The sequence below is a fragment of the Phalacrocorax aristotelis genome, chromosome 7 (genome assembly GCF_949628215.1).
Source record: "Phalacrocorax aristotelis chromosome 7, bGulAri2.1, whole genome shotgun sequence".
Taxonomy (NCBI): domain Eukaryota; kingdom Metazoa; phylum Chordata; class Aves; order Suliformes; family Phalacrocoracidae; genus Phalacrocorax; species Phalacrocorax aristotelis.
In genome coordinates, this window is record NC_134282.1 from 5,846,755 (window position 1) to 5,918,843 (window position 72,089).

General features: G+C 40.0%; 1 protein-coding gene across 1 annotated transcript; it reads left to right on the forward strand.

Moving 5' to 3' along the window:
* Positions 1-9,201: 9,201 nt before the first annotated feature.
* On the forward strand, positions 9,202-31,256 carry ZBBX (zinc finger B-box domain containing). The gene is made up of 18 exons (XM_075098552.1): positions 9,202-9,285; positions 9,883-9,996; positions 11,567-11,660; positions 13,964-14,012; positions 14,146-14,255; positions 19,291-19,458; positions 19,925-20,099; positions 20,983-21,103; positions 21,648-21,772; positions 21,989-22,089; positions 22,387-22,493; positions 23,436-23,467; positions 24,767-25,011; positions 25,842-26,001; positions 26,534-26,689; positions 27,652-27,888; positions 29,468-29,603; positions 30,976-31,256. The coding sequence occupies exons 1-18, from the start codon at positions 9,218-9,220 to the stop codon at positions 31,049-31,051; spliced, it is 2,274 nt and encodes a 757-aa protein (XP_074954653.1). The 5' UTR covers positions 9,202-9,217; the 3' UTR covers positions 31,052-31,256.
* The last annotated feature ends 40,833 nt before the right edge of the window (positions 31,257-72,089 follow it).

Genomic DNA, 72,089 nt, shown 5'->3' on the forward strand with positions numbered 1-72,089 from the left:
TGTTTAAATATTTCAGACAATTTGAAGCCCTATTTATAAATGGATATGATTAAGATTAGGCTCTAATAAGTGCTAATCTTTTCATTCAGCCAGGGAGATAAAGCCTGTCTTAGACCTGAATGGCTTAAGACAAGTTCATTTTTTTTATCCTTACAAAGTGAACAAATAAAACACTCTCCAGCAGCTGTATTCACTGGAAGCACTGAAGATAATCCTTTCCATTTATTACTGCAAAGTGCTTTTCTTTGGAGGTATCAGCCTGCTTTACCTTCAGATACGTAGGCTGCAGATTATAGAGCTGCCTGAAACTTGGTAATGAAACCTGAAGCTCACCTGGTAAAAGTTCAAACTTGGCTCCATGTTTTGATACTTCTGATTGAATTTTGGGTGAAGCAAGGCCAATAAAGGCACTAGTGTTTTTTTCTTCAAGGCATTTGTAAGCACAAATTAATTACCTAGTTTTCACACCACTCAAGGTGAACAATATCTCTTTTTGTCAGGTAAATGCCGATGTTTTAATGTGCATTCCTTTGTGCAGTTTTGAGTTCATTTCTGCATGTGCTTAGCTGGGCCCAAGGTTGAGCCCAAGGTTTTTAATCAAACAAGTAGCTCTGGCTGAGCAAGGAAATCCCTATTCATGAAGAATGCTAAAAAATTATTGAACACGACAATGTAGCCCTGGAGTTCTAGGAAGTGTGAAGGACAGTTTTGACAGTAAACCAAACATGTAATAGGGACTTTGATCTCACGATTTTTAATGAATGACAGGCTGAAAAGCTGGACTATTTTGTGACACGGAGGATGAGCTTCAGCTCACTGACCACAAGGGTCAAGTAAGCTCCTTGGAAAGCTGGCAAGTTTCCACCACCATCTTCCTTGAATGTGCACCCTGCTCGGGTTTGTCTTCCCACCAGACTTAACCAGCCCTCTCCTATCAACCAAAGGGGATTATGCTGTTCAGGGGTTGGCCTGCATTTAAATAGCTTTAATACTGCAGACCATCTTAAATGGGATCTGATGTGACTAAAAGTATAACATGCTTCAAACCTGGTCAATTGGTAGCTTTCATCCCATATATGTACCTGCAGCCAAAAATGGTGGAGGAAGAGGGAAAACAAGGTTCTCGCTGTATGACAAATCAGAGCAAATAATTTCCAACTAACACAGTCTCCTCTTGAAGACTAAAAATACTCTGCTTTTATTGAAAGTGTATTAGTAGTGCATGGTCAGGTAAGTAAAATGATGTTATTTCCATTTCTTGCCTAGTCATAAGAACAAACTGTTCCAGAGCAAATTTGAAGCTCATTTCTTGCAAATATTGGTTTATGAGATTTTAAAACTGGCTTTTGGTAAATGTTCATGAAAGTGGAATTTGAACTGCATGAATGTTTGTGGAAAGTAAACAAAGGCCGCTTCAGAAAAAACAGAATTATATTTTCTGTTCCTTCTTCATTTTTAGTATTAATGTAATTCATAGCTCTCCAACCTCAGAATGCTTGAAATCTTGGTTCTGGGACCTCACCTTCACAGGAGGCAGTATCTCCCTATCTATCAGCCTCTGCTGTAGGCACAGCGGTGCTACAGCCCACCACACACACACAGGATGGGGAGAGTGACTTTTCTGAAGATGAGCCTTCTCTCCTCCGTTGGCAGTGGGCAGCTTTCCCCCACAGCCCACCTCTCCAGACTGGCACGCAGCCACACCCAGCAGCTCACATCCTCTGGGAACTGCAGGAAGCTGCATGGAAGTAAAACTGGGGAAATCAAGCCTGAGGGCCAAAAACTGTCGAATACTCCTCTATCTCACAGGCTGAGCCTTTCAGTATGGAAATGTGGTCGGGATGTGAGGCAGGGAGTTGACCAGGAATGCCCAAATGCCTGGTCTTCATCTATCTGTAAACTGCCCAGTGCTGAACTCAACAGACCTTCTTACTTTCCCACGCATCTTTCATCTCTGCAATGAGCAGGCTAAGTCCTATGTACCTTACCTAAAGTTAAAGAGGAAATCCGTTTAAAAACATCTTAAGAGTTTCTGAGTTCCTCAGTCCTGGTACAGCAAAAGCTGCACCCAGTTATTCCACAACAGGAATAAACAGCCTTTTATTTTTGTTTGAAACTGAAGCTTGAAGCAAATTTAAGGGATTGCAAATCAAAGCAGGAATATGAGTTGGTACGAAACCCTAAAAGTCAGGCTCGGTAAGGTTCTTGCCTCTGTGCTCAGATGTTCTTTCTAACTGCAGCTTTAAATACAGTTTCAAACCCAGTTTAAATATATTTTAATATGGACTGAATAGACAAAACGCACCACGTTAACAAATCTGGTTTCCCTCGTTGTCAAGAGCCGTATAAGAACAAAGGTAGGTAATGGCAACAGGAATAGCCTTAAGAAACACAGAAGGCTTGTAACTTATAGCACAACTCCACCAGATGGATTTTAGTTGAATTTCAGTTGGTTTTTCTTCCTTATAAACTTTACATTTACTTTCAAGAAACGTGACTGTGGGAGAAATTAGGCATGCACTCCCTTATTTTGCCTGATCTACATTTGTGAAATTTGATTGCAAAAATATGAAATCATGTTTCATTATGAAAATCAGATCTAAGAAAATGAAACAAGGAATAGAACTGAACACCAGAGAAGAAACATAAAATGGCTCAAACTTAAGTAATCAAATTATAAATATGGTGATGTATAGAATGCCAGCAGCAAATCTGCATTACTTCACCTCCCATGTATATAAATCTAACGGCCCAAACCTCTCACAAAACAGGCTCTTGATACTCTTCCAGCTAAAGCACACAAAATCAGTATGAATCATGAAAGTTTTGGAAGTTGAATGCCAATTTTTCTGCAGAAAATTATCTTACATATAAACTGAGAGTCTGGCTTTTTTTCCTAGTGGAAACTTTGTAATTAAAAGTAGTCTTGAGTATTGTAACAATGATTGGGACATAATTTATCTAGAATAATGTATTACTTTTATATTCTTTAAAGATAACAGGTAAGCATCCAATGTACAGTGCCTTTCAGTGAGGCATTATTATGGAATATATGATGTGAAGAACTGTATTTACATGGCTTACTAACATTTTCGTACAGGAAATAACATGTTTAAATGCTGCCAAATAAGGCCCAGGCTATTGCTAATGGCATAGTTACGCTGTGGACGCTGCTCTGCTCTGTCACAACAAAGACAGGACAGAAGGATGCAAACACTGGGGTTTAGGACGCCATAGCCTCCTCTGTTCAGCTACTGTTTGCCTTTAAAGGTGAGGTTTGTGTAAACATCTTCTAAGGATAATATTTTTTCCTAATGCTGATGTCACTTTTTATTCTGAAGTACTCGTTTACTGCCAGGTAACAGAGCGTAAGCTGGCTCCAGTTTGTGCGGTCTTTGGAATGGCTTTGTTAAAACAGAAAATAATTTTTTTCTACCTTTTCACCAAAACATTTTTTGTCAAACAGAAACCAACTCCCAATTTGTTTCAAAGACGAGAGCATTAGGACGTATTTTTAGATTGATACACATTATGCAAACTACAGTTCCTTCTCAAGATCAAAAAATCCATATTTGTTTCCACAGGCTCTCAACACAAATTGCCTGTCAGGGTAAAATCTTGAAAACTGTACTGTAACCAGGATGATGAAGGAAAATTACTGCCAGACAGATTATATAGTCAAGAAAAACTGTTTAAGTTATTTTGTGCCTCCTAGCTTGAATACATATGGGACAAATGCAAATTTTCCAAATGAAATACAGCTTAGAGTGCATAAATTTCAAACAGATAATAGTTTGCACTTATTAAAGCTTGGCTTGGATCATAAACAGAGTGCTTTTTCCAGAAATGCCAGCTTTTCTGTAGAGACTGTTTTTTCCCCTCAAGGACCATCAATTATAAACAATGGTCTAGCCACCAAAATTGGAAGGGCTAGACTCAAAGCAAATACACTGAAAAAAATATCATTGATTAAAAAATTATTATCTCACCATGTACTCTAGGTATCCTTTGAGGCAATGTCATGTGAGTTATTGCTTATTGGCAGACACATAAATACCTGGTCTGGAATAGCCAAGAAGCGATGCACAGACCTACAACTGCACATATCTACAGGGTGCGCATCGATAGAGCTTTTCTGAAAAATTAAATGTCATGAGGAAGCCCTATAGCTCTCTGGGTCCTGAGCACTAACTAAAGGTTAGTGTTAGCAGTGGATAATGGGATAACTGGTATGAAAAGCTATTGGAAGCCTCCTTGCACTCAGCTAGGTTGATTTAGATTTAGCTGCTTAAAGCATGGCACTAAATCAGCAGGAAGAGTATATTGGTTCCTTCAGAGGGGAAGTTCAAATAAATAATAAGTTAGAATGAAAACACAGAAGAGCCCAGATACAAAGACAAACAAGAGGCACGTTTTGCTGTGGCTTGGGGAATAAAGGTTGAAATGAGATGGGAAGACGCGCAGCAGCAGCAGTATGGGTGCTGGGGAGAGGACAGGGCTGCCTTTTGCAGCACAGCCGCGTACCGGTTGGCTTTATCTACTGAAGGGCAGAGTCACAGCAGTGCTAACTCAGCTGGTACGGGGGGACTGTCCTTGACCAAGGAAAAACCTGTGTCAAAGACAATTTGAGGCAATTCCCCCATTGTCATGCTTTTCAGGGCGTGCCCTACTGCTTCTGCTGGGAGTTCATACAAGTATTACCCCATGCGGTAGCATGCAACACCAGCCACACATTTTTGTTTTTACTGTAAAAATGCCTTTGCGCTTATTGTGAGGGAAAAAAACCAAAGTACATTCTTGTCCTGGTTTTGGCTGGGATGGAGTTAATTTGCTTCCCAGCAGCTGGTATGGGGCTGTGTTTTGGATTTGTGCTGGAAACAGTGTTGATCACACAGGGATGTTTTAGGTCCTGCTGAGCAGGGCTTGCACAGAGCCAAGGCCTTTCCTGCCCCTCACCCCACCCCACCAGCAAAGGGCTGGGGGGGCACAAGGGGTTGGGAGGGGACAGAGCCGGGACAGCTGACCCCAACTGAGCCCAGGGATGTCCCACACCACATGGCATCATGCTCAGCACATAGAGCTGGGGGAAGGAGAAGGAAGGGGGGGACGTTGGGAGTGATGGTGTTTGTCTTCCCAAGTCACCGTTACCTGTGATGGAGCCCTGCTGTCCTGGGGACGGCTGAGCACCCGCCTGCCCGTGGGAAGGGGTGAATGAAGCCCTTGGTTTGCTTTGCTTACGTGTGCAGCTTTTGCTTTACCTGTTAAACTGTCTTTTTCTCAGCCCACAAGCTCTCTCACTTTTACCCTTCCGATTCTGTCCCCCTTCCCGCTGGGGAGGGAGTGAGCGGCTGTGTGGGCCTTGGTTGCTGGGCGCTAAACCACGACAGCCCGGAACGCTTGGAAGTCAAGGGGCAGAAGCGCTGTAAGTGCGTTATTGTCTTTGGCGGGTTTTCGGAGGGCCTCGCTCCTGCCTCGCGGCCCGACGGCGGCCGGCGGTGCGCATGCCAGCGGCAGCACCGCGCCCGCTCCATGCAAAGGGACTTTGCGGGGGAGCTTTACCGCCCGTGGGGAGGCGCCGAGGCCCGTCCAGCCGCAGGGGGCCGGCGGGGATGGGGGGCCCCGGCCTTGCTCCTCTTATCGCCCCGGCGGAGGCCTCCCGCCGCCGCCCGGCCCCGCACCCTCCCCCGCAGTGGTCTGTCTTCACATCCCACCCCCACTGCGCCAAATGGACTCTCCTTCCCCCCCCCCCCCCCCCCAAGTGCGTCCGGCCCGGCCGGTGACGCAAGGCGCCGGCGCTGCCATGGCAACGGCTCGCGGCGGCGGCAGCGCTGAGGCGGAGGGGGCCCGGCCGGGCCGGGGCCGATCCACCCCCGCGGGGTGAGCTCGCCGTTCGGCGGCCGGGGGGAGCCCGGGGAGGAGACCCGAGCCTGTGCCGGGGCGGGGGTGGCGCGGCCGCGGCCCGGAGAGCCCCGCCGGTGCCCGGAGGCGGCCCCCTCAGGGTCCCTCCGCGGGAGCTGCCGCCGGCCGAGGCCGGTGCCGAAGGGCTGAGAGAACGCTCGGGGCAGGAGCAGGTGCCCGGGTGCTGCCCGGGACGCCCTCCCCGCCGTCCCCTGCGGTTGCAGTCTGTGTTCCTCCTGTCCGCGTCTCTATTCCCCGCTCCTTACGGCGGTCTGGGTTTAGGTTACAGTTCTAGGCAGTTTCCTCCTTCCCTGTCCTTCCTACCTTTCATCAGCGTCCGTGAAAAACAGATCCATTGGTAACGAAACAAAAAACAGCACCCATTGCCTTTACAGTGTTAAAAAAAAGGGTTTTTTTAATACTTTTTTTTTTTTTTCTTTTTGTCTGCCTTGTGCGTTGTTCTCTGTTTTCCTAGAGCTGTCGTCTGGACTGGCTGAAACCTAAGCCTTGCTTAGCAGAGAGTAGAGTTTGACAGAAGTATTAAAGGCAAGTACTGGCTTTGCTCCATTTATTCACCTGCGCTTATCCCCACCTGCGTCTTCCTTTGCTCTGCTCGCTCCTGGGCAATGCTTCTGCAGGAGTTCACAGGGCAGCTGCTGTAGGTGTCTAGTGTGGTGACAAGGCATTTATCTCATGAAACATACCTGGGAGTGTGATTTCTTTTTTTTTTTTGGTAGGTTATGTGGAGGGACAGACCATTCAGCTAGTGTCTTTTGTGTTTGAAGTTACTTAAAATATAGTTGAAATCATAGTTTTTGGTTAAACAGTGAAGACGCGCAACTGGTAGAAATAGGTGTTGACTTGTAGTCATTGCTAGGTATGGGAAAATAATTCAGGGAAAGTATCACTTAACTGTTTTAAACTGGTTTTCATGATGTTACTTTACGAATGTTGTACGACATGAAACATAGAAATGAATAATCTGTTTAAGAACAGAAAGTGAAGTTTGAAATGGCCAATGTCACTTATATTGGGACATGGAGAATATGAGTTTATCCCAAGAGACTGCGATTACATTAGCATTCCTGACTGCTGGATTTAGAGTAGCTGTTAGGAGCAGATTTACAAGGCAATCAAAGTTTGTGTGATTTTTCTTTTTTTTTTTAATGTATCTTTTTTTTAACCAATTAGTGAAATGTTAATAGGAATTATTGGGAAGGACCAGAAGTCTCTGCTGGTCTAATTAACAGCAAATGGCTGGAGAGCGGTGCTAGACAAATTCTTCCTTACACTAAGAATTCTTCTTCAAAGGATATAGTTTACTTTGAATTATTGGTAAGTGGATAGGACTCAATCTAGCATGAAATCCATGTTCATAGTTATGATAATTGGATGTGAGCTATTACATATACGGTAGTATCCCTTTGGATTTTATGGGTTTATTGATGTGAGAAAGCTGTTGGAATTTAGTCTGCTCTACTTAAACTCTTGTAGTTTGAAATAAACTGTGCCCATCTTCAGCTGTCTTTAAGTTATAAAACTATCTTTAAATTGATTAGGAAGAAATTTGAGCTAAGCTGAGATAAAGGGTATATGGGATTTGTGTTCATTTAGCTGTACAGGCTTTAAATTGACTTAATTATCTTTCTGCTAAATGAAATTTTTTTGTGCGCCGTATATCCACTAGCAGCACAGAGGAATCTGCTAGAATGAAGACATTTGAGTACTACTGTGTGTAGAGGACCTTACAGAAAGGATGTGGATAATTAATGCTTGATTTGTTTATGTTGATGAGTTGCTTCACTCTCTGCCTCACTGGAAATTTGCCTCACCTATTAGAAAGAGAAAAGGATTTGTAGGTAAACAAAAAGCATACAGAAAAAAAGAACGGTATTTCAATTACAAGTCTATTTCCAAGTACAGTTTGTTTCTGAGGCGTTTGGGTTTGCCACGTTAGTACTTGCCTTTGGTGGGCTTACCTGACAGCCTTGTCCTGACAGCCCACCTCGCGGGTGTTTGTTTCCTCAAATGGTGTATGTTTAACTTTGAATGTTACAGTCTCAGTGTTTAACAGCTGTTCTGATAAAAAACAGAATTTTCTAATAGCTATTAAATGAATTAACGTGTTTTCTCAGAACAATTCAGGTTTTGATCGCCGTCTATGTCCCCTGTTATCTGTAACTTTATGCTTTTTTTTCCCCACCTGGTATTACTGTATTCCTGAAACTTCGTAGATGGTTTTATCTGTGATACTATCACACTTTTAAGTTACCTCTTTAAATATTTGCTTCCAGTGGAGTAAGTTGAAGTTTATGAAAAATATAAGTTTATTAAAAATCTATTTTTCCTTCCTTGAGCCTGGTAAGCTGGCTTCAGACGTTTTCCTCCCTTTTTACTGTTAGGTAGTACTGAACTTTTGCTCCTGAGCTCAGTTATACATTTGATGTGTTTCAAATACTAAGTTTCTCCACATCATTTCAGTTAGGTCCTGCTTCCAGCTGGAATCTGATAGCCAACAGCTGAAGAGCAGTTTCCAAATGTCCTGTCATCTCTAAGTCTTGGGACTGTAAAGGCTTTTTTTCCCTTCTTCCATATGCATCCCAGCAGCATGAGTAAATGTTCAGCTTTGGCACTGCGCTTGAAGTCGAGTGTCAGCATGTTTCTTCCAGCAGCCTGCATAGTCCGTACTAGTTATACAGCGAACATTCTTGCACAGGGAGCATGTGGATGTTAAGCTTCAGTTTGGACTCCATGCTGTATGAACTTGCTTGTTGGAAGAGTATTTTACAAGCTGGGGGAAAAACTCTCTTTAAAATACTACTGTTTTGAAGTCGGAGAATAGGGAATAACTCTGCTCTGTGAGTTATTGTATTATTTTGTATCAATCTGTGTATGTCAGAAGACATCTGTTCAAATCAGTTGAGATGGTTTGAGTTCATAGCCATTGATACAATATTCTCCTTCTCTGTGCTTTCTGTGGGCCTGGTTCAAGAAAGCTGTGTTTTATTTAGTATTAAACGGCTTTCATTGAACTTTAGGGAATTGCCCAAATGAAACAGACAAGTAAATCTTTTCCCTGGTATTATGAATGTAATAAAAAGTTTTTCTTTCATTAAATTTAATTCAGAATTGCTCTAGGATTTTATTGGCACTTCGTATAAACAAGTTCTGTGCTTCATTTCTCTCCTCGTGTACACTAATATTTTTAGATTTGTAACAAGATTTTACTGTTTTAATTTCAATCAAATTCCCATTTCAACATGTTGCTAACTGTAGATAATTGAAATTCCCTTTTTTAGACGAGATTATACTGGGAATCATGAACATCAATGATTTTGTAATACTCCCAGGCTCAAAAACTGGAACCTCGGTGAGATTAAAAGCAAAGTAAGTGCGTTTTATCTGATTGTGATAGAGATGTTTTTGCATTAGTTTTAATAAGTTTTAATGCAACATTAAGTAGAAGAGCTTATTTGTGTAAGAGCAAGAAGAATCATAATGTGTTTCTCTTCTAGTATTTTCCCTACACTTTTATCCTTAAGCCTTTCTTTTCTTAGGCTTTAATCTACTTTCTGAGTAAGTTATAGGTCTTATAACTCTGTATATCTAAGATATATACTTAGTAAACAAGCAATACTAAAGGATTCACTGGGATAGTTTATTTTAATATAATTAAGCAACAAATCTTTCCAAATACAGACACGATTGTATCAGTTGTATGTTGGCCACTCTAAAGCTTACATTGAAGTAGCCATATCACTGTCAGCATATCCTTCTGTAATGAGATATTCTTGGGTCCAAGGAGTTCGCACCTGACCTGCCCTAAATTTTCCAGAACTGTTTTCAGTCTTGCTGGGAGGTAGGAGTGACGTGCCTTTAATGACAAATTCTTCAACTTTTTTTTTGTTGCTTCTTCAAACCTCAGGTACCTTATTGTCTTTCACGTAATTTCTAATGAATATTTTACTACTTTAACTTCTCCAGAACTGTCAGAGAATTGCAGTTGGAGAAAGTGCAGTTAGAAGCAGAAAACAAAGAGATGGAGAAGAAATTACGGCAACTACAGTCAAACATGAGTAGAGAAAAAGAAGAGAGAAAGTAAGTTAAATATCTGTTTCAAGAAAAGGAATCTAATGAGATGCTCCCTCCACCCCATCCCACCCCCACCCTCCCCAGGTGGGATCTCTTACAAAGTTTGGAATTCACAATTGCGTTCAGTCTCGCCAGTCTTTCTTCCCAGTGATAGATTTGCTACCTTACGTCTTTCTTATTTTTAAACCCCCATGTGAAATTCTGATTTTTTTTTTTTTGAAGTAAACAAATCCTTCCTGGCAGGGGTGTTTTTTCAGTGGCAGAGATCCTTTTTGCTCAGTCTCCCTTTCCCCCCTGTCTGATTGGATTTATCACCTTCATTTTAAAGCAGGAGATGGAAAGTATTTTCTCTTGCAATATTTTCATCTTATTTCTGACATTTCCCAAGAGGATGCTGTTCTTAATATTGCTTTGATCCTGTTTTACATGCATCTGTGTAGCTTCTCAGAAAGGCATTTTGTGTATGATGGCAACACGGCTTGGGAAGTAAGCATAATGTAATGAAGCAAGTGCTAGGGTGGAAGTTTCAGCCTCAGCTCTGTTACTGGCTCACTCTGAACGTTAGCAAATCCCTGCAACATCTGCTTCCGTCTCTTTTGTACTTTTGCCTGACATGTTTTGCCACCGGGGGTACAAGTGCCTTGCATACCTTAGTGCCTTAGTCTTGGTAATGCCAAGGGCCTGCTGTTTGCAGCTCTGTTAACTTTTGCTTGAGCTGTTGAGGCAGTGTTTTCCAGATAGCGCGTGGCACTTTTTCTCTCCGTATTGTTCTCACCTGTGACAAAACTGTTTTTGTATTGCTGTCATGGCCTTGACCTGCAAACCCTGATAATGTTGTTATGGTGAGTTAAATGACAGGAATAATTGCCGTTTGTGCCACTGGTAGGGAGATCGTCCCTCCTCTCTCCAACACATTTTCCTTTCCCCTTGTTCGGCATGCTTTAGTTTGTTTTGCACCATGTTTGGTTTTCTGCAAAACAAAGTAGATCAGTCATTTGAATTCTTGCTAAACACTATGCAGTAGTGCATTATGCAGTGTGCTAAAGCTGAAAATCACTGTTTAATCTCCCTCAGCCTTAAATTCTTCCCCACTATCTACCATGTTTGTCATAGTAGTTAATATCTAAACTGATATTCACTGAAATTTAATTGTAGGTATCTCTTCCTGGCTTATTAAAATTAAAAGATGCTGCATTTTAGCTGTGCTGGATGAACGCCCTGGAGTAAACTGGGACAATGAAGACTTATCTAAACTGTACTTCTGTTACATTTTTATTCTTCTAAAACCAACCTTAGAGAATTGATGGGATTTTCTTATGTTTAAAACCTTGGACCAAATTTGTGTAAAAATAAGTACTTTCTTAATAGATTTGATGTTTTTACTACTATTAAAGTAGATGTGAAACAGGTTTCAGTGGAAGAGAGGTGTTTGTGTTTTGGGGAACTGATGATGCTATAGACAAGTACTTTCTTTGTGATACTCTGTTTTTCTTTAAAAACCTGAAGGAAGACCTTTATGCTTCTTTGGTTTACAGAAGACTTAATTTGTAAGTTCCTTCTTGCTCTTGGTTCATAGGAAATCAAGTGCTTATCACTGGCGATCTGGACAGGCAGGACCAGTGGCCATCCAAGCCCGAGTTTTGTCACAAAGCAAACCAAACAATAATAAGGTAGTAAGCTATCAGTATATTTGCAGTTAAAGGTATTTAAAACAAAACAGGTTTTAGAACATCTATGCTACAGAACATGGCAATTTTAAAGACTCTAAAAATAAAAGGTTAAACAGCTGCTGAGTAAAATTTCTGATTGTTTATTTTTCCATGCCAAGCTTGTGTTTCCCTTTGAGCTGGAGGAACATCAGGTTCTGTTTGGTGATCTGTTGTTTTATTTTAATTGCAATAGATAGCAAAATATCATTGCTTCTACAGATTTAATATTGTAAGAGTCTAATTTGGTAGTGATGGAAGTCATTGGGAGCTTGTCTTTCAAATTAATTAGGCCTTGTCTAATGTCCATAATGAATCTGCAATACAAGGCTTCACGTGAAGTTTTGAGTACACGTTCTCTATCTTCCTAGTTAAAAGCTATGAAAAAGGCACACCACATTACAAAAATACTACAGTTAAAGTTTTCTCTTTATCTCAGTCACTGCGTAATGGCATGTGCATTCACAGTAGCACTCCCATATAACTCTGTGGTTCATTCTCTCTGCCCACCCCCACTCCTGCATGTCCTATAACCTTTCTCAGGATGCTTCTGGATTTCCTTCAGGTAGTACAGAGGAGACTGAGAACCTGACTTGCCACGTGGTGCACAGTAGCTGGAAAAGTCCTACCTTCATCCTCTGAGGACTGCTGCTAGTTGGTCAAGTGTGGGTTAAACATCTTGGAAGCATCCTCTTGGGCAAGGACTGGACTCAGTCCATTCTCTTGGACTGAGATGGAATGCTTCTGAGTGTTTGAAAATGTGGATTAGGTTTATCAATTGATCTTTGTTCTGTGAGGTCCTTGCTCGTAGATAAAAGGAGGGATGTAGAACTTCCCTGCTAAGTCATTGAAATATTTTCTTTTTAATATGTACACAGTGGGGTGTTTTCCTTATTTCCTTTGGAAATGACTAGGGCAGTTTTGCTCAAACTCTCAAAATATTAAGGGTAAGGCAGACGTGTGGGAATGGTAGCAGTCAGTCAAATTTGTAAGTAGCTGAAGACTGGACTCTGTGGGGAGTGTTATGGCTTCCAACTGTAATAACCTAGTCTTAATATTTCATTTTCTGGTGAAATAAATTCATCATTTGAGCAGCTTAGACTGTTGTCCTTGAGCCTTTATACATCGTGAAAGCAAGCATTAGGTGTATCTGTCATCAAATAAGGTTCACGAGTGCTGTTAAAATTTGAGTTTCTTTAGCAGAGCTTATGTTCTTTACTTGTTCCATGAATTAGTACAAAAAATCTGTAGGGGATCCCCAAATCTAAACTAATTCAATTTAGAGATACTTCCTCTTTCCTTTAGCAGACATTGATGGGGCATGCAAATTGGGCTGAGTGGGACATAAAAGGAGGGTTTTCTCTTACAATTTTTTTTTCTGGAAGCCACGCTCTGTAAGCTGTGTTGAAATGAGAGCTGTTAATTAAGAGAGACTATTTGAAACTGGCTGAAACTAAACTTATGTAAGTCTGAAAGAAAAAGAGACAATGACAGCTTCAGACTAAGCTGTTGCAGTTGCTATTTGAAGTCTTTTGAAGCAGCAGCAGCTTGGTGTGAAGGTCTCCTCAGCCAACACACTCAGTTTCAGTAAAATTGCCTACTTGCCCATGAGTAGAAGAGAGGATTAGAATGAAAAGATTTTTTTTAACCCACCTCTTTCTCATTCCCCTTCTCTGAGACAAGTAACTCAGAGCTGTTACTACTTCAAAGTCTTCAAATCTCAACTGTGAGGGCTGGGAGAAGATGCATGGGGCACAATTTTCAAAAGGGCAAAATTAAAATGCCTGCAGATGCCAAAGAGTGGTGGGGGAAGTGAGGGTGCAGTGTGGCCTGCTTGCAGGGAAAAACCGAGGAGCAAAAATGTTGCAAATCTGGCACTGGGGTGCTAGATCGTGGGCAGGTAATAAGGAAAAGCAGAAGGAACACAAACTAATGCCTCCCCCACTCCCAACAAACTGTAGGTGGATATATGTGCAGATTATATATGCAGTAGAGTTGACTGGTTGACGTTTGAGCTTAAGTCACTATGGTTATGAAAGTTCTGAAGGTCTGGCTGGGCAAACAAGGGTGGTGTAATTTCATTAATGGGGAGGGATATTGGTCGCAGACTGAACGGCTGTCATGAACTATACATGGAGTTTTCTCTTTAAATACAAGCTTAGCTATTTTCCTAGTAACGTCTTAATTCTGTAAAAGTTATGCTTTTATTCATTGTCATTAGCACCTTATATATCTATCTATATATATGTAAATACTCTTCCATATAGGTTTCTTCAGGAAAAGTGAAGTTGCAAATACTCAAAGGACAGAGTCAAGGTAAAAACATCTTTGTTAACTAAATAAAAACTCACAAACTCCTGGTAGAGTACCTGGTTCTTGGAGGTTGCTGCGATTAAGAAATCGGAGACTATAGTACTGCGTTTGGGTTTGTTTTGCTTTGTTTTCCCAGAGCCAGTGAAACAACCATTTAAGCGTGAAATGGCAAATGCTGTAGCTCGTGAAAAATCTGTAGTGAAGGGGATAGGATGTGGACTGTGTGAAATTAAGAGTCCGCTGCCGGTAAGTAAATGGTTTAAGAATTACTCTATAGCAACAGAATATAATGTGTATGTATGGTAGCTTTGTGGCAGTGTCTAGACATGTATTGTGCAGTACAATACGTTGTAAAATGAATTACCATGGGTTTGTCCAGGCTGGAAGCTGTGGTCTGCACAGACAAGCTGTCTGACCTGGAATTCGCTTCCAGGGTCCTTTGTGAAGAGACCTACATATGGAAATATATGTGTGCATCCCTAAAACACAGGTGCAGGTGTCTACGACGTTAGCTTTCTGTGTGTTAGCTTTTCTGTGTAATGGAGTTGTGCTATGGTAGCCTGTGGACATCGTTGTTCTAGCTGCCTCCGCCCCTTCTGTAAAAAAGGAACCTTTTCGATGGCAGTATTGCTGCTTTGAAGTAATAAAGTCAAGGAGCTCATTTGAACTTTTAACCTTACTTTTCTGGTGAATTGAAGATTTCTAATACCTTATTTTTGCAGTTTGTTCTGCTGGGAAAATAAGACTTCTCTAAGATGGTCAGCTTGAGGTGCTATATTGACTATTAGATGTGCAGCAACTTAAAGAGAGGAAAAAATTATTTACATATTTGAGATTAATTTGATCCTACTTGATTTAAATATCTTATCTTGCTGGAATTGGAATTAAAGTAATAGTTTTTTTCACCTGTTTCCCAAAATATATTGGTGATATCCACTTTAGTTCTAGGATTTCTTCCTGTGATAAAGAGCTCATAAGGTAAAAGGGAGGTTTTATATGCTGATCAGCCTGAATGGCAAGGAGACATTAAATGATTCTGTTATCAGAATTATTCTTTAAAAGGGAGTTACTTTAAGCTGTATTTTTATTAATTTGCCCAGCATGTGCGTGTGACTGAAGGAGGCTGATCTCTTGCTTAACTCAAGAACACTACCATACTATTAAAACACGATGTATGGTTGTAGGCAGATAGGGCAAAATTCAGCAGTCCATGAATATTTTGTAATTTTAAATACTTTGATAAGCACCAGGGCATGTTCCTAATTCTGATTGCTTTCTGAGGGGGTACTTGCTGGTTATGATAGAGTGGAAATTAGTATTATCAAGTATGAGGTGATTTATATCTAATAAAGTGATTTTGCCTTTTAGCAAGTATAAATATGAAACCTAATCTCCAAAACACAATATAGCCACGCACTATTTGGTCTTAGGAGTAACTTATGCAAATAAAGTAGCTCCACTGTTGAATAAGAAAATAACGTTTTAATTCTAAAAAAGTCATGCCTCTCTTAGATTTCCTGCCCCATAACCCGTGCCGTGATATATTTGTATGGCACTTACAGTGAATTAAAACAGCTGGAGCTGCTAACACTCCAAACAGAAGGAACAGATATTGTATTTCTGTGTGTCTGTTTAGTGGTATTCAGTATAAAGTTTTTCAGTTAAAAAAAAATCTTCATAGAAGCAAATAGCATAGCTGTTCTGTTGCCGTACATACTGAGGAGAAAATCATGCCGTCTTTTCTTGTGTCTTGATGGGTTTTATAGTTACGCACGCCTCATGGAAAACTTGAGTTAAATTGAACCAGTGCCAGTGTTACGTGGTTGGAAATATGTGACAAATTGCTGGGTCAGGAGATTTTTTTTACACAGGCTCTGTGAGATGCTGTTATCGTTATATTGTTTGAGACTTCTTCCAAATTGCTGGATGTCAGGCATGTTAGGAAAAAATCTGTAAGTATTAAAAGTGGCCAGAGGTGTTTGTTCATTCATCAAAGACAATTATATACCCTTGTGAGTATATTTAACAGGCTATGTTACTTGTAATTTAAATATAGTTATAAGTAAGCTTGAAACTCTGAATTCCCACTTATAATTATGCCTGTTTGGTCAGACGCTGCTTTCAGCATTTGAGCATTTCATACATGGGCTCTACTCACAAAGGAATAAACTGCGATGGAAGTAAAATGTTATACAGTCCTGTGGAGACCGAAGTTGTGTGTAGTTTTATTATTCAGCTCAGTATTATTCAGTGTCTAACATACAAATTAATGTTGCATATCTGTTATGAAACAATAAAAATTTTATAATTTTATAATAAGGGTAGTAAAGATTCCTCCTAAAATTATTGTATAACACTTAATTGTAACAAGCTTAAGTTCCTCATGCGTTATATTTGATTGTATTTCATAAATGGGTTGTAACAACTCTTTTTTTTTTTTTTCCTTTTTTTTTGTCTTTGGACCAAGTTGTTCGTGCATTTTAGATTTTATCTTTTGGACAAAACCACTGTTTTTGTTCTCCTAAGGTTATTCCAAATTTGATTTTGATGAATGCCATGATTTGCTTTTTTAAATGCCTTTCTAAATATATATTATTATGGTTGTTTTCATTTTCTTTCATTCCTACACTAAGGATAGCTGCTTGATATCTGGACTTAGCGAATCAAAGACAAGCCATGCCAGGCACTTTTTATGAAAATAAATGTTTAGATTCCTTATGTCATTGTTATGATTACAGAGAATCAAAGTTAGTTTATCGTGAAACTGCAAGCTAACATAAATACAGAAAGTGAAGACAGGGTCTTGATTAAGTGTAAGTTGATTTAACTGTTTCAGTTCTACCATATGACGTTTTCCTCAAGGCAAATTGCACTTTTCAGTGATGTCACTGGATATGTCATTCTGTTATCCCACTAAAATTTATTTGATTATCTCATTCTTTCTTCCCAGAAATAGAATCCTTTTAGTACTGCAGTAAATTGTCAAAATTATTGGTCTGATAAATACATCTTTATCAAAATGATCCTTGCTTATAGTATGTCAGTAGGAAGATTACATCATTTGATGAAAAACTTCAGGTTGGAATCTAAGGCGGTTACAGAAGGATGCACCATCCCGTGAGTAACGAAAAGCCAGCAATAAATCATCTTTTTGGGATGATGTGCTATCCTGAGTTATGCAGTCAATAGAAAAGTTTTTCCATGGGCTGTTTTGCTCACGTAGAAAAATATTTCACCACACACATGTAAGTGCAGACTACTTGAGATTTTTTTTTTTTTTTAATAGCCTGTAGCAGATCTTTTAGACCTAGAACTGAAAACTGGGTGGTAACAATAATAAGGCAACAATGATAAATCTTGACATTTGTAATGCATTCTCTTTGATATATGCATTATTATTTTTTTTAAGGGATAAGCCACTTATTTCACTTTTGGTGGTAAATAAATTCCAAAATGTCAATCCACTTTATTGTGGGGATTAAAGGTCATATACAGCAGCAGTTGACTGGAAGAATACAAGGATTTAAACTGAGAATCATGGAGTGCTGCGATCAATCCATCTGCATCAGGAGAATTCCACCTTAAGATGCCTTGATTCTTGGCCCCTGCCCCCTTGTCATCGTCTTACTTTCTCCAGTCCTACTACGAAACTAGTTAGAAACTTCCTCTAGTAATAAAGGGAGCTAACAAAAGGGTGCAGAGATGCCTGTGTTGGTTAGGCATCAAAGTAGGAGAAAATTAGCATCTGAGTTCAGCTGCTGGGAAGTTTAACACGAGGCCAAAAGAAATAGGCTTTGAAAGTATTCTCTAAACTCGGTTTGGCAATTCTTATTTAAGTATTTTGAAGCAATTGAGCAAAATCTCAGTGAAGATGATGTTTGTACAAATAACACAGCAGGGTGAGCCTTTCAAGCATTGATCATCTGCTATTACATACCGGGTGCCAGAGTACTAGAAGGAACCATACATAGTGCAACTATGCTTGCTCAAAGAGAGCAGGTGTATGAAGCTACATCTCTTGTTCAGAGGAATGCGACTGCTACTGAATTCTCCTGTAATGTTAAGATTATTTTGCTCGTGTGGTGAAAAAGAAATCAATGCAATCTTTAGCTATGTACTTCTGAATGCATGTGCCATAGGAAGCAGAATGAGCTGAGGAGAAGGGCAATTACCGAGAGAAATTCTTCTCTTTAAGTGTACGTCTCTGTGATCTCCATGTGTGTTGGCAACGTCTTGGTGATGCTGGGGAAAAAAGAATTGCTGTCAGTTACAGACTGCTAGCTTTGAGGAAAAAGGCAACGCACGTGTGTTCATACAGTAAACTTTGAACCTTATTCATCACTGCGGTGTAAGGATCAGGGGAATACTGCAAAGGGAAAAAAGTAACCGCTGTTTGCAGTGGTTAGTCTCCACACATACTGGCGCGTCACAAGTACCGTTTAGTGTGCAACCAGCAGCTGCAAAGTCGCTGGGTTGATTATACCATAGGGTGGGTGGAAAGGAGGAGACATGAGTACATTCTAGTTTTGCAATGGCTGACATATTTGACTCTCTTTGGTTCCACTCTCTGCCTGTACCTTCGCTGTTCTTGGGTTTTCGTGGTAAGAACGTGTTCCTTACTTGAGGGTTTAATAGACAAAGGATCTTTCCTTCTGGTCTCTGTGCACAGGGAGGCGACATAGGGAAAGGATGAACATAAATTTTTTGTTTTGGCTTGATAATCATTCAAGAGTTGACAACCAAAACCTTCATATTACATTTCCACAGTAATTGTCTGTGTTCTGATGAAGGTTGGAATCAGTGAAGTCCCAGTGTGAGTAAAACTGTTATTCTCCTTCAGTAGCTACTTTCAATCAAGCTTATCTAGTTCTTTATAGTTTGGGCTTTCCTGGACTTCTTTTTGTGTGTGAACGGATATTCCAGTTAGTTCCATAAATGCATATTTTTCTCTTGGTGACCCCTACAGTTGAACTTCTCTCTACTGAAAAGCTTCAGTAAGCAGAACTTCGTTAATGAAGTACTTAGCTCATAAATTTGTTTAAATGATACATGCTGCATAAAACGCCTCACTTGGTCTGTCCTGTGTAGTATCTAATGGAATATTCAGATTATTGAATTTTTGCTCACACACTTGCACGCTATTGATTATTGCAGTTGTTATGTACTTATTTCACCATCACTCTTCAATATGTGGTTACCTACCTGCTTTTAATGGGCTGTTTGCTGGAATGTTTGTGTAGGTTTATAATAAATTAATGGTTTCCTGATGTTTCATTAACAGACAGAAGCCGATATACATGTTGGAAAACTGGAAGTCGTTGATCACTTCATCAAGGAAGTAAATCTGAATGAATCAGAAATTAATCATGCACAGAAGAAAGTAAATAGCAAGCAGCAGGTCGCATCAGACAAGCTGTCGTCTCGCCTGGTGTCAGTAGGCAGTGCTGAGGTAGTGTACAGTTCTGGGGGTGGGAAATTCTTTGTCTAGGATGTTTTAGGAAGAACAGCCTTAGGTTTTTCCTCAGCATACCAAGTTGAGGGATCAGGCCCTCAGACTTGCACAGCCTGTTCATGTCTGTCAGCATAATATCCACCCTATACGCAGGATGTGGGCTATCCATGGCTACTGCCTTCTGCCTACTAAAAGCATGTAAGTTAAATGATTGGGAGGTTTTTGTGTGCTTATACAAAATTTTTAGTTCTTTTTATTTTGCTCTTGATAGAATGTTGCAATTTATTTGTAAGACCTCACAAAAATTGAGTGATCTTGTTTATCAGGGTGGCTAGACTAAGCCCAGAAAACAGGGTGCTGCATTTCCGTAGCTGACACTAGAAGTATTGTTGCTATTGTACGTAACTGGGGAGAGGGTTATCATCAGAAGTGTTGTATTAATTATGTTGCGGCACTAATTTAGGAACTGTCCTCAGAGTCAACCTGTTCAGGCCTTGAAAATCAGGACAAAGGATTATTACTAAGTGGTATATTTAATGAGGAGGAATCGGCAAGGTCTTCTCAGGAAGCTTTGCTTCAATGGAGAAAAGGTAATTGTGATCACGGAGAACAACTGCGTGGCAGTGAGGTTCTATCAGGTACGATATTTTTCTGTTTTAATTGCATTTTAAAAACATTAGGAGCCATTATGGTGAGTTAGTAGATTTTTGATTAGTGAAGGTAGATTTTTCTCTTAGAATAGTAAATGTTTAAGTTTTCTCTCCATTTTCCTTTATAAATTAACAACAACCTCTGAAGTGATTTTTTTTTTTCTTTTTTAATAATGTGCAGATTAGTGTTTACCCCCATTCTTGTAACAAACTGGCACTGGCCAGATTGTTCAGCTTGTGTCACTGTCCAATTCTATGGCATTGTTTCTTCCATGAGACTTTAATATGAACTGTAATGCTCAAGCATAAAGTCACAACTTTTAACTGAGACAGGGAATGTGCATGGCTCAGGGTTTTGTATGTTGTATCAAAGCACGTTTTCTGCTTGCCTTCCGCAGGCTCTTAATATTTCTTTGTCCCTGTGAAAAGATGCAATCAGTTGAAGTATGCATGGAAAAATAGGAAAAACCCGTCTTGTCTGATGGCATTTGTGCAAGCTAGTGGTTCCTCTGGTCCGTGGATGGTGTTTGTTCTTTGTGTATTTTTGTACAAAAGCTACTATACAGATTTCTTTTCTTTTTTTTTTCCTTCCTTCCTGTGATATGGTGGGATTTTTATCTGTGGAGTCATGGATTTTCCTCTCTCCTCCCAATGTGGTGATCTTCCTTTATCTGAGAAGCTGTGATACATGAATTTTTACTGGCTATGTTGTGTAAATATAATGCTGCTGGCCATTTAAAATTGGAAATTATGCAAAGACTTAGCTAGGCACAGACTACTAATGTGACATTCATTCAAAAATAATGTCATTAAGTAGTAAGTTTATAAATCTGAATAGCTGTATATATATATTTTTTAATAATTCCAACAGAATCTGTGGGAATTGGTGAGGTACAGACCAATCTTACTGTTACGAAGGAACCTATCCAAATTGAATTCAAGAAGGATGGCCTGAGCTACATGGAGAAACTCTTGCTTAAGAAATACAGAAGGTATTGTTGAAGTTGCTGGTGCTAAAGAAAGACATTAGAAATACTTAAAAGCATTAACAAATGTTCTATTGAAACTTTTAAAATATTAGATATATTACCAAGAGTTAAAGTGACTGTATACAGGGTGCTTTATTTTAATAAAATAACAATTATAACCAGACTTGATGACTTAGTATTTCAGAATTGCTGCACAGGTAGTATTTGGAGAGATTCTCTTTGCTGTCAGTTTATTGTAGAATTTGAAGACTAGTAATGATACATGGTTGTTTGATTTTGGGGCATTTGCTACAGGAGTTTTATAGAGAAAAGGAAGTGCGATCTTCAGGATACTTTAATAAACATTCCAGAGTTGTTTTATCAGTCCCTGAAGTGCAAGGTCATCTCAATGAAATTAGGAAGAGTTGCTGCTTTTCAGCAGCAGTTAATACTGCTGCAGTAAGTCGTCTGGTGGGGTTTTTTGTTGTTGGGTTTTATTATTTGTGACTGTAATATTATATATTAAAAAAAGATGACTTTTAAAGAATTATTTCTTTTCCTTTTTTAGAACTCCTGTTGATCAAATGTCTGGTAGATGCATTAAAGACTTAAGGCCTGTGCAAACACCAAGCATACATCAGCCTGCGATTGGAGGAGGGGGAGAAGGAGATGATGATGTTGTTGACTTAACAGGTATAATAGATTTCTGTTTATTGAATCTTAACTATTAAATACTTGTGATTTTTTTTGCTATGATTGCTGAACAGTTACATAGGCAGTTTCTGCTTAAAGTAACAATAATGAAAGGAGCCATTCATGGTACTTCATAATAAATGAAAAGCTTGCATTTTTATAAGTGTATCTTGAAGAGCAAAAAACAAAATGCATCAAATTACTTATATTTTGTAGTTGAAGAGGTGAAGAGATATTGGACATCTGTTTTTAGAGAAGTACCTGACACTATTTCTGAAAGTGCAGAGTCTTCTTTGACAATTGAGTTTCTGGATGATGTAAGTGTGTGATAAAGGACTTCATGAATCTTCCCAGTCATTTGAAGTGATTTGTTTAAATATTGATCTGTTAAAAAAAAAAAAAAAAGTTGGTGCATTGTTTCTTTTCCATACAAATGTGGAAAATTTATCTTTCAAAGGTTCCCTGTAATTTTTTCCTGTTGTGTCCAGGGACTTACTACTGCAAAGAAATTAGACAAAAATAAAATCTGCAGGCTTTTAATCACTTGAGTTAATGTTTTTTTGAATTTTAATCTATTGCTGACCATGGGTTTTTTGGTTTTCTTTTTTAATTAGTCTTACAGCAAGGACTTGGAAGAATCATCTGACTTTTTGGTGATGGAAGCTGGGGCTGTGGGAATGAATAAGCAAGGAAAAACTGAACCACTCGAGCAGTGCAAAAGGTATCAGAAATGCAGAGATTATTTGGAAAAGGGAATAATCCTATCTTCTGATTTAGTTACACTCCTAAGAAACAGGTGCTGTTACCAGCAGTCAGCTGTACTTCATATGAAAGGGGAGAATCCTTGACTGTAAATTGTAAATTGTTTTAAGGCATGGTTAGGATATACGTCTTCTCATCCTTGGCACAAAACGTGGACTGTGCCAGTGTCATGACACTTAGTTACTGCTTTCCCTTCCTTTATGTTCCTGTATACTGTGTTGCTGTTCTTTGTCCTTGGAAGTTTTCATTTGAATGGCCTAAGGATTTGATGGCTAGTTTGTAAGACAGTCTAAGAACAGTTTGGTGGTTAGCTGCCATTAAGCATTTACCATGGAAGTTAGTGAATAGTAAGCTTGTGTCTTTGATTTTGTGGCAAGCCACCAAGGTACATTAATTGCCTCTAACTAGAGAGGCATTGCTTTGAAATGCCTTTATTTTGTTTGCTTGATCGCTCCAATGTTAAATCATGTAAAATTTCTTTATATGTGTATGTCCTGAATTACAGGTAGAATTTCTTTTGTACGCTCTTACCTCAGAAGGAGCAGTGATTAGCATACAGCCAAGTTTGTAACTGGTCAGTGTTGTGTACTTTTAAGAGACTCTCACTTGACTAATCTTGTAATTCCAGGCAAAACTAAGAGCCCTAATAATCAATAATACGTGTGCAATTCTTTTGATATCCCAGAATGTATTTACGATGAGATATGATCTGTTTTTATGATATTGCATTCTTCTGCGCTTTCCTCCTTCCCCGTTTCAAAAGTGGTCCAGCAGTTGCAGAACAGAACAACACAGTACCAGACCTTTTGCCAAGAGAAACCGTAGGCATAATGAGAAAGTCCTCTTGTCATTTAACTTCCACAGCTGACACTCAATATTTTTCACCTTTTCTTCTTGACAGAAATCCTGTTGCTTCTAAAGAAATTTCCCAAGGTAAACTTTGGAAGTTACTTGTACAGTATACATAAGTGTATACAGTTGTTAGCATTCTCATATAGGATGTGGTAGTCAACTATATGGTTCAAAAAAAAAAATTAAAGATCGTTAAATTAAGTACCATTCCCTGAGCTATGTGGGTCCCTTGACCACAGTTTAATGGGCTGTGCAAGCTATTTTGAAATGATAGGCATCTGCTGTGACAGTAATTTCACAGTTGTGAGCTCATATTTGAGGGAGAGACTGCCCCAATATGAGTTGTACGCTGAAAACAAACCCATTATAAAGCAGATGAAGTGATCTTACAAATCTCTGTTTATCTGTGCTGTATTAGATTTAATGTATGGCATGCATGTGTCCTTTTTATGTAGAAAAATGCTTTTATGTACATAGATTGAGAAACTGTATAAATGATGACCTATTCTGCATGAAAGATTGTCATTTGTGTGTAAGTATTCCAGTGCCTGTTGCATGTCAGTGAAATGACTGTGAAAGTTTGGCAGTTTTATTTTGGGTCCCAAAGATCTGTGTCCTAAAAGTGTAAAATACATTGTCACTCTTCTAATATTAAGAAACAAGTTGGAATGTAAGGGTGCTTAATTTCTTATTCTTGCAAGTACCACACAATTGCTCCAGCACTTCAGAACCTAGCACTTGTTCCCTTTTTGTGCATAGTTCAAGAAACTGCTTATTTAAGTCTTCAAATGTGAAAAAGCAACCAAGAGCTGACTAGTGAGATGTGGTTCATGTGCTTCTTTGGAAACAGGATTAAAAAAATAAAATGGCAGTCTTGTATAAACAAAGAAAACCAGCTTGCAGAATCATTCACAGCCTGATAGTGTGTGTGTCAAACCATTGTACTACTTTTAAGGAGATTTTATGACATTGCTGCTATTGTAGTTCTTTCCCTGGCACTGGTTAGATTATAGCACTCCAAATGTAAAAAAAAAAAAAAAAAAAAATTACATCAGCCTGAAGAGGTAGTTGGAAATGTGTTAGGGTTATTATCAAGAGCTAATGTTTTCATAGACAATGAGGTACAGGAACGTATACGTTAGATATGGAACTGGTACTACCACCTGCTAAGTCTAGTCCATGTATGTTGGCACCTCTGGATGTCGGGTAGGAAGCTGATGAAAGGTAACTGTTCTTGTAATTTTACAAGGGATAACTTCAATGGAGGTTTCATATTGTAAGTTCATGAAGAAAATACAGTAGACTTGCAGCTTGTAATTCATATTAATTGCCATGAAAAAAAACAACCCCTATTTACATTTTTTTTTTGTACTCTTGTAGAAAAAAATGTTGTCTGCAGTCTTGAAAGAAATGCAGTGCAAAAGGAGAGTATTAAACTGAAGACTATGAGAAGATCACTTAGCTCCTGTAAACAGCCTGTGAAGATTTCTAACCCTACTGAGCTAATGAGCAACAAATGCCTCCTTGAGACTCAGCTGCAGGAAACCAATAAAGATTCACAAGAACTGGACAGTGTCTGTGACAGTCAGAGTTTGGTTTTGCCTGTAATTACAAAGTCTTCATTGGTAAAATATTTTATCTTTGATTGCTAAATAGATAAACTATGTTGCTTAACCTGCTTTCCCAGTTTAGCATGAGGCAACGTGCCACGTGGCTGAATCAGTTGAGAGATAGTGATGGTTGTACAGTTACCATAAAATATTTGACCACTTTTCCCTCTTCTCCAGACCCCCTTCCCGCCCTCAAAGCAATCAAGAGTATTGTCTTAATCAGAGGATTGTCACTGCCTACCGTATTTCATCTGTAGGGCATGAAGGCCTCTGTAGTTTCCAGTTTGTAATTTCAGTCTTCTCTTGATGTTTAAAAAATGCAAAAGGAGGAACAGTTGAGTCTCAGACAAAATAAAGGTGTGTTGGGGGAGAAGGCAGCTCTTCCCATGTTAGTATCAAGGTCACTTCACCTCTCGGTTGAATGCCAAAAATTGTAGATACTCATATTGAAGTTCAATTATTCAAGTGTTTTTTTTTTTCTGAATATCAAATTGAAAGCTAATAATCATGGAGGAGGTTGGGACATTAGACTGGGAGTCATTGTTAAACAGTGTTACTTTAGTTGATGTACACAAAGATAAGTGAAAACAAAAAAATGCTTTTCATGTCTACATTCAATCAGGGGAAGAATAAACTCAAACTGTCACAACATTAGCAATGGAAATTTATAGGATTTTAACGCATATATCATGCAAAACAGTCATCCTTATGAATATCTATTACTCCAGGCTATCAGAATCATTCCAGGTTTTATGAAGTGAGCACTTTATTAATATAAACTTACAAGGGCAATTTATGAGGCTTCCTGTTTCTTTTCCTGTTCTAATATCTTTCTTTGATTCAAGTTACAGGATGTAGTCAAGAGACAGAAATCTGTTCGTACACGGTATTGGGGCCTTGAAGGTTTCTTTGTTGTAGGTGCAAACCCTAAACAAGTAATGCTTGAAGCAGGTTCTTCACTGTGTGCTGACTCCAGCCCCGTGGACAGTAGTATCCCATTTCCAGGTAATGGCCTATGAATAAAATCCTCAAACAATGTACATATTATCACTGTTTCTGTAAGGCATCCTTCTCTTCACATAGCTTGGATCTAGCTTGCTTCTAGAAGTCACTTCAGGGTAACAGTCATGCCAACACACACAACTGGTGCTGTGGAAGGATAAAATAAACTTACTACCTTGAGGTAAATTACATCAATATGGTGCCATAGGTTTATATGTTTCTTTACATCCCCTGAGAATTTGGTTCCAGTAGGAATTTCTGCTTTTTTTGGTGCATAATATACATCACAAAAAAATGCTTTTAATGGTGTATATGAAACCATGTGTGAAATGATTGGTGAACCTGAATATTACGTGTTTCACTTGAATTTAAGCTTACTAGTGTGTTATATGATTTTTTTATTTACAGCATGCATAGAAAATTTGTTGCATGACTTCTTTAAATCACACACATTAAATGCAGCCAGTATAGTAACAGTAAGTGCATATTAACACAAAACCTGCAAATAAGTTCCTCTAAAACTTCTTAATTTCAGGCGATGGAAAGTGGGTTACTGAAAGGAGCGTAAGTGAATACGCTGATGACTCTGTAGTTCAAGGTGTCTTAGAAGGTCAGCTGAAGAGACCTTCAAGTGGTTTGGAGACTCAAAATAGAATTCCTCGCCTGATGGTAGCGTGGAGGTTGTACCCAGGTAAGGATAGCAACAGCTTTGAGGTCTTACTCTAACAGCTTAATTTTTCTTAGGTAAAAAACAGAAGCGCTGTCTGTGATAAAATTAAATTTTAGGCCATTTCTATGTGTTCATCTATGTCTTTGTGTTTGTATTTTGGGTGTAAGGGCTTATATAACTGGCATTGTTTTCATAAGAATGGACTTTTGACTTTAAAAATTATCTCTTTCCAAGAGTTCTTGTTGTTGTGCTTAGTTTCTGCTCCTGCCTCTACCCCATTACTCCCCTCTTTGCTTGAGTATTTAATAAACTGTCTAGAACAAGATTACGTATTTTTGTGTGTTTTGCAGCATCTAGTACAATGTGGATTTGATCTAATAAAAGATTTCTTTATGCTACTGAAATAAGACTTATTACATGAACTATAAGAAACAAGGAAACAAGTAATGCATAACTGCGTCTGCACTTTATAGTTAGTTTTATCAATTTCAACTGTGTCCATCTCAAGGAATGTAGCTTACATTTATTTCTCTCGTCTTAAGCAACCAGTTTGGCATTTTAATTTTAAAAACACTGTGTGTGGAAATTGAAACTGTCAATTTTGAATCCCCCCAAAATATTTGGAAGTGTCTATATTTTATTCAAGTTGTCTTAAATTAAAAAAAAAGTCAGGACCAAACTTTTAAGCTCTCTACACACATTCTCAGTCTTTCTGCTCCTCCCAAATTTGTGCCATTTTATGTGATATTTAAATTGATATTTTTTTTCCTGAGATACACCTGAAGTATGAGGTGCTACTTCCCAATAAAATTGTAAACCCTTTATTAACATTTATTAATTCATAATCTTAAGCAAAATTAATAATATCTTCAGATCAATTTGTAATTTTGGCTATAACTAATGTCACTAATAAGCTGAGATAAAATTCTCTGTATGTGTGAAAACCTGAATTATTAAAGTTGTGACCTTTTCTGTTATTTCAGGGAGTGATTCTAGAAGACCTTGGTCAACAAATACGCTACAGTGTAAACTGACTGGAAGTTGCCCAGCAAACACACAGCCAAGATCAAAGAGTTCATCTGTGCATATGTTAGGAGTTGATACTGAGATCTCAAAACAAAAGTGCCTTGATGTAACTGAAGATGATGAATATCTTTGGGAATATATTGCTGACCAAGAAGCCCTACTTGCTCTGGAAAAAGAATTACAAAGTTATACAGGTAAGTGGCAATACTGCTTTTTTTTTTTCCTCCTGAACTTACACGTAACGCAATGAAAACAACTCGCTATTTCGTTCGCCTTCTCATATCTAACTGATTTTGGTGCAGAAATGTATTAAACCATTTGAGGATGCCAGACTCTCGTGGTTGAACAGTAATTTATTTCCATTTGATCATACTTTAACCTACCCTTAATTTAGTAGAAGCAAACTGTTTCGTGCAACTTAAATTTTTTTGCATGTTTTGTTGCACAAATCTGCAGGATGTTCTATATCGGATCATAAATTTATTTTAAATGGGTATCCTTTCCTTGGATATTTAATAATGGACCCCAGGTGCTGTGAGGAGCTGGATGTGATTGGATGCAAGGGTAGCATCCAAGAAGGGGAAGAGATGGGCAGGAAACTTCATAAATCTGTCCTGATGAGAACGGCCGCTAATAAGGTGCAATAGACATGGCATTACTTCTCATTTTGTGACTGACTCAACCCTGCTTCCTCTGACTTTTCAAACGCACCTCCTTGTTTTTTGAGGGTGGTGGAGGTGGCAGGTGGTCAAGGTCAGTTGGTTATGGTTGAATAGAACAGGTGTGTTCTGGTTTTGTTCTTTGAATACAAGAGAAAAAAATACTGGGATGTTTCTATTCCATCTCAGTGAGAAGATCAGTTGTGTGCCTAAGGCACATTGTGCCCTAAGCAGCCCTGATGGACTCCATCTCTTAGGCTGTAACAAGGTCCCTCCCTCCTGAGTTGCTATGGTGTGCTAATATTAGCAGGTCCTGGCTGTGATGCATCGTCAGTAGACAGTAGTCTTGATTCCAGGGCGTTCTATCTCCTAAAATGTTTTTACCTTAAGCTTTGCTGTGTTTTTTCACACAGCTCTTTTGAGGCTTCCAAATATCACATTTCAGGACAGCTGCCCTTCCGTTTTTGACAGGTACTCATCAGAACCCATGTTTTTTGGAAGAGTTTCTCTTGTTAATGCTTGAAGAATGAACGTCCATGCTGAATATGCTCAGAGAAGAATAGGGAGGGAAGTTATTGTTGAACCGTCCCGTTCTTTCTCTCCCTTTTTGTTCTACTTCCTTGGAATACTTTTCGCTTATTTATAAGTTCACAGCGGAGTCTTACAGCTAGCTGGGAAAATAGTAACATACTTGCATCTGTGTTGTATAAGTAGCAGAGACTGTGACCCTTGATGATCATCTCTTTGTACTGGCGGATGTGGGATATTACTCTGTTTTAAGTACGTGCTACCATTAGTCAGCTACCCGAGTTCTGCATTTGCTACTGTATTTTGAGGTTGCGTAGGTATTAGTGGGCCCTGTATAGAAGGTTTCATATTGTACTGGCATAAATGTCTTAGAAGCAAACCCTCTCCGTTACTTCTTATGATACAGCAACCGTAAAATAATAAGTCATAATTTATTTAAGGGCATGTAGTGACATCCTTCATCAGCTAGAGCTGAGACTTTTAATGGCAAGTTTTTGTTGATACTGTGAAATTCTTTAGAATTGATAGTGTAGGTACTGCATTTTTTTGTTTATATTTGTTGCTGAAATGACCTAAAATATTTCAGGTACTGAAAAATGTTGCAGTGTAATTTCTGAAGACGTAACCTCCTCCAGAAGACACTCAGATAAGATATGTGGAAATAATACAGATTTCCATAAAAACCTGGAGCTAAAAGGCCACAGCAGAGTTGATACTATTAGGTAAGTTACACTTGCTGAGTATGTTTTTCTGATATTGTAAAAGGCTCAATATGCCCAACATCTGGCCAGAACTGAAATTTGATTTTCTGATAGTGCTTTACATGCTGATTATAGGTGTCAGAGCGACCTCTTTTTTTAATGTTAGTATTCTAAGCCAGTACTCTTGGGCAGCTCCAAATTATAAATTTTGGATTATGTTTTTTTTTAAATGCATTATCTTTTGTTAATATACAGCACTGAGATTTATAAAGTATGTCTGTTAAAAATCATCTAGACTCTTTGGTTGAAAGGTAGCTTTAAAAAGAGTAGTTCTGAGCAGGTGAGCCAATAGCATTTAACTCACCCTAGTCTATGATATAACTCTTATATTGCCTTGGAGACTTAAGGAGATGACTGGAAACAAGTTCCCCAAACTTCTGTCTGTCTTTGGTTTCTTATTATGAAAAAGCACTATTTGAAAATACTGCAGATAGTATAAATGAGACCCTCTTCCCAGCTGACTTGTTCTAGGATGTGGGATTTCTCTGTTGTTGTGGTTTAACACCAGCCATAACCAAGCCCCACACAGCTGCTCACTCCCCCCGCCCCCCAGTGGAATGGGGGACAGAATTGGAAGGGTAAAAGAGAAAACTTGTCTTTATCTCAACCCACAGTTTAACAGGTAAAGCAAAAGCCACGTGCACAAGCAGAGCAAACCACGGGATTCATTCACCCCTTCCCACGGGCAGGCAGGTGCTCAGCCGTCCCCAGGACAGCAGGGCTCCATCACGGGTAACGGTGACTTGGGAAGACAAACACCATCGCTCCCAACGTCCCCCCCTTCCTTCTCCTTCCCCCAGCTCTATGTGCTGAGCATGACGCCATGTGGTGTGGGACATCCCTGGGCTCAGTTGGGGTCAGCTGTCCCGGCCATGTCCCCTCCCAACCCCTTGTGCCCCCCCAGCCCCTTGCTGGTGGGGTGGGGTGAGGGGCAGGAAAGGCCTTGGCTCTGTGCAAGCCCTGCTCAGCAGGAACAGAAACATCCCTGTGAGATCAACACTGTTTCCAGCACAAATCCAAAACACAGCCCCATACCAGCTGCTGGGAAGCAAATTAACTCTTTCCCAGCCAAAGCCAGCACACTATTAAGGCACAATAGTGACAGTGTTATGTATCTCCTGCTTGTTAAAGAGGTGAGAATGTATGTGACAAAAACTGAGGGGAAAAAATGAATATGGTAGCTTGTAATGTATGTACACTTCCAAAATACACAGCAAAAGCTGTTTTCATACTTTTTAGTTTTACATGTGTGAACATATGTCACTAAGGCTTAAACCAGAGTAGTCTGAGGAATTTGAGCTGCTGAAAATCACTGTGGTGTGTTTCTTTGAAGGGACTGGGATGAAAGCCAAATGGATGATGAGGAAGAACTTCTGGAGGATAAGCAACAGGTTCTTGCATTACAGTGAGCGTGCAAAGCGCTTCATGCAATTTCTGTCTGTGTATCATACAAAACCAAGAAGCAGACGAAGAGGTGTCTTGAGTGTTGCTCACTATATTACCTATTAAGGATTATTTTGTAAAACTTTCAATAAAAATTCTTAAATCCCTTGGGTTTGGCTTTTTTTATTAGTATGAAGAAGTAACAGAATAAAAGAAAACTGGACTTGTGCTATTATTTTTTAGTTTTTTTTAATTCATTAATTTTTATTCAGTGTAAGGTTCCTTGCCCGCAGATTACATTTAATGTCTCCAAATGCAGTTTGGCATCGCCAAGCTGAGAGGTGATGTGCAAGAGGGTATTAACGGAATATTCTTAAAGGGGGGGGGAGTCTCAATGTGGCCAAGTTCATAGGGCGAGATGCATAGCAGTAAGTGTAATAGGACTGGTACCCTTTGCTCTTTATCATATATTTTACCACTAAGGGGCTTTCACCCTGCAGAATAGAAGTTACAGGTTTACAAGGTTTATTTTACTTCTCCTGCTACACTCCTTTCTTCTTAATTTCAGCAGGTAGCATACACTAGCAGTAAACCTGGCTGCCTCTGCTCAACATTGATGGGAAGTCAGTTTTCTTTCTGCACTGTATTGCTTTCACTCTTCCAGCGTGCCACTGTGGAGCGATCTGTGTTGAGCATACCAAATTCAGCTGTACTTGCCGTCTTATAGGCCACTCAGGATTAAGAGAAGAAGGAGGAAATACAGCTAAAAGATGATCCTGGGTGGTTTTGATTTCACCAAACCATTTTAATTTCTCTATCTGATCATGAGAAGTCCTCAACTCTACTTTGGAACTTCTTGCATCTGTGTTGTATAAAAAGGTTTCTTCCTCCTCTTCTCGCCTTCCCAGTTAATGTAAGGTTAAATTTAGTTAATATAAATTCAGTAAAAGGTCACTTGGCTCTTACATGCTGACACGGTACTTCAATGTAAACAGGGTTTGTGGCTTTCTGCTTTCTTTTTGAGGAGATGCATAGTTGTACTCAGTAGCTGAGTAGTTTTCTGTGGATTTGAAATTATCTGACTGGTGTCTTTTGCTAAAATCTTCAGGATTCTCAGACACAGCAGCATGCTTCAGATTCCCTTAAAGATTTTTTCCTTCATTGTGTTCCGTGTAAATGTGGTGGACGCTTGTTTCCTCCTTTCACTAGTTTCCTCTACTGTGTTTAAGATGCTTTTCAAAGCATTTTAAAAGCTCCACCCTACTGAGTTTTGATTTAAAAAAAAAAAAAAAGCATCAAACTGCTGTCCTAAACGCTTCTGTTGGGAAATTTTGGAAGTGGGATTAATTAAAAGCTTTTGTCTGACAACTATTTGTATCCATTTCTGGGTAAATCACCTAACAGGTCTCTACTGGTAATTGTTCACAGAAATTTTCCTATAGAGGAGCAGCTTTATATCCCACTTTACGTCTTCCATCTATGTTCCACAGTTCTCTCGTAACCGCTTTAAATGAGTTTATGGAAGATGAAATTCAGAGAGCAACACTGTGTGTGCTTTTGACCTCGTTGTTATCCATTTTATATCTGATGAAAGGATTATGTGTCCACTTCAGTCATTTTTCACCCCAGCAACAGTGCTCAGTAAGTTATGAAACTGTGTGTCAGGTGCCTTTTATTAAAGGTCATGATTTCCGTCACTAAATTGGTTAATTAGGAAATGTAGATAATATTAAGAAATTAGTTTTGCTTATAGTCTCAAATGTTTAAAGAGGTCTCTGAGTGCTCGTCTTGAAAACCTTGTGGCTCTGTGTTCAGAGGTGGCAAGTGACCTCCGTATCAGTGGAAACATTCCCATGTATTACTTCTCTGACAATTAAACGTGCTTGTTTGTATTCTCCCCATGCCATAGAACTCCAGCTTAGTATGCATTTGCTGTCTGACGCCCCCATCAATTATGCACTAATAGTAGACAACAGAGACAGTAATCTTTTCAACAATTTCTTTTACAGGAACGGTAACCCTAATTCATAAAAACTAGAGCCGTCAGGCTGAACAGACCATTGATTTGATTGTCTGCCTCATTTCTTGTCTTTAAGGTGAGGGCATATTTTCCAGTTCAGTTTTCTTTATAGAGTTTACCATAATATTGATGTTTTATTACAGTAGTTCTTTGCCAGAAGTTCTAAGAATAAATCAGAAAGCAGGTGTTCTACTCTGTCGATTAAGGCTAGTGCTTTTCTCTCATAATGTAACCTTTTCCTTCTTTTTGAGTTATTTTTCCAAATTTTCCTATTGCAGTCATTTCCCTTGCACAGACAGGCTGACTGCTTCCATGCTGGTCCTGACCATTTTTAACTAGAAAACCGATGAAGCAGGTGCTGCTGTAGTCTGTGCCTAAAGCCCGCAACAGCCAGGTTAATCCGGTGTGTTTGTGCTTGTTGGAGGTAACTAGAAAGTCACTGACTCTTTTCAACATCAGATCTTAACAGTTTTCCCTTCCCGTCACTTTTTCTTGAAAGAAAAAGAATGCTACTGATAATACCTCTAACAAAGTTTGGACTAAAATTGAGCTTACTTCAACGTGTTAGTAATCTCTCTGGTTAGTCGGTGATGATTTAAACGCATCTCAGTTTAGTATTCGGAGGTTTAACACACGTGGAGATGTCATTCTGGTGTAGAATTTCTTTTTTCTTTCTTCAAGACATAGTGGTAGAACTGATACCCTAACCAGAAGACCGAAAAGGGCATCTGAACTGATGCAGTTCTGTGACATCGCTTGCTTTTCTGTTGCAAGTAGACCAAATCTAGCGTTGCAAGCTTGCCGCTAAGGGTTACAGGTGTGGTTCTCTGCATTTCTGCCTTCATACAACATACAAATGGTTACGGTTTGGTTTTAAGGGCTTTTTTTCTTTTCGTTTCTATTTCCTCCTATGCCTGTTGTAGGGATGGCTAGAGCTAAACCAGTGTCAAGGGATTTGCACAGAAGAATGATCTGTTCTGCCCAGTTAGACAAAGGGAAAAGGGGTGGTGGCGGTGGTGAAACACTAGTTCATTTTTTTTGAGCTTCTAGGGTGAGTCTACGCGTCTTCCTGTGTACATCAACTTTTAGTCACCTGACTTTACAAAACATAGATCCTATGAACTAACTTGGCAATCAATTTGGATTTTGAAATAGGATATCACGTTTATTGTATTGAAGTATTCTAGGATTCATGTGGACACACAGCTACTTTTCAGTAGTGTGGCAGACTCTGCAGGTCTGACTCTTTTTTTAACCTTTTTGGATGTGGCCATTTTCTGCTTTCCAGCAACTCCCAGTATAATATGCACCAGTGCAGAGGACTGCTTGGTGGGAAGGTGGTCTGACTATTTTTGGTAGTTACACAGTACAAGAATGGGTGAACCTGGCAAGGATTGAATTAGATTGTGGGAGAGATTTTGAGGGCTCCTTTGTTATCTTGTGAGCAAGTGTTTCCTTTTTCTCCTTTCAACTAAAGAAAATACACGAGGAGTGATTTTGGTGTGTGATCTTTAAATATTAGTTTTCCAACAGTCTCAGGGTTTTTTTTCCCCATGACTTTTTTGTTAAAAGCTTGGTGTGAGATGTAGGAAAAACTTGACTCCACCACTCTTCTGCTTAGAGCCTTGTTATAAAGATATTTAGTGCCAGAGAACGGAAGAATTGGGGAAGGCTGAAAGCCTAGGAAGTGTCTTCTGTCCATTGTCAAGCTTCATGTCCTGGTTTTGATAACAAAAGCAATTTACTTGTAAGTTTACATATCAGAGTGCTGCTGACCTAAGCAGGATTAGCATATGGCAATAATCAGATGTTTCTCGATGCTTGGAGGAACTCTTGTGCTTCACAGAGGTTATCGGCCCATCTCTGACGAGGAGACTCTACCCACGTATTGACAATTCCATCAAGAGTCCATCAAGACTCCTGTCATACTCTTCTCATGAAATTACCTTTCCCAGTGGACCTACCAGATTGCCTGGCACCAGTGTGTGACTTCTACAGGCAAATATAGCTGGTAGCAAGTTGCCAAATATTTTTCAGTCCATTTCTGTATCTCATTGTTTTAAACATCAGTTCTTCCTCCAGCTTGCCAGAAGAGAAATATTCGGCATAGTGATAAAGGGATGATGTGAAATTTGTGTTATTACCAAGTGCTATAGTTCCAAGACTTCTACTCTCCTTGTCTTCCACTAGGTATCTTAGTGTGTTTCAGGGAAGGTCACAGAATCACTGGTGAATTATCACCAGACTGGCAGTATCCAGCAGGGTGCTGTGCTGTTATGCCAGATTCTGATGTGTGTGTATGTGAGAGCTTAATATGAAACAGCCGTGTTTCCGTGACCATTAATGAGCAAATCCACAGTGTAAAATGAATGTGCCTCGTTCTCAAAATACAGACAGTCTTAACAGCTGTTTAGTTCAGTCGAATGCTTATTTCTAAAGCACTTACCTGGGAGTCCCTGAAATATTTTAATTGGCTGCCATTTGGCTGCCTGCCTCATAATGTCTAAGTTTGTTGTTGGTTTTTCTTTTTTATGTAGAAGGGGCACTCATCCAAGTAGTCAAGTTCTAGAAACCACATAAGGTGCTCTCTACTTCTGCTAATGTAGTTGGCTGTACACACAAGAATATATTAAGATTGCAAAGTGAGAATTGAGATTTTCCTGTCCATGTTTCATTTCAACCAGCTCTGGCATTGAACGAATTCAACTCAAAACACTGTTGGTGACGCTACTCGTGCTGGTTCTGTAAAGGTCTCTGGTACGTACCCTAGGACACTTCCTCTAACAGAGCAGAGCTCTGTTCTACTGTTTGTTTCTAACCTTTGATAGACTTTAAGATGCTGTCCTTTGCTGCATCTCATTTATAAAAATTAAGGTTGTTCTTTCCTCCATGATCACTGGCTTACGTGCACCTCATTCAATTATCAGAAACACATAAACCCAATTAGTTTTAATTTATCCAGACCCCTTAGATCAGGGAAAAATACATCTGTCTTTTTCGTTTGAAAAATGAATTCTGCAAATTGCAAGCCATCAACACAAGGGCATTTCTAAATTATTTTGGTCGAGAGAAGTGTTCCGTGACTATTTAATTAGGATTAATTAGGTTGTTGAATATGCTTATGCTTTTTGTAAAGGAGGGAAACATGATAATCTACTTTGTACTAGTACTAGAGATCAGTTCACAAGCACAAGAAAAGGAAACCTCAAAAAACCACCAATATGTTTCCAGATATTGAGGGATGTAAAGACCCTTGAAAAAAAAAAGCCATCTTTGATTTCAGGAAAACAGAGGGATTTTGAGTGCTGATTTCCAAAGGAAGTAGAACGATGTTAAGGAAGAAATGTTCAGCAGAATACCTGTTCCAGTGGTTTGGCTTTATTTCACTCAAACTTGGCACTTGCACAGGCTTTTTGAGAAGCAAAGGTCAGTTTCTGCAGTCAATCAACGGGTCATTTCGGGTTTGCTTCCGAGCAGTAGCTAAGAAGGAAGGCAAAGTTTGCAGGGTGGCAAGTGTGAAACCTTGGTAGGTTAGAATTAGGTTCTGTTCAACTAAAAATTCTGGAAAAAAAACCCCAAATCCTCAGTAAATCCTTTACGAATATCCACACCAAGTAGTACTTCAGGCTTTAGCCAAATGTGTACACAAAGCATTTCTCTAAACCTAATTCAACATGAATTATCTACTATTAATATACTGAAGAATGCAAACTGTTCTTTTTTTAACAGCGTTGCAGTTATGGTACGTTTTCTTAATTATTTTGGAAGAAGGAATAGTAAAACTCCTATAAATTTCTTCTATTTTCCTTTGTCTGGTGTGACATGCAAGACATGGTGTCTGAACCATGGAATGCACGCCAGCACGGCTTTCCACTTTGCACAGATTTTCTTCCTAGAAAACTATTTTGAGGGGAGAAAGAAGAGGGCAAAGCATTTCTCCAGTTTTGTTGCTGGGACAGCTTCAGTTTCTCAACTGACTAGGAGACTGACAATGGCTATGTATTAAAGGAGGATGCTTGTCTAGTATGGAAACCTGTATGAGTGAGAAATAGGAGCTAGAAAAAGCGTAGGACAACCTTTGCTAAAGGAGTTGGATAAAATCAATCCAGATACCTGTTGGGGGAGAGGTATTTGTAGTCTGTAGATGGTTCTTTGTGTCTAAATTTCTTTGTTTTGTTATACTGGTGGATTTCTCTGCAGAAATTGTATTTCCTTGCTTTGTGTCTGTGCTCCCAGTAGCTCTGTGCTCACACTTCCCACAGGAAGGTGAAATTATAAGGGAACTTGTCTGAGCAGATGTGTCTCAGAGGTGTGAGAGACTCCTTCCATTGTGAAGGAGGCCAAGAACACAGGGTCTGGAAAGAAATAGTCCCTGAGCCTGTGTCGCCGTGACTTGCAGATGGTACAGATGCACTGTTCAGGCTCAGAGAGCTCATCTGTGATAGTCTCCAATCTTTTCATAAATAGTGGCCCATGATGTGGTGCACACAAGCTATTTCTGCCAATGCTGTTTCTGCACCAGAGCCCTGACAAGGCATTTTTTTTTTAATTGTAAGTTTGAATCATTTCTACAGGGGGAAAAAAAAAAAAAGAAGAGTTAGTTTTCATCTTGCTGAAGAAAAGTTAATTGAATGTGGCTCTGTTTGAAAAATGTGAACGCTTTTCTTAATGTATTATGAATATATAGGCCTGAAAAAGCAATGCTCAGTTGCATTGTTTCTGCCTGGCTACTGCAGCTTACCAAATACATGTATACTTTCTCCACTACTATATTGCATTTTCCTATTTACTATATTACATTAGAATTACTATTAAATTATCAATTAGAGCCATCACATGTTGCTTAAAACACAGCTACTGTTCTTGGCATTATTTGCATTTAGCCGTTAAAGTGCTGTAAAAACAGTGTTTATGATCACAATTAGAACACCAGCTTTGTAACAGAAGGAACAAAGAGCTTTTTTAAAAAAATCTCAGAGACGTTTGAGGCAAAGAGGTTCCATATCATCCGTCCTCCTTAATTCCAGTCATTAAGCTTTCACAGATTATTTCTCTCTTGACTAAGATGTTCTTACACTGGGTTTTGGGTTTTTTTTCTTTCCCCACCACTCCAAATGGCCCGGACACAGACAGGATTGACAGATTGAGAGCTCTTTCTTGATTCCGTGGGTGGTGTTGCGTGGCCGTTCTTAGTTGGTGGAGTGACTTGTGTGGTTAATTCCAATAACGAACGAGAGACTGGCATGCTAACTAGTTATGCGACCCCCGAGCAGTTGGCGTCCAGCTTCTTAGGGGGACAAGTGGCGTTCAGCCACCCAAGATTGAGCAATAACAGGTCTGTGATGCCCTTAGATGTCCGGGGCCGTGTGTGCGCTACACTGACTGGTTCAGCTTGTGCCTACCTGTTGAACCCCATTCGTGATGGGGATCGGGGGTTGCAATTTGTCCCCATGTCATAAGATCGTGTTAGTTAAGTCCCTGTGCTTTGTACATACTGCCCATGGCTGCTGCCAATGGGATGGTTTAGTGAGGTCCTCGGATCGGCCCTGGTGGGGTTGGCCCCAGCCCTGCTGGAACGTTGGGAAGGTGGTTGAACTCGAATATCAAGAGGAAGTAAAGTCGTAACAAGGCTTTCGTAGGTGAAAACGGCTTCGAGCTGTGCCAGGGGAGGTTTAGGTTGGTTATTAGGAAAAATTTCCTCACTGACAGAGTGGTCAGGCCCTGGCACAGGCTGCCCAGAGAGGTGGGGGAGTCACCATCCCTGGGGGTATTTAAAAGATGCGTAGACGTGGCACTTCAAGGCACGGTTTAGGTGACATGGGGGTTTTGGGCTGACAGTTGGACTTGATGATCCTAGAGGTCTTTTCCAACCTTAATGATTCTGTGATTCTATATCTGTGAGAACAGTACTAAAACATGCTAAACAAGGCTAAAGCCTCATCTGCTACACAACGTTCTTTGTAGGCGAGATGGCCTGTGCCTCAGAAGCAGGCCAGAAAGGAGTGAGGAAACAGAATTATGACAACAGTTTTTAGAATAGGAAGAGCTACGGTTACGAATACAACCTTTTCTGCTCCTGTCCATCCCCCCATTTTTACTTACCTTCTAATTTTGGCATTTTTAAGGGTGACTTTGTGAGTGTATCCATTTAAAAGATTACAAGTTGATTTTGTTGAGGGTTTTTTTTGGAGAAGGTCAGAACAGGAATAGAGACAAGGACTCTGATGACTTTTTACTACCACTGGTAAAAAGAAGAGAATATCCTGGCCTGTCTTTCAGCACAGATTATGCAAATTTTGAATGATGAAATCTTACCAACATCCAAGGACAGCCTATCTGTTCTTAATAAAGTCTGTGTGGAGTCTTGCCAGTGAAAAAGCACATAATGTTCTTAGTCACATTTTTGCCTTCACTGTTTAAATGACTTTGGAATCCATTTTATAAAAGGGACTATGTAATGCAGTATCATTCTCCATCACTGTAATGGACCCCACTGCCTGCATTAGCTACTGCATCCTGGGCTTACCTGCTTTCACCCTAGCCTGTCAACCTGCTGTACATGGTTGCTTGGAACGAGGGGCTTGGAGTGTCAAGAGCAGCACCCCCATGCATCGTTTGTTAAGAGAAGAGCTCCTGGAAATGATTTCTAGAGTCTTTCGACAGCTATGAACTTTCTCAAGTGTAAGAGGCAGGGTTCAGGCTAATAAACTGCCTGAGTAATATAGAGCTAAGGAAATAATGTTCTAAAAAAATGTTCCAGTACAGGGAATATATTCTGTGCCCAGCATCATGTGGTGACTGGCTTGACTTCCGCTGTGAGCTAAACACCTTTTTAGATTACCCAGTTTTTACAAACCACTATCCATGTTTTTGGTTCTAAAATAATTCCCCAGGCATGCAAAATTTCATCCCTAGCAGGCATTGTCGTAGTAGGTGCTAACAGCGACAGTCTAAAAGTTCTCGCATTCCGCTGTCTCAATTTCATGTGCTTATTTGCAGTGCTTGTGAGATTAATGTGGAATGAAATAACATCTTCAGCTTGGTTGCAGGTAGACTAATATTTCCCATGCAGGAAGCTCTAGTATTTGATTTCCCATGCAGGCTTGATTATAAATTAGCCTGTCCTCCTCGTGTTGTAGCCAAGGTTGGGAAATCTAGAACTGGACACGAGCAATTCTAAATGATGTTCATGTGTCTCTATTTCCCTTTTCAAACTCATGCTGTTGAATGCTTTGAAATCTCATGCATTCTGTGGGTTTGGGATGGGATTGGGGGGTGTGCGGAATTTCCATTTTGATGGAGTACAGCACTAAACTTCAATGTCAATGTAGGTATTAAGCAAGCTAATTAGATTTTTCAGTTTTCAAGCTGGAAAGCTTCATGGCCCATATGGAAAGACGTTGCTAAATTAAATAGATCAGAATTTGCTCTGTCTGTAGGAAATGCAGTATGGCAGGAGACAGTACCCTGCTTTGCATGGAATATTTTTTGCTAGTTTACATTTTTAACAGAGGTATTGAAGCAACCTCAGGTGTCTTCTGCTGTATGTTTAAGAAATGGTTAGATCATGAAATTCTTAAGTGGGCTTGAAGGTTTAAGAACTGTTTCAACCATGACGTTATTCGCCAGGCCAAAGTTAAGAAGGAGTAAATAACGTTCATAGTTAAGAATACTATTGTTCCGGGGTCAGCTTTAATTTTACTAGGAACTTTTAAGGCCTTGTTGGCAAGAACTTATTTTCATGGAAAATATTTGAAATTAATATAGTTTGTATTTAAAGGTTACTGGAGATCATCCTGGTATTTTACAAACCACTTAAAAGAATAAGGAGATTGCTGTTCTGAGGAGTTTGCTGTTTAAAATGCTGTTCACTTCATCAAAAACCAATACAGAAATGTCATGATTACCCTTTATTTTTTTTCTATATTGCACTGGGAGCATGAAGTATCTTTTCATAATTTAACAGACATTTGTAACTTACACCACTTCAGAAGACAGTGTTTTATAGCTATATGCTGTTCCGTTCTGCAGTACAAATTAAAACTTGCTTAACTTTCTCTTAGATAAGCATCGCCAGGTAACATTTCTTATGCTGCATGAGATGGCTGTTCTGAAAGTCAAAATAGCTTTCTAGGGAATATTTCACGTGTTAATTTTCCTACCTGAATATATTTGGCAATGTAATTCCGGGAAAGTTTATGAGTTTGCTTATATAACTTATGTGTAATGCTCGAAAATACCAATAATCTTAAAGTAAACCATTTCCCCTCCGCTTCCCTGCAGCATTTTATACTGAAACTTTAAAAGTTGGGATGTTCAACTTCTACATTAATGTCTTTTGTATTTACATTTTCCCACAATGTGAAGCTGCAGAAAGGAGAGCTGTGTAGCAGTACTAGGACCACGCCTTATGGCGTGGTGTGCCGGGAGCAGCGCATAGGCGTAGGAGATCACGCTACATAAACTGTTTCACAACAGTGGGGTCTGTCTTTCACTTACAGGACTTCGACCTGTCCGCAGGGTGTTTGCCATTGCTACTTTGTACGGCATCGACATTGAACAAGGCAGCTGAAGAATGATGAGGTTTCTTTCCTGACAGTTTTTTAAACAAAATAAAAGGTATACTGCTCAACAAGAGTTTTTTCATTTAGTCAAATATCAGAAAAAGACATAACCGTAGAGTGTTGTTAGTTGCAGATAACTTGCCCAGACAGCTGTCCTCCCAGCATGTTGTCAAAGTCAAACTTGTCTCGGAAGCCAAAGCAGCCTCGGAAGCTGATCAATTTAAAACACAAAAGTTCTGCAAAAGTTCTGGGCCACACCGAGGTATTAACAATGCTAAGTAGTCTGCCAAGGCGTAGGAAACTCACTCTCAGAGTAACGCAGTTATTTTTCCTGCTTGGCGTTAAGACTCTGTTACTGCTGTCTCCTGTGCGTTCTGGAAAGCACGAAAACAAATAAGTGCAGCGGTGTTTAATAACAGTTCATCTCGTGAAGTAAGATGAATAAGGCCAGATCTCCTGTCCAGGAAAGATCTACTGGAACGAGGAAGAGCTCCGCTGGAAAACCTCAGAAGCCCTTAATGGCAACTCCTTTGCATCCTCCCTCCAAAAGATGCATCTTAATGATCTCTGAAAAGCTGGAAGAGACGAGCAGGTTTGTTGCTGTTCTCTTGGGAGCCCCCAGCCCTGTTACCCACATGGTTGCCCATGCTGGTTTGATGTGTGACTGCGTCCTGAACTGCTGTTTCCACAACGGTTAGCAACAGGCCTTAAGTTAACAATGCTTTTTAAAAATGTTTTATAATCTCTTAAAATGTTTCTGTATGAATGTAAATAAGAAAAGGGAGCTAAGCCTTGTGAGGCCAGGCATGAGCTTTGTTTCATGTGAAAATGTTTGATTTGTCACTTTTGAGTGTGTCCGGAAATTCAACAGGTGTTTAAAGCAAATCACGCTGAAAAGTGCTAAATATCCTGACACATGCTATCGCTGTTTCTTCCTAATTAAAACATAATTCCAAACAGCATAATCTCTCCTCCTTTTGGTGATGCCCATTCTATGTTTGACTCTTCATTTTGATTCAAATTCTGTTGTCTTCTAATATGAAAATCTCTGCGCTTTTAAAAGTCACTCATAATTTACAAATCACTTAAACATTTTTTCATGAGTGACAACTAAGGGTTTGTGCCTGCAAGTACCACTGCATGAAATGCGCTATTTAAAGCAAAATCTGTTCGCTTCAGAGAGAAGAAAAATGCTCTGAATTTGAACAATGTGTCAAAATGCCAACTGAATTGTCAGGCAAATGTGGCAGCTGTTCCATTCTTAGGTTCATGTTATATAAAAGGTAACTGAGGAATGTTGTAGCTGGTTTTATTTGTTTTGTTTAGTGAAAGTATTTTTTATGAGAAATTACTTTTTCTGTAATCCTCTATGACAGTAAAGAGCCAAACTTTTATCTAGGCTTCTGAATAAACGGCCTCTTTCTTCTATGCACGGGTGTTGACTGCCGTGAGAGACCTAGCCCAGTTTCCTCCCACATTTTTCTGTGCTTTCTCTTCACGTTCTCCAGCCGCCCTTGCCCCCTTTCATTCCAGTAGTGCTCATCGAGATGCGCTATATTGCAAGTTCAAGCAAATAAACCCTTCTTGTGTAAACATTCGCAGTTCCTTCTCCTTGTCTTTATCTCCTGTTATAGGAGGCATCTATGGCTTGTTCCTCAAACTTTGCTTCCTGTCCTTAATTGCTTCTCTTCCTTCCCATTGTAGCTGGTAATGAACAAATGGAGGGGAGAGAAGATGAGAGAAGGAAAAGATGTGGCTGATTGCACAGCGGAATTGGTCTTTAATGGTGAGTTTTCCATTTGGGGCACTTGCTACAGAAATTTCTGGTCTCCAGGCCTCTCCCCCCACCCGACCACCCCCTCCATCCCAACCCTTGCTGCAGTCAAGGGAAGGTTCTCCTGATTTTTTTCTTGATTCCCTACTGTGAGGCCTTGAGCCCTGTTCCTCAGCAGGGTCTCTGGCTCCAGCCTTTGTTTTGTTCATCAGTGTTCCTTTTTGGTAGGCAGCCCTCAGCAGGGGTTTTGCTAGTCCTTCTCAATGCTTCGTATAGATCTCAGGTCAGGAAACTAAAAACAATCAATTGCTATTCTTTTGTGTGTGTGACAGTCAACAACTAAAAGCTCCCACAAGGTGCACACAACATGATTCTTCCATACCAATTCTAACTTTGGAAGATGTGTACATTTTCATCAAATGAGAATGTTTTACTTATTTTGGGTGATTAGAAACGTAGCATCCAGTAGACAAAATCCTATTAAAGTCAGCTTCGGTTCCAGGCTGGTTTTCCAGAAGATGAGGGGAGTAGGGAAAGGAATGGTAGAGAGAGAGGCAGAGTAGGTTTAATTGTATGGATGCATACAGTGCGTGTGTATGACTGTAAAACTAAGGAATTGTTTCATATTTTGTCATAGGGGAACTAGATTTAAAATGAAAAGATTACATATTGCAAGAGCAGCAATGTACTTATTGATGCTCAACCTTATGTCCATACCTTTTCAGAGTGTGTGAGTATAAAAGCAGCATAAATGGCCTAATAAAGGCAAATGATTTGTAGCAAGGTTGTGGAATATATAGCAGCTTTAGCATTATGACTTTGGTCAGATTCCTTTATTGTACCTACCTCACTTAACCCAGCTGGAAAAGTGGCAAACAAGCTACGTCTTGTAGAAAAACAGACACCACATTAGTAGTTGAGGTTTTTTTCTAGGTAAATGAAATTGCAAAATGTGAGTTTTTTGTAGGGTTTCTTGAAGTGAATTGACCTTTGTAACACAGCTCTATTCTCTTTAGCGATCCTCAGGTTTTGAACCAAATCAATAAATTGAGCAGTAACACTTTGTAAAGACCAGATGGTCTTCACCCAAATCTTCTAAGGGAATTAAAATGTGAAATTACCAGACTGCTGCTGGGGTATACCACTAAAATCTGCCTCAGTGCAGAAGGAATAGCAGGGAGTAACTATTATACCAGCTTTCATGGTGTTTCAGTGTGTAGCTGAATTCAAAGACCAGTAAGTCTGACTTATTAGTGCAGCGTAAGAAACAAGTAAGGTAGTCAGAGGAATGGATAAACATATGTTGGAGAGTTAGCACTGTAACTTTTTTAAACAGTACCTGAAAGATCATAGTTGCTTGGAGAAGTTAACAAGTATGTTGATGTGGGTGACATAAGTTACCTATTGTGTGTAGATTTTTCCATAAAGCCTCTACAAAATTATAAAAAGCTTTTAGGAGATTAATCCAATGCTGGTTCAAAGAGCAGGCTTTTTATGCATTTGCAACTTCTTTAATAAAAAAAAAAGAGGACCCCAAGGATAGGATTGTATGTTTTCATGTTGAGGACAATTATAAAGCCTGAACAACGTAACAAATGTGATCTGGAAAAGGAGGTAAATAGGTGACAATTTGCTCTTGAAACAAAATGACTCAGAATATTCTAATTAAAACTGACTGTGGAAGCTTAGAGAAGTGATTGGATGGCGGAGGAAATTGAATATTGATAAATGAATTACTGTCTCTGGGTGGGAAGGAACCTGAGTCAAAGTCATGGATGAGTTTTAAATTTGCTAGCTGGGGAATAATCATTGTCTATCATTCCTTGAAAATGTGAGCTGAATGGCAATCAGGCTGCCACGTATGTAATTCTTTATGTAGATGCTGGTTACGCTGCACGGTTCAGTGTACAGGGGTAGTGTTGATTCAGTGTTAGAAGGAGGATTCAAATTCCCTGCCTACTCTAGGAAGAAGTTTCTCCAGTAGAGCCCCTAGAAGAAGCAGTCCTGTATCAGCAAGTCTAACCCTTATTTTGCAGGCAGCACAAAAAATTTACGTGTGTGTGGTTGGCTGTTTTTTGCCTGTTGACACCATGTTTGGGAGGTGCTGCCAGAACCTCGCTGCTCTGAGAGTCAAGCTGGAACCTTCATCTCACTTCCAGATTAACTTTGATTTTATTTTTTATTTGTCCATCAGAAATGTATTTATTTTTAAACAGTATTTTTAGTTCAAATGGATCTTCCCTCCCCATTAATGCATTTCTTCCAATTCATTGTATCTAATGAGAGAGCATATGACTAAATCACCTTTTTATGAGTGCAGCTATGCTTGGTATAAAAGGTGTGCTAGATACATTGTTTAGTAACATAGTTAAATGGTTTAGAGGAGGTTTAGTGAGGCCAACCACATGCATGATGAAGTGAATGACTTTTGAGATGCCATGAAGACTGACTGTATAATGCTCATAAAATTCCTTATTTGTTGCATAGATGCAAAATCTGGCATTTGGCAGAGCTAGGAGAAAACATTTGGATGCTATTGATCAAAGGTGCTTATGGAAAATGATACTGCAAAGCATCAAGTAAGAGATAAGAATATATAATGGCACAGTTTGAGAAAGAATGAAGCTGTCATCAACAGAAATTGGTAAATTTGGGGGGAAACTTGCTGTATAGTTTCTTTTTTCTATTCCTCCAATAAAGCTTGATGCTTACATTTAACATTCAGATAAGATGCGTTAAATAATGGCATTTTAAGACTGGCACTAAAGCCCAAATTATTCTAAAATTAAGAAAATTAACTACAGAAGAATGGTCTATAACATGTGACAAAGAAGTTTGTAAGTCACTAAGTAAAAGCTAAATAATTTTCTCATGAGCCAGTGCTCAACTTTATGTAGGGATAAATAATTTCCTTTTCCAGTAGTTCAGTAACTGGAAACACTCTGTGTCCAAGCTAGAGGTTTAGCTTACATTGCTTTTTGAGGGCTGTATTACATTGCACATCTAAGGCTAATCAATAAATAATAAAGAATTTGGGTGTTTTTCAGGGATGTGATTTCTGTAATTTCCTAAGGAAACATAACAATGGAGAGAACCCATTCTCTTCTCCTATTGAACAGAGAACAGTTAATCTTGCATTTGACAGTTCTGTAATCTGATTTATATCCAGTTTACTGCTGGCCACCTGTGAACAATTTTTTTTTAATCTTGAGAGCACTCATTTGTCCGTGAAGGATGTGGCTCAGGATCTTGGGCCTGCCACAACAGCTGGGTGCTTAATTCAGACATTTGGAGTTATTGAATCTTGATTTTTGGTAGGGATTTCAGTAGGCTTGTAGAATGACTACTGCAGTCTGTTAGAAGGAAAATTGCCTTTCATGCTGGGGTGTTTGCTACCGTCATCTCCCGTGAAGTTTGTCCCATTGCATGCCAAATGAAATTTAACCAAACTGCCTGATTAGTCTGCTAGATACTAAAATGAAACAGTCCTTAGCTTTTGATAATGGTGTTAATATTGTCCTCTTGATTTAGTAATTTAGGCAAATGCTTTCAGCTGTTCTAATTTTTTCAGGGGGTTGGGAGGGGTGGGGCATTCTCTCCTGTAAGTGTGGTACAGGTCATTCAGCTCAACTATTTACACTCTTTTTTCTTTGTTCACTGCACTAATGCCATCAGTATGCCTGTGATGCACTGCTCTGTCTTGCTTTTTCATCAGATTCAAACTATTCAACTACTTTTGCTTGCTCAGTGCTTCGCTGAGGTTGGCTGAAACTGTAATGCAGTGGATAGAGTGAGGTTATCTGAGATACTACAGAGATTTCTCCTTCCCCTCTTGGTAGGACGGCTTATTATTCATTTGAATAGCTTGCTTTATCAGGTCCTTGTTGGACTCAGAACTCTTTTGAACTTACCTGTTGCCCTGGTAAGTTGTACATTTGTGTGTACATTTTGGGACTCCTCCTTTCAGGACCAAACACATCTGTCTGAGGTGACTTCTAAGGCTTCTAGTTTGGCCTGTTGAGGTGTATGGTGCGTGTGACTGTATAGGGTTTGCATAGCAAAGTTTTGGTGGCGGAGGGTGACGGGTGGCTTCTGTCAGAAGCTGCCAGAAGCTTCCCCCAATATTCAACAGAACCAACACCAGCTGACTCCAAGATGGACCCACCACTGGCCAAAGCCAAGCCCATCAGCGCCAGTGGTAGCGCCTCTGGGAAAACATAGTTGAGGGGAGGAACCAAACTGCACAATTGTAGCCAGGGAAGAGAGGAGTGAGAAGGTGTGAGAGGAACAGCCCTGCAGACATCAAGGTCAGGGAAGAAGGAGGGGAGGAGGTGCTCCAGGTGCTGGAGCAGAGATTCCCCTGCAGCCCCTGGTGAAGACCATGATGAGGCAGGCTGTGCCCCTGCAGCCCGTCGAGGTTAACGGGGGAGCAGATACCCACCTGCAGCCCGTGGAGGTTAGTGGGGGAGCAGATACCCACCTGCAGCCCGTGGAGGTTAGTGGGGGAGCAGATACCCACCTGCAGCCCCTGGAGGTTAGCGGTGGAGCAGATACCCACCTGCAGCCCGTGGAGGTTAGTGGGGGAGCAGATACCCACCTGCAGCCCCTGGAGGTTAGTGGCGGAGCAGATACCCACCTGCAGCCCGTGGAGGTTAGTGGGGGAGCAGATACCCACCTGCAGCCCCTGGAGGTTAGTGGCGGAGCAGATACCCACCTGCAGCCCGTGGAGGTTAGTGGGGGAGCAGATACCCACCTGCAGCCCCTGGAGGTTAGCGGTGGAGCAGATACCCACCTGCAGCCCGTGGAGGACCCCACACCAGAGCAGGTGGGTGCCTAAAGGAAGCTGTGATCCTGTGGGAAGCCCGCACTGGAGCAGGTTCCCGGCAGGACCTGTGGGCCCGTGGAGAGAGGAGCCCACGCCGGAGCAGGTTTGCTGGCAGGACTTATGACCGCATGGGGGACAGCTCAAGAAGAACTGCAGCCCGTGGGAAGGACCCACGCTGGAGCAGTTTGCGGAGGTCTGTCTCCCGTGGGAGGGACCCCACGCTGGAGCTGTGGAGGAGTGTGAGGAGTCCTTCTCCTGAGGAGAAAGGAGCAGCAGAGACAAGGTGTGATGAACTGACCCCAGCCCCCATTCCCCATCCCCCTGTGCTGCTGGAGGGGAGGAGGTGGTGAAAATCGGGAGTGAAGTTGAGCCTGAGGGGAAGGGAGGGGTGTGGAGAAGGGGTTTTAAGATTTGTTTTTTATTTTCTCATTACCCTACTCTGATTCAATTGTTAATAAGTTAAGACAGTTTCCCCAAGTTGAGTCTGTTCTGCCTGGGGTGGTAACTGCTGAGTGATCTCTCCCTGTCCTTATCTTGACCCATGAGCCTTTTGTTGTATTTTCTCTCCCCTGCCCAGTTGAGGAGGGGAGTGATGGAGCAGCTTTGGTGGGCACCTGGTGTCCAGCCAGGGTCAGCCCACCACAGTGACATTTGCCTTCTAAAAGCAGAGATTTATGTCCAATATGTAATTTCAAAATCTGTGCAATATGTTCTATGTGTCTAACGTGATTATACATCACAAATTCTCTTTTCACTGTGTGACTGTGTGCCTGCTTTCATGTATAATATAAATAGTGGCTTTCAGAGGGCATTTACAGTGAGATTTTCAGAAGTGTTTGAAATGGATATTGCTCAGCGTAGTTTTCTTGGTCTAACACTTCTTGAGAGTCTCTCAATCCACATATTCAGATATGATAGCTGAAGTGATAGGTGTCTGAGTAAACAGAACTGTTGATAATAGTATCTTCAAAGTTTAATTTTATAGCAGAAATCTAAATTCTACACTCTCACCCCATGCACTATTGTCCTGTCTGATGTGGTTGATGTTTTCTTTATATAGGGGTAGCATATAAAGCGGAGGTTAAAAGCTATGCTCAGACTTCCCTGGAATTAAATCACTATTTAGGAGTGCTTAGTTAAATATAGGGGGAGGATTTGTAAGTGCATTTTCTTTAGATCAGTGCTGCATATTTTTATAGTGTATTTTGAATATTGAGATGGGACTCAAGGCTGTGATTTGTGAAAAGAAAATGAAGTAAAGGAAGGAGCGTGAGCTGAATTAAGTAAGCCCATTCCTATCTTGAGTGATAAAAAGAATAGGAACAAAATTTCACCACAGCCAGAAAATGAACCTGAAAGCCTCTTACCGAACAAATCCACCATGATGATTTGCTTTGGGGGAAGATGACATTACGCTGGGGTCTGGAGGTGCCAATATTTTGGTTGCTATAAGTACAATCAGCCCTCTCCAGGCATCCGCAGTCCAAAGCCTGCAAAATGAAGAGCAAAAGGAAGCAAATCAAAGTAAGTATAAAGCTCATTTTACAACAAAGACAGAGGCCTGAGAATGATGCTGTGTAAGTTCTCCTTCCCTGTTGCATAAGATGCTAAACTGCCGTAAACAGACCCAGATGTGATCAGTTCAAAAGAAGAGCTAGGTGAGACATCTGGGAACAGAATTTTTCCCCTTTTATTTTATCATTGCTGCAGGATACTGCTTTAAAATACTACACAATCACAAAAGCTGTTTCTCCTGGCTGCAGAGATGGATTAGGAGAGGAGGAAACCTAATAACTGACTCTTCACCAGCATGAGATGCATGGAAGAAAATTAAAGCAGTCAGAAGAGATAATGGAAGCTAAAGCAGCAATATTTTTATGAGAGTTGAGCCATAAAGTAGAGGCCTCAAGGCAGCTCTGCTATTTGATCCAAAATCAGTCACAGCTCTTCAGATACTGAAGTAAATGAAAAATCTGCTGACAGAGAAAATACTGTCTGATGCGTGATGGACGCCTAGTGCCATCAGTGCTTTAAAATCTCAAACACGTCCGCACCCATGCCTTTACACAAGCAGCCGCTTGGAAACTTGACTGCATTAACTACAGCGATACAGTTCTTCATGAATACCACGATACAACTGCACTGAGACACGCAGGCAGGCAGGTGACGTAGGGCTTTCGGGTATGGGGGAAATAATGGGCAGCACCGGCAGACGGCTGTGCGAGGAGGAGCCGTCGCACGCCTTGTGCGAGGGCAGGCGCCTGCCGCATCGCATCGCTGGCTCCAAAGCTGCCTTTGCTGCCATAGGAAATGCAGAGATAACCCGATGTTCTGATCAGAACACGGGGTAGAATAGACAGGTGAGAACTATCGCTTTGGATGAACTGTGGATTTGGATTCCACATAACCGCGCTTGCTTGATGATATTTTTTAACATTTTTTTTGCTTTCTGTGTCTGAGAGAATTGTTAACATGAATTATACCGTACAACAAACTTTGGGACGCCTAGGGCAACACTCAGGTTTTTAATATTTTAGCTGCAATGTGTCTGTAATATGTAAAAGGATTCTTTCCTTTCTAAACTGCAAATATTTTATAAACCTGCTGATAGCAGAAATACCTCTGCTTCTGCTGTGCTACCACCACTGACACTGTTGTCACTTGGTTTTCACTCACCCCAGCCTCAGTCAGTTATTATTGCTTAAGGGCTTGAAGGAGATGATTACTTAAGTCAGGGAGCAATTTAACATAGGTGGAATGTGAGGAGCTTTCGAAGGAAGGAGATAATGGAGTTGGTTTTAACTCTTGCTGCACGCAGCAAAGATTCTTGCCTGTCCTTCACAGGCGGTGCCTGTCTCTGTCAGAAATGTCTCTGTGCATCTTGCGGATTTATTCCAACTTTTCCATTTCAGTTTGGGTAGGGAGTGAGGTAGCAGTAATCTTTGTCTCTTACAGGGGTAGTCACATAATTTCTTCCTTATTGGTTTTTTTTTAAATTTATTATTCACTTTAGAAAGAACCATCTGTGACTCTGTATAAAGATTTAAGTGCAGGGAGTAATAAAACAACGTTTTAAGGATGGTAACTATTTTGTGACTCTTTATTCAGAGACTCACAGGAAACTCTAGAGAGGCCTGCAATGATTGCAGTCCTAAGACCAGTACCAGTATAGAGTCCTTATGGTCTGCTCAGGCTGATGAGAGTGGCTGCTCTGTGCAAAAAAATGCCATCGGTACAATTTAGCAAATACATACGTCTAGGACAGGCACAACTTGAGATCATGTTAATTGAGCAAACTCAGATCCCCCATTGCGTCCTAAAGGAATAGGAATAGGTTAACTGGATAGGAGTGAATAACGGCAACTACAAGAGCTGTTTGTTGTGTTGTAGTTAGGTCCAAGTCCAGGTATTTAGGTCGTCGCTTCTGGTTACATCCAGATGTTGAACATGGGGGAGAAGAAACGTTAGGCAGCCTTCCCCATCTGGTTGTGGAACTGTTAGTGACTAAAGAGCAAAAGTATCCTTCTTACACCCAGGATACCTCTATTAACTGCGAATGCTGGGAAAAATCAGTGAAACAGTAGATTCCTTGGTCTCCAGAGCGTGGTCATTCACTCTAATCCCTTGTCAAGAGATTCTCTGAGCCCCTGCAAGATTTCTGCCCTGCTGAGGTTGGATATCAATACCATCTTTTCTATTTCTCCATAGTAGAATTTCTTTGTCTGATGGATATGCCCAAATGGTATTTTTTTAACACACTATATCTCTTTCTTATAATCTCACCCACTTTGGAAAGTGTGTGTTGTAGTTCTTAAAAAGCAGGATTATCCCGTATGTTGCATTTTTATCACGGAAAGCTTAGTCCTACCCTCAGTACTGAATTTTCTCCCATAAAAATTATTTTAAAATATACTAATTGTAATTTTATGTTTGGAAATGTAATGAAGGCTTTTTCAAATTGATTTGAGATTTTCTATCAAATCCTTTGAAGAAAGAGACCTCTTCATAGAGGCATTTGATACCATGCTGCTCTTTAACTCTTCATTAACTGTAATACCTAAAAGTGTTAAGGCCCACTGGGAAGAGAACAGAAAGAAGAGGAGGTTGTACTTGCCAGATTTTTGTTGAAAAGTAAAATGAAAATAGTCTCTAAAGTGTCAGGCTTTGTGTGTTCAAGAATGTGGTATGTGATATTGAATGAATTGGAGCACTGAAAATGGCTTCTGATGTTGAAGACAACCTCACCCTGAAAAGGTGTGGCATAACTTCCTAGAGCATTTTGAAGTTATTAAAGGAAAGGAGGCCTAGGGAAAAAAGGGAATATTTCTTCCTTCTGCAAAAGCAGAAGTCTTGAGTACATTTTGAAGAGAAAACACATTGTACAACATCAATGCCATGATACAATATCAATAGGAGATTCTGAAAATGTTTCTTTTTGTAAATTCAGCAGCGCTACAGGGGAAAAAGTGCTGATCCTTTGAAAACTCTAAAAACTACTGCCTCTGAAGAAGTGTTAGCAAAATATATTCAGCAATTATAATAACCAACTTTGCTTGGAAACTTGCTATTAGCATGATTTTCTGACATGACTACCATGAAAACATTTATAAAGTGGGTCCTGAGAGACTGGCATACAGTGTTCAAAAGCTTCCTTGTTGGATTTGAAACAATATATATTGCATATGTATACAAGTGTGATTATGCAGCACTTAAAATTATTTCTAATCCAATTCCTTCCCAGGTCCTCCATTTTAAATATTTTTTTTCTGTAGGTGTCACTACAGCATAGCAGATAGAAAATATTTCCTTTAATGAAAATGTAGAGTAGACACAGCTGAGAAGCAAGCTGTAATCTGGTTTACTGTGCCATGGTTGTCATATCAACAATGAGGTTTCCCAGCAACTACAGAATAAATTATTTTATAGATTTATTTACTTATTCTTTCTAATAATGAACCTGATGCAAGAGAATTTTCTTCTCCTTTATAATTATGTGGCAATTAAGAAAGGCTTCCCAAATCATTTGCATTTTGTCATGATATTAATACTGACAGTTAAAATGAATCTTGTTAATGAAATTGAAGCTGATAGAGTTCATGAAGATTTTCCGCTTGCGCCAAAATGTAGCCATTTTATGTGGCAAAACTTCTCTTATTTCTTCTTAACTGATTGCTGAGAGAGGAATTAATTATTAGTATGTGTGGATTTGATGGTGTTGCTTTTCATAGCTATTCAAGATGTAAACTTTGCTGGGCTCCCCTTTGTCTCTATTGGTCTCTCTGCTTCCTGAAGATGTGTTGAATAAGGCTTGCGATTTTACAGTATTGTTGAAGGAGGCGCCTTGAACCTGCCTCTTACAGCCAGTAGCAATACGGACTTCAGCCTAAGTATGACTTCACATCTCCAAAGGAACGAACTGTTGGTAGTCTGGTGGTAAAGGCGCAGCTGTAGAGAGCGTGTTGGAAGCTGTAGTTTAGTCCTGGCTTTCAGAAAGACTTCTCTGTGTGGGTTATTTCCTCTTTAATCCAATGTTTGTGCAGCATAAAATGTATAAAACAGCAATAAGAGTAGAACTAGGGTCACTGTTCCACCTTTTTGTAAATCTTACGCTCTTTCCTTGTGGCACGTTAATTTGGCATGATTTTGCAGAAAGATTTGCCTCCCTCTTCATGCTTCTGTGCAGCCTACTCTACGGGATGCTCACTTGGGGTATCGTCGTCAGCAGTGAGCGCTGTGGTCTTGAATCCTCTCTGGAGGAAGAATGTATTGACCTGCTTTAACTTCCCTGGAGGGCTGTTCTAATTGTTAAGCTATTATCTAATAATGTAGAAGTGATACTCTGGCAATCATTTAAAGCCAATACAGTTGCTCTTGTCCATTAGCTGTGCTTGGAGCATGCTTAATGGATTGGGGTCTCAAGGGTGTGAAGAGGCCCTCTGCTTAATTAGAGACTTGGGATTTATGTATCTGGCTCCTAAGGGTTGAATCCTTCAGATGCAACTTTAAAAGCTTTTAGGCAAAAGGGGGGATTTTGTGAGTTTCTCACCTAGGCAACGAGTAAGAATGTGGGGTTTTTTTTGGATGGTAGTTTTGATTTAAGCTCTAAAAATCTCTCCAAAGCCTTTGGGAGCTTGCCTTTGTGTGCATACCTGATGGATCAAATTGGAAGAGGTGCTGAGGTATCACACTGCCGTGCGGTCTTAAATAAGAGCTGGAAACCAAGTTCTGGCCTTTAGCCTCTAAAGCGGTAGGTGTGTTAAAGAAAAATTTCTTGCACACAGACTGTCTTGGTTTTCCACTCTGTTCAAATTACTATGTAATTTATACCACACCTCCTAATAAACTCTCCCTCTGCTTCCTTGGAGAATACAGCACTTGAAGTTAATTAAATAGAGAAGCTATGTGAAGCCCAGAAGAAACTAGAACAGCTCTGATTGTCTGACTGTAGGAGATCGTCTCAAGTAGGCATTTGGGCGCTTATTAGCAAACTGGGAAATTACATGTTAAGAACCAGGGATTGTATATACTGTGGGAAATCTAAGGAAGGAGCTTTGTCCACTTCTGGGGAGGAAAATAAAAAAGTGTTAAGTGAATGGAGAGGAAAGAAAAACCTGTTTGATGAACAATCAGAAGAAATTTAACCTGTTTAATAGAAACAGATACTAGCTCAGTTTGGGCATAGAAGTGGAGCTTTTATTTGCATAACATGTACACTCTTTGGAGCTTCAGCTGCTTGTTTCCCTTCCATACCCCATCCTAGAGCCTCGAGCACTATCATAATAAGTTGATTGACAAGATTTGACCCTTTTATTGATTATCTCTTTTCCTCACTCCTGGAACCTGTCCAAGACTTATTCCCTGTTTGGTCTGGTTTTTTTTTTATCCCCTGTCTGACCTTTTGGCATCTGTAGGTCTTAGTTGCCATGTAGTTTACTACTGAAATTCTAAGACCCCTCTCAGTGTGTAGCCTCTACTCATTGTTCCTTCACGATGGGCTCGTTTCTCTTAAGAGACGAGCCCTAGAATATAAATGAGTATAAATCCCCAGAAAGAACAGGACACAATAATCTTCATAGTGGGAGAGAAGAGAAGATGTTGAAGTCTAAGTACTAATTATTAGCTTTAGGCACCTTCTGATGATTTCCAGGAACCAGGATAAGTTTGAGTAATTCAGCTAAGCCTCTCCTGGGAGTTGTGTGATAACTTTCCTGTAAAGTGTAACCGTTACATATGTATTTGACAGATGTGAATGTTTTTGAAGGACTAATAAGTAGCATTAATATTCACCAAAATTGTTCAGCTGCTTATTTTGTGTTAAAGCTCCGCTATCTGCGATTGTCTTTATAATAAATAGTATATGAAGGAAACATGTTTTTGAGAGTCTGTTCTACTTAGCCAAAAGCAATGGAGTCATTTGTTGTTGGCTAAGACTACTTCATCTCTGTTTGTCCCAATAAGACTCTAAATCACTGGTGGGGTAAATTCATTTATCATGAATATAAGAATAGAGTCTGCTGTTTCACTAGCTGGGATAAAATTACCAGGCTATTAGTTCTTCTGCTTCAGGATATAAATAGATCATTAGATAGGTTCAGTGATTTTTCTTCCTATACTAGCCAGATTCTTTATGGTTTTTGTCAATATTAGATATTTTACTTCAAGCATGTGATATTAGCCAGTGCTGCAGACAATTTAAAGCTACTAGGCATTTCTTGAACCTTCACACTCCCAGGGCTACTTCATCAATCTCAGATTCCTCCCTGCTTCATTCTCTTTACTCTATCCTCCCACCAGATAAAAAGAAAGAAATTAAAAAGGAGGACAGATGAAAAAGGATGAAATTGTATACAGTGCATTGAAATGGCAGGCAGGATTCTGTACGGCACTTAATTTATTATACTTTTTTGGTGGAAAAGTCAAATGTGGTAATTTTGAAGAAAGGACTTTGTTATAGAGGATATAGAGCATTAATATAGTACAGCAAGAAGAGAAGAAACTAAAAAATAGGAGAGGAAAGACATGAATAATTTATAAGAAAATGCTTTCTTCAACTCATTAAAATGGCCTGACAGTCATGGAAACTTAAGATTTTTCTTGTTCAAGAAGAAAGTGGAACACATGCAAATGAACTTTTGAAAAACTAATCAAATGAATCTTTTCCCCCCTTTTTAAGTCTTTAGAAAGATAAAAATGTTAGTAAGATAGTTCAGATCAAAGTTTTTACTACAATATTTATATTTCCATGAACAGGTCTAAAACTGACATAACAAAAGTAACTAAAGTTAGGTGCTTTAGTAACTAACTAAAACTGATGCTTAAAAAAGTGACTTCGTGCCTTCAGTTTCCAGTGACGGAGGAGTGAGCGAGCACAAAGTAATGGTGGATATTTTTTATTTTCTTCTGTTTTAAACATTTGAATTTGTTCAATTAAAATTGTACTTGGGAAGATGTAATGGTTTTAGCTGGGACAGAGTTAATTTTCTTCACTGTAGCTGGTGCAGTGCTGTGCTTTGGATTTAGTATGAGAATAATGTTAATAACACACCGATGGTTTGGCTGTTGCTGGGCAGCGCTTGTACTAGTCAAGGGCTTTTCCAGCTTCCCGTGCTCTGCCGGGTGCACAAGAAGCTGGGAGGGGAGGGGGCACAGCTAAGAGAGGGGATCCAAACTGACCAAAGGGATATTCCACATCATAGGATGTCATGCCAGTATATTAACTGGGGGGAGCTGGCAGCGATCACGGCTCGGGGACCGGCCGTGTTGGTTGGCAGGTGGTGAGCGGTTTGAGTGGTTGGCGTTGCTTGTGGGTTCCCCCCCCCAGCTTAATTTATCTCTTGTTATTTTCCTTTTTGTTATTATCATTATTATCATCATCATAATAATTATTATTATTACTATTTTATTTTAATTATTGAACAGTTCGTATCTCAACTGATGAGTTTTCTTGCTTTTGCTCTTCCCATACCCTCCCCCATCCCACAGGGTTGGGGGGAGTGAGCGCGCAGCTGTGTGGTGCTTAGTTGCTGACTGGGGCTAAACCATGTTAGTAGAGTAGGGGAGGAAGCATGTTTTTGCTATACGCTCCTCCTTTTTAGCAGATCTTTCTGTAGATGGTGTGAAGACCTAAGAAGGGAGCGTTGGGGTAGTCATCCTCTATAGCGGTGTCTTTCAAGGCCAAGGGAGTGGCCTTCCGTTGCAGTGGTGCTCGGTGCCTTTGCACTCTCTTGTTTCTCCCCTAGCATCTACTTCTGGTGGCAGCAGCAAGTTCTCCAGGTGTATCTTCTGCAAAAGCCGTATTGCCGTACAGCTGGAATAAATGGTGGGGAGGTGTGGCAGTATCGCACCGATGGCTTTTATCTCAGAAAGTCCCAGGATTCAGACTACTGCAAATGTTGGAACTTAAAGCCCATCCCCAAAGTTTTCCATCTGAATTTACAAAAACTGGGGATTTTCATGAGGCATTCTTTATTTAAAGAATGGGTTTCTTTTTCTGAACAACTTTCAGATCTTGATCATAAAAATAAAAACTTGAAACAACTTTTTAAACCATACTTTTTTTTTTTCAAATTTTGGAAAATTTCAGTTGTGATTCTTTGGGTATGTAAAACTTATAAAGGATGGGGAGATATAAGAGAAAGTGTGTTCTAAGCCAATTATTTAAGGTTACCATCCACAATTTAGGACAGAGTGACTATAATAAAATTAGCCTTTAAAGAAACTGGGGAATGCAGAATTATGGTATGGCTGGGTTTTTTTTTTCCTGAAATAAGCCACCCAACTAGTTCAACAGCACTTCATTGGAATGAAAACTCATTATGACTTCCCTAAAAGACTGAATCAGTCTACAATCAACAAATGCAGTGCATCACACCACCATCCACTGTTAGCTGGGTGACCGCCCGGATAGTCTGTAGACAAGTTATCACATACAGATTATGAAAAGTTATAGAAGAAAGAACGAAGAATGATGTAGTGAGGACCAGTAATAAGTATATAATCTGATCTACCAACTTAGGTTTTGCAGGCAAAGAAAGCAAGGTAATGTGTTCTATGACAGAGCAAGGTCTGAAGGCCTTGAAGGAACACAGTTAAGGCAGCTAAAAGCAATGTTTCGTTCTGCATCTTGAGGTTTTCTGATGGGTGAGATTTTAGATTTTTTTTTTTTAAATTCTTGAAATATTCCATGAACACATTTTTTGCGAAATGACCGTGGATTTTAACTTCCCCTTAGCACATTTGTTTCCACTTGCAATATAAGATGCTGCAATGAAACAGATTAATAAGGGCCGCCATCCTGTGGTAATGCCGAAGTATTAACAGTCAAAAAAGCCAAAAGGATTATTTCTAATTTTAAAGAGAGCGTGGGTATCTTTTCCTGTTGCTGTTGCCATCCAAGAAAACGCAGGGGGAAATAAACCAAAAGAAGACCCTTCCTGTTTTGAAAATAAATCTTCCAGCTCTTATTTGATCCATCTTTGCTCTCATAGCTTAGGTTTGCATTCGGCTCCTATCCATCGCTTGAACGGGGCTATTTGTGTTACTGCTGTTCTTCCTGGTTTTGCTCTACCCTTAGAAGGTTTTTTTTTTTTATTCTTCTGAATATTGTTCAAAAAAATGCCCTGAGGAATCATTCTTATTGTTCAGATAGATACTTTAAGGACACACTCTGTTCATCTGGGTGTTTGACATAAAGCGATCTGATCCCTCATAGCTGCTCTGCAGTAGCTGTAAGTGACCTGTTCGGCTCCCAGAGTCTGGGGTGTGTCTGCCATGCTTAGGCAGGCTGTTTCTCAGAGCCACAGCAGTTCTGGCTATTCAAGAAAGCAAGAGACTTAACAGTTAATTTGTGCATACACAGAAAATCCAGTGCCTCTCTGAAGTGCTGGATTTACTGCACAGTACGGAGCAGCTGTGCTCTCTTCTGCATATATCTGAGCCCAGGAAATCTCAGACCAGAAATATAACAACCAGTCCTAGAGCTGAAGCTGTTTCATTTACACAATATCTCTTAGCAAAAGAAAATACTTTAAAACATAAAATGGTTTGTATGTGATTGCCGTAACTAAATATGCTCCTTTGACATAACATTTTTCCAGCTCCGTGGCTTTGTTTTTCACTAAAGTATAACTGCTTGGAGAGCTAATCTCTTAACTCTACACAGCCATTTGTTCTACTAGTTTAGAGAAGAAATACTTGCAAGGAAGGGACGGTAATCTGAAACGAAGGCAGGTTTTTGCCTTCTGGATTTTTGACCAGAAAGTTGACGAATACTGATGACTAAAAGAACAACTGCAGCCATGTTGATTTAGATTTTAGGGAAATCCTGTTTAAGAGCAGGGTAGGTCACACACAATTGACCTGGGACTGTTCTTTGCACACTTAGCTGTGCGTGGCCAGTTTGATCCTATTATTTTCAAAGATAAAGAAATGTGCGTTAACACTTGCTGTTTAGATGGTGCCTTCAAAACAAATAAAAGAGCAACGGAAGCTGAATGTGTAACAATGCATGACGTATTACCAGGGCCCTAAGCTCCAGCCTTGAGACTGGCAGTCAGCTCAGCTTTGTGTGAGATGTGGGGATTAAAACTGTTGTCCAAAAACTGGACCCTGGCTGTCTCTGGTGAACGTTGTGACTGCGGCTGATTTTAGCCGCATGCTTAGGCAAAGCAGCTGTCTAATCTTGGCTCTGTCACGCGGCATGCAATGAAACCGTGGCTTCTTGATTTCACACCTTTCATCCGTTACTAACAAGATACATGATTTTATGTACGTTGTTTTCTGATTGTACATGTCTTTAACTTGACATAGAAAGACTCCTTTAAGATCAAAGATTTCTTTAGCTTCTTTACGAGCAGATGATAATTAATTGAAGCCTAAATCCAACTCCACAGTTATTCCAAATAAGCTAAAAACAAAGAAACAACAAAACCCCTCAAGGTACTCTGTTTATCCATTAACACCGTCCACTTTTATCTTTAACAATGTTGCTGATGTTCATCTTTTCTCCATTGCAAGTCTTTTGGATAATGCCTTACATCCAACCAAACATATGAGCTTATTTTTTTCAATGTGCTGCGCACTGTAATCTCTTGTGGTTGTGTGAGGAATTTATTTCCAAAATATGTGTTTGTAAAATATTTTTAAGGCTTACTCCAAACTAGCTGTGATAAATAAAAGGCCCGAGACATCAGATTGATAAATGTGTGATGGTTTTATATGAATTTACACACTTCTGAGCTAGAAATCTTGTGTCTTCTGTGCTTCTCTTAAAACTTTCATAGATCTTTTTCTTTAAGAAGGGCCAGCCAGATTTTCTTGCAGTAGTTTTTCTAAGCCTCCTTTTATTTTTTTTTTTTTTTTATTCTTACCAAAGGAAATACCTATCATTGTTACTAAGTATATAGAGGTTCATGAGAAAGCACTGTTCAAGTCAAATTCAGAGTTCCTACTCCAGAATGTGACTGGCTTCAGCAGGGCACTGTGATGCTGCAAAAATTTTCCTGAACAAAATGGAAACAGGGGAGTGCTCTACTTGGGAAAATTGAGAGCTTGGGCAGCATTCATTTCTTGCAAGACAGATGGTAGTATCCTTCACTGTTTCACTGCTGGAGGGCACAGAAGAAATCCTGCGTTGCAAACAGTGCAGAACTGAAAATTTTGGAGGTTTTGTGTTCCATTGACAGAAGTGGAACAACTTGTCAAGGAAGGCGACGAAGCCAGTTTAGAGAGGCACCGGTTGTGGTAATTCACGTCCTTCCAAGGATCTCCTGAGGCTGTGTGTTTAGGTGATTCGATGGATTGGTTTCATACTGCTATAAGTCTATGACTTAAACCATACTTTGGCCCCAAAGTGGTACCACTTGCAACTTTCTCGTTACTTCATTGCTAATATGGTCTTACAGCTCTAGAACAAAACTTGTCATGTCCAAGTTTATGTGGCTTTCCTTCATCCTCTGTTGCTAGCAATAGCAACGAGAGAGGTTAATCTCTCTGGCTGGCTGCAGCTGTGAACTGACGCAGCTTTTGCAATTTCTGATGATATTCTGATAAAAGTGGCATAAATTGTCCTATTGAGAACTGCATATAAATACATCTTGACAGACGCTGAAGTTTTGGGAAGACTCAGAACTAGATATCCCAGACCTCCCTTGGAGTCCTACACTGATTCTCTGGTGTAAACAATTTCTGTGAACTGTGGCTGGTTTTACTACTTAGCTATTTTATCTTTCACTCTGGGTTTTTTTATGGTTTTGGTGTCTTGAGCATTGGATAATGTTCTATGTATGTAAAATATTCAAATATCTCAGGTCAGACCTCTTCAGGGAGACAAACTTATTACTTTTTTCACGTGGTGTTTTAAGCCCTGCTGTGCCAAGGCTAAGTCACATAGCTAGTAGGAATTTTTTTTTCTGTCTGCTTCTCCTCGCTTCCCCTCAGATGAAAGGATGAATACCGCTTCTATTCACAGACTGTGTATGTACTTGTACAGCACCTTGGCTAACTTTGCTTTTTCTTGGCTACCGCTCAAGCCCTTGAACTTCTGACGCTGTTTTACCTTGCTGGATCTGTTTCAAGATTAAACTGCAGAGTATGTCAGCTTTTCAACAGGGATAGGCTTTAAGTTTTACTCGGAGAACATGCTAGGAAGATGATTTACCTTCTGCCCTAATTATTTTCCTCCTCAAAATTTTTGTCATCTCAGCAATGGCAGAAATAAAAAATGAGCAGCTACCAAAAATAAATAGCTGAAGCTGAACAGTCAAAACAAATAGTCTCAGACTGAACTTTGTTGGCCTCAACAATTTAGCAAATACAAATAATGGTTTAGATGTGAAGACAGTAAATGTGGAACTGTGCCCAGTTTGCAAACACAAAGGTAGGCTTCTGTCCGCCACTCTGTCAGCATTTTCTGGGTGAAATTCTATGCTTTTATCTCATTAGAGATACAGCCTTTGACAGGATGTAAAGCTGAGACAGGAGGTCCGAGGTTAACTCGGTTTTTGTTCCCTGCCTAGGGGCTCCCTGTCCTCTGCCTGGTGAGTGACCTTGGGCCGCTGTGCTCTTCCCCTCACCTCCCACAGGTGCTGGCCTGGCAGGAGGCTGATTCCTGTGGTAGATTTTTGTAAGGGCTGGAGAGGATCCTCAGGTAGCTTAGCCTGGAGGGCCTGCCCTCATTAACGAGCGTATTTGTTAATATGGCTGCCTTGTTGGCCACAGACAGAGGTTTCCTACTTGTTACTTCACCTACAGGTTTGGAAAGGCTCTTTGGAAGCCTGACTGCAGGTCTTGTGCCTCTCTCCTTTGTCAGAGAGAGGCTCGGACTACATTTGTATAACAGGCCTTTTATATGGCATAACAAGTTTGGAGTGCCGTGAAAATATGTTTTTTTCCAAAAGCGATTTTCCATACTATCTACATTTCCAAGGTGCTACGGGTTTTACAGCTCAGACCTTCTAGAGCTTAGATGAAGTGGTGGTTTAAAAGTAGGTGTCTGAAAGGGACACTCGGAGCACTGGGGAGTTACGTTTCTAACACTTTCTTTTAAAGGCGAGTGCCTCGTTTTGCTTTACTCTGTGTGGGTCTCAGTGCTGTTCATATGAGTTAAATGTGGGTGTGACTGTGGGCATAACACACACCTGTGTATTAAGTGTTCTTTGAACTTGGCCTTTCAAGTCCCTCCAGGGACCTTCCCCAAGAGAATCAGAGTTTGATGTCTCTCTGAACTGGGACAGAGTTTATGTGGGAGCTAGGTGCTTAGGTGTTTGGCTTCTGAACATATGGACCAGTTTGTTTTTGTTGCTTCAAGGTCATCCTTGCTTTGGAGAACAGAAGGTCCTATTTATTTTTGGTATCTGAGGTATAAGATGTTGGACATTACATGTAAAACAGGTGGTCTGGATTTCGGTGTGTCCTACGATGCTAGAAGTCAGCAATGATTATTTGTAATCATGTGCCAAGTTAGAACTAGAGAATTAGAAAAAAAACTGGTAAAGAATGAGCAGCATTGTCTGTGACAACACCTGGGTTGTGATAGTGCTAAAGAATTTAGGTTAATAAGCTCCTCCTGCTGCGTTACCCAGTTTTAATCCAAATTATTGTGTGTTAGGTGAATCCACTGCTGAGTTTCACAGTCCCTCCTTCAGGCACCAAAACAGGTTAAGAAACCCCAAGAACATTCTGCTAAATGTATTAGGCCATATTCATTGATATGCTCTGGCTACTCTGTGCTGCTCCGGTGATGCAAAGCAGCCATAAACCTGGATTAGCGCAGTGGAGCAGTGGGAGACTTCAGTAAAGAAGAAGGATGACTGTAGCTTGCTGTGATATTTGTTCTTCTCTGAGGCTCATTTCTAACATATATTAGTTCACCAACTTAATAAAATTATAGTTTAATGCAGTTCAATTTTCCCAGGATTCAGGAATATAATAAAATCATGCCTCCTCAAAAAAAAAAAAAAAATAGACTGTATCTAGGGGTAAGTCTTCATCTCTTTTAATTAGTTATTGCTCATAGTCTTAAAGGACCTGCCCTTAGCTGTGAAAGATGAAAATACCGTACTCTGTATCTGCATACTTTTGCCCAAGCAGCGACGGGATAAGAGAACACGAATGAGCATTTGCCATGTATCTATGGAAAGGAGGAGTAAGGGGTTTTTGATTGTTGTTTAAAAAGTTGTATTCATTTAGAGTCAAAGGGTATAAAGAAAGAAAAGAGTTAGCTCTCAAAGTCTGAGGTCAACTTTAAGGTCTGTGATCACCACCTTTGACTAAATTGGGAAGGTAGTGGGAGTACTTTGTCCTGCAGTATTAGGCTGTCACAATGCCTACCATGAAACAGTGAGCACTTGACATTAAACAAATAGTAAAATGGAAAGCTTTATTTCTAAACTCTTAAAATTATATATGGACCCATTCTGAGAAGAAAATGGAGTACGCATTGCAGAAGAAAGATAAGGCTAGTCTTCTCCCCAGTACAACAAAATGGTTTATACCATCATTTTCTCCTTATTATATTTTATTTGCACTCTATTTCAGCATAACAAACTAAATCTTGGGGGACATAAAAATTCCGGAAAGTGCTAATAATCAACTTCTCGTGTGTGAAACACAGCATAAGTTCAGAAAACTGAGCCAAAGTTGTTAATATTTTGTTTTCTTTATATGTGTAGCTATCAACCCTACTTTTACAGTTATGCACTTTTTTTTTGTCCCAAGAACAAACCATTAATAGAAGACAGAATTTCATAATTTTAACTTTATAGTAAATGCATGACCCCAGTCTCTCTTGCTTCTAATCTTTGATTGCTTTCCAGAACAAAATTGATGGTATCTGAGGTTAAACTTCAGCACCAGGATCAAGCTCACTGACGAATTTGACAACTTTCCCCATATCACACTGGAGTAAATACATGGAGTCTCGTGTGTGTGCCCTTCCCCTTTGTTACTGAGTTTTGGAGAAATACGGTGTCTTTGAATTTGCACAATTTAAAGGCAAGCCACATAGAAAATAAGACTAATTACTTTGTTTCTTATGCTATGTTTATTCTTCTGGACTAATTACTTGGTCAGATTTGATGTTGAGCTCCTCAGAGGTGGGCTTTGAGAAGCCAAGATAGACAATGTAGCAACCTCTATAGGTTTTTTATATTCACTCTTTTTCTTTTTGTATTCAAAACATCACTTAAGGCTTATTTATATGCATTACTGTACCTCTTTAAATTAAGGTGTAATTTAAAATCAGTTTCATTAAACTTGTCCAATAGGCTGCGCAGCCTCTCTTATTTCAGCATAAGCTAAGTTTATTTCAGGTTAGTGTAAATCAGCTAGGAACATTGTTAGCTTAAAATGTAATAATCCATTAAATTAGACTAATATTGAAGATGTCCTCACAGGAGTTTGCACTGGTATACGCTCACTTAAATTAGCTGGAGCAAGTTTATGTGTACACAAGGAATTAGGAATGAAATCAAGCACCTACTAGCATAAATTCCGTCGCCTGGGACCAGTCAATATCTTGGAGGAATCAGCATGCAGGGAAACAAGAGTGAGGAAAACAGGGCCTTTCCCTTTGCCTGGCCAATGTAGAAGGTTGTGGTGCATATGAGGACTAAATCTTTGTAGGCTGTTTTTTTCCTCACTGCTTTAGGCTTGGTGTAGTCTGTAAATGTGCCCAAGCATGTTCAGCAGCAATGACTTTTAATGCTGTAGTTTGACACCTGGAGCCAGGAAGAACTGATAATTTGCTTTAGTGGTTCAGCTAGTAAATGTTGTGTGCTTGATTTTTCATAGCACAGTTCATCTTTCTCTGTCCGCAGATATAATGTGGACAGTGGATGGAGAGGGAGAGCAATACTAGGAGTGGTGATTTTGCATGAGGAATGAGCTGTGTTTTGTTGCTCTCCTGCAGGATATTTAGGAGGGAAATATTCAGGTGCAAAATGATAAAAATAACCTACGCTCTATGTCTGGAAAATTTATAACACCATCTGTGCTTTGGCACAGATGTCATCAGAAGAGAAATACTGAGCTGCTTCCCTAATACTGGTGATTTCTTCTTAAAGTTGCCGCTTTAAGAGAGAGTTGTGTGTTCAGTAATATTTCTGAATTATTTACTAAAATTTTCTTTTGTTACTTGAATGAATGTATGAAAGATGCATTTTTGGGGCCTGTATTTTTCTTAACTTAGGTTCAAATTAGAATCATAGAATCATTGAGGTTGGAAAATACCTCTAGCATCATCAAGTCTAACTGCCTACCCAACACCCCCAGACCTCTGAAACCATGCCCTGAAGTGCCACAGCTACATGTTTTTTGAACACCCCCGGGGCTGGTGACTCCCCCACCTCTCTGGGCAGCCTGTGCCAGGGCCTGACCACTCTGTCAGTGAGGAAATTTTTCCTAATATCCAACCTAAACCTCCCCTGACGCAGCCTGAGGCCATTTCCTCTCATCCTGTCACTGGTGACTTGGGAGCAGAGACCAGCCCCCCCCTCACTCCAGCCCCTCTCAGGCAGCTGCAGAGAGCGAGAAGGGCTCCCCTCAGCCCCCTCTTCTCCAGGCTAAACCCCCCCAGCTCCCCCAGCCGCCCCCCAGCACACTTGTGCTCCAGACCCTGCCCCAGCCCCGCTGCCCTTCTCTGGACACGCTCCAGCCCCTCAAGGCCCTTCTTGTCCTGAGGGGCCCAAACCTGAGCCCAGCACTCGAGGTGGGGCCTCCCCAGGGCCGAGCACAGGGGCCCCATCCCTGCCCGGCTCCTGCTGGCCACACCAGTGCTGACACAAGCCCGGGGGCTGGTGGCCTCCTTGGCCACCCGGGCACTGCTGGCTCATGCCCAGCGGGCTGTCAGCCAAATTGTTCTTTTACTTTAGCTGTACTTCTGCAAAGACTGAAAAAGAGGGGCAGAGGAAGGGGCAGCATATTTATCTCATTATTGAGTTTCCAGTAGCTGATTTGATACATAGGGAGCCCTACGCAGTGCTGGGCAGTGAAGAATTGCTTTGGGAACACTGTGGCAGTGACTCCCTCCCCAGAAGGGGTGCTATCACCCATTTTAACTTCATTTCATTGCAAATTTAGATGGGGAAGGCAGCTGTTCCTGTCTTGAGATGACATCACTGAAGCACTGTCCTCTTAAAAGCACTGGTAAAGACAACAAAAGTAGCTATTACTGTCTTATACTTAGGGCAGGTGTTACGCACCAAACCTCAGCGATCATCATGAGGGCAGCTGCTTACTGTCATATTGATATTGGACAAGCAGGAACTAAAGCAAATACTAAATATTTTGTTTGGGTGGGTTTTTTGATGTAAATTTCTCATGCTTCCATGCCAACATAAGTAAGGATACCCAAACAGCTTTTTCCTACTTTTTTTGTGAAAAAACAGAGGCATTTAGGCTTCAGTCACTCCCACTGCTAATGTGCCGCGTGTGATTTGCATCAGAATAGGTATTTTTCCTTTTTATCTATAAACTTATTTGCATAATATCCATCAGCATGCAACTTGGGACCTGACTTGTAGTGGTGAAAGGATTACTGATATGTGAAGAGATACCTCAGGTTTTAAGTTTATTGTTCAGGCAACAAATATATGAAGGTACAGTTTGCTAATTATATAGTATGTACCTTGTCAGTTCCACACTCTTTAATAAAGCCCTTCTTACATATGATAAACTTATACCTTGATGGAGTATTACTTGGTCATTAGCAGCACCAAAGTATTGGAATAAGAGATGATATATTTTTTTTTTAAATGCAAAAAGAAGCCACCATCAATTTCAAGATGAAATTGAGTGAAGGTTCTTGATGCACAGACTCACCAACTTTGGGAGCACAGGAATGTAAGTCCCATCTACGTTTTATCTCCCCCAGCTGTTTTAGAAGAATAAGCGTTAAAAAAAGTGAAAGTATCTGCTGTATAGTTAATGGCAGGTTCTAGAAAAGGGAACCCTTGTATCTAGCAGTTTCTGAATTAATATGGACTTTGTCTCAGGTGAGTTAAAGCACTTCGTGAACAAGTGAGAAGATCTGCAAGGATCCACTGGCTCGATCAGAAAGCAAATATGATGAAGGTGGGATCCTAAATGACTCAGTTTGACCTGAGGGGCTTACTGTGAGCAAAATGTTTGCCAAGAATGGTTTGGTGGGCTTAATATTCCTAAATCATTAATTAGAAAGTCTAGTTGCTATGGAGCTGAAGTTGCCTGAAATAAAATGATGTTTTAGGTTGATTTTTGGAGCTTTTGTGAACTTTGAATATATTGTAGCTGGATGTCCGAATAGGGTGTTTTGGGTTGGTTTTAAAAATAATTTTTATTTATTTATTTTTAAGAAGTGGGCATTTACTGCCATATTGGCTGTCTGCCTTCTGTTTCATTGACTTCTTTTGCTTTTAATTTTAAAATGTAAATAGCTCTCAAATGTTTATAGATCCTCAAGGAGAATGTACTTTGGCGTTATATATTTTAGGGGCCTATACTGTGTTAAGGAGGTCTTACTGAGCTAAACTGTCTTTTACTGATCAGTTGTGTGTAACGTTTGAGTTTTTACTTATTATTTTTGTGGCATCTTCAATGTATTTTAAGCTGCTAGACAGAAAAGACGATATCTTTGTGTACTCTCCCTTGTAGGCACCGATTCTGAAAAGCTGTAAGCGTTCATTTAACATAGCTGGTAGTTGTCTTACCACAGTGACTTCTGTGTGGGTGAGTAAGCACTAGCTTGTGTAGAAGCTACCAAGGACATGTCTTAAGGCAGAGAAAATAAAGTCATGTATATACACTTGATATGGAGAGTTCTTGATTTTTATATTTCACATGATTAGACAGTGCACTCGAATTCGCTGTAGCTTGTATGTGTGCATATATTTTAGTACAATGATTGCTAAGCCATACAAGAAGAAAAACCTATGTGTTCGGTGCTGTGATCACAATCTAATTATGAGCTGCAAGTCATGATTAACATGGTTTCTGTTTGAATGTAAAAAACAAAACAAAACAACCCCCCAAAAAACCCACCCCACAAACAAACAAAAGAAAACAACAACGTGGAGTGCAAGCTCAAGTTTCTGAGTGCTGTGAAAGCAAGACTGGCTCTCTTTGCACTGTAATTGATTCTCCTTTATTGGAGCCTTTAAGTGATGCACTTCTTGCTTTTGTATGGAAAGGCAAGCTCGGAATTTTGCTCATTGCTGTTCTTTACGTGATGCGATCCTGGGAACACCACAGACAAGTGCAACCAGGACTGTGGGTCTTACTCCAGAAGATAAAAAAGTGGTTGTTTTTTTGTCTGTTTGTTTTCCCCCTGCTGAAGACAATAGGGAAATATGCGGCAGGACAGATTACCCAGAGCAGTTTGTTCTTTCTACTTCTTTATTTCATTTTTCTGCCATGTGCGGCATAACCAGAAAGTACCGTTCCTGCCTCAGGACACGGAAGGCCATGAAACTAACGTCGTGAGGAGGCAATGAAACTGGAGCTGTGGTTCTCTCAGGGATTACAAAGTGAGGCCTGAACTTGAAATCTTCACATAAATGAGATGTGCTTCGTGGCACATTTAAACTTCTGGTAGTTGAGCCCCCTCCCTACCATGATACAAGAAATTCCTTGGCTACATAGTAGAGCTGAAAGTAATACAGGAGGGTCTTGGCACCCGTCACATGTTTTGACTTGGTACTGAACTTTTTCCTCACCTTATTTAGATTTTGGGATGTTGAATTTAAAGAACCGTTTTTTTAAAAAATGGCAATAAATGCTCACCACTTCTTGCTGTTCCTTTAGCAGCAAAATGCTCATTCAGTTCTAAAGCGTGTGTATTTTTAACTTACTCTTGACTTTTGTACTCTCCAGTTCAGTCTTATGTAATTTGCAAGTCCTACGTAATTCTTTAAGAATGGTGTTCTATATATATGTTTTACATTCTCATTAACATTGTCTGTCTTTATTTTTTCCACCTTATATGAGAATTTTTTAGACCTGCTAGACTTTGTAGAGCTATGGATAAAAAAATTTAGTAGGAAAATCAAATTATTTTTACGTGGGGCTCCTCTCCTGTCCTGTCATCGCTTCTTCCTTGGACCGCTATGGAAGTAACATGAAAATAATGTGAGAGCGAGCGTGATCCTTCCATGAGACTAAGTGGCCAGAACATCTCCAAGATCTCTTTTTATGAATTTTTGCTTTCACCGTTCTGTATTGCCTAAAAATCTTTGCACATTTGTAATGTTAATAAGGGAACGTCATGGGTGGAATTGAAATATGTTGCAGTTTTCCATCTCTGTTCAGTCAATCTAATACTCTTTGGAAATCTGTGGCTAATTCTAAGTTGCCCCAGAGAGGTAATACAGCTTGCAGAAGAGAGTGAACTTTCAGAAACACTGGAAAGGCTCATGGACCCAAAGCCGTAAGGTTTTCCTCTTTTGTTTTATATAATGCTTAAAGCCAGACAAATATATTGGAGGTTTGGGCTACTTGCTCACCTGGAGATTGACTTGACTCTAAACAATTTGTCTAGTCAAAAGCTAGTCTTGAATTATATTTTCATATTTCAAACAGACAATAGTGCTCCTTGGTAAGGTGTTCTTGGTGCATGACATGGAATAAAGAAAAACTCCAGTCTCCACAAACACAAGAACTAGAAGGATTCTCTTTCCCTTCTGAATGGCACATCAGGCTGGCTGGAGGGCTGGGTTCTACCAGACTTGAGTGATGTCTCTGCCTGGATGTGTCACTGGATAACCAGCTGGGAAACACCCCCAGCGTTGTAGGATAGAAACAGTTTCAAATGAGTCAAAAGGTAAATTTATTAGAGGATGAATTTCACTAAACGATTCATTTTTGACCATAATGAAGAACCACCCAAATTCCGAGTATCACCATTTCTGTAGACTTCACTTGTAAAGGACTATTGTTCTCACCTCTGAGTAGTGTCTTCTGATACAAATTCATTTTTACTTTTACACTGCAAGATAATGTGAAGAAGCAGCTTTGCTGTAATTTGAAAGTATTGCCAGAAAATGGTAGGCTTTCACTATAAGTCTCACAATTTTAAATTCTAGGTATTTGGAGGGTGACTGAAAGCCAATTTTCCAGTCGTGTCACCTTTCCCTGAACACCTGAATCACTCGAGAAAATGGAACAGCTTAAGGAAAGCTTCAGAATTAGAATTCCATTATTAGTAGTATTATGGACTTGCATCTCCATTGTGATCAACTGTGTCTTCTCTTTAACATATTCAGTCATTTGCTTTGTTTCTGTGCTTCGTTAGGAATGAATCATAAAGTCATAGAATCTGTAAGGTTGGAAAAGACCTCTAGGATTATCAAGTCCAACCATCAGCCCAACACTGCCATGCTTCTGAAATGCAGGTGAATTCTGGTTCAATGTATGGTATGTGCGACCACATCGCATAATAACTTTTGCATGATGTAGATGTAAGACCCCTCTCATTTTTATAGCTGAATTATTTTCAGTTAGAAGACTCTTTTTACGAGAAATGTTATGCCCGTGTGGTTATTGTGAATGCTTAATAGACATCAAAGTTATTTAAAGATATTGTCAACCAAACCATTCCCATTTACCATGCAAGCCTCAGGATAAAATAATGAAGCTTATTCTGAAATTGTTTTTCATTTAAAGTCGTGATTAAGTACATAATTAATTACTAAGGTAGTTCATTGTTTACTTTGCAAAGTTCAACAACTACGTTAATATCTTTCTTGTCCTGCTGTGTGTGTGTGTGTATATATATATTTTTTAATCAAGTATGCATTTTAAGACTTCTACTTGTCAAATTTTGCCTTTGTTGCTATTCTGGTCAAGCTGTTTATTTTTGCAAAATGGCTGATACCTGGTTGATTTATTGGATGTGCTGTCAGCTCAACTATTTGTTCTATTAACTAGTCATGTCTTAAATTTATTTGACAGTGTTGATGAAAGTGGGAAAATGGAAGCGATTCCATCCGTTCATGTCCATTTCTATAGTAGGGAGAGCTGAATTGTGGCTTACGGGATAATTTTTGTCCCCTTAATAAGAAAATGTCATCCTGTCGTGCAGGTGAGCTTTAAGAATTTAGAGATCTCGGGGCAGTGCTGGTGTATGTGTTTGTGTGTCTGTGTGTTTTTAGATATATAGCACGTTTGGGCAGGTTGTAAATAAAGGCAGGACTGTGAGTTATTTGATCAAAGAGAACCGCATGACGTACTAGCAGATGTACCCAGTTGTGGGTATGACATGAAAAAAAACTTAGTTGAAACAAGGAATTCAGTTTTTGCTGAGCCCTACAAGCAGCAATGCAGAGAAAAGCCCGGTACCTTACGCTAGATGCATACTCTGAACATGCTGCCAGAGCCGCACTCTTGAAGCATTTAGTGCCAAGCTGCTTAT

What these genes read in the sequence shown, in the direction of transcription:
- ZBBX (XM_075098552.1), top strand. Translation starts at nt 9,218, where the DNA reads ATGAACATCAATGATTTTGTAATACTCCCAGGCTCAAAAACTGGAACC. An exon ending in TGATGTTGTTGACTTAACAG is followed by an intron (nt 21,773 to 21,988) that starts GTATAATAGATT and finishes TATATTTTGTAG; the next exon opens with TTGAAGAGGTGAAGAGATAT. An exon ending in AGCGTGGAGGTTGTACCCAG is followed by an intron (nt 26,690 to 27,651) that starts GTAAGGATAGCA and finishes CTGTTATTTCAG; the next exon opens with GGAGTGATTCTAGAAGACCT.